Here is a 72,089-nt window from a genome sequence, read left to right as displayed (position 1 = left end):
GAAGTAACACTGCAGTATTTAGGGGTCAAAGGACATGTCTGCAGCTTACTCTCAAACGATTTAGAAAAAGTTTGTACGTATGTGCGCCTGTGTGTGGTGTGTGTATCGACAGGAAAACAAGACAGTGAGACAGACAGAAAGAGAAAGGTGGAGGAGAGAGAGAACAAATATGGGAACTATTACCTATTGTGGAATTTGGGTGAAGTAGAAATGGGAGTTCCTTGCACTATTTTTGAAACTTTTCTCTAAGTTTGAAATTATTTCCCCCAAAAAGTATCTCCCTCACAAAAAGTAATGTGGGTTCTAGATACCGACTGGGATCATTTCCTGTGTCCTTCATTATTAACTGTGTGATCACAGAAAAGTTACTTAATCTCTGAATTCAAGGTTTTTGACTGGTAAATAGGGGTAATCACTGAGCATACCTACCTCCTCAGGCCATGGTAAGGATTAAATGAGATGGTGCATATAATATGTTTTGAGCAATAGATTGGATGCAGGGAATACTCAACAGAACTTAAGCCTCTCTAACGTTTTTGATTCTTTAAAAAGTAAAGTACATCATTAACCTAGACGCTTCTAGTCTCAGTACTCAGATCTTACTGTGTCACTGAGGTGCCCGCTACGAGGCACACTCCCTGTGCCTGTGGGGGCTTACAGTGCACAATACAAGTTAGCTTTCACCATGAATATCATCATTAAGCCCGATATTTCTGATCTTAATGTCCAGCCTCCTACCACTCCACTTAGCTGCCTTGGTGTGTTCCTGGGGCCACAGAAATCCTCACATTAACACCTAGTAGGTACTAAAGTCACTAGGCTCGTATGTATGCCGTGTAGACTGTTCAGGGAGAACCGAAATATTGTTCACCCTTCCTTCGGAGCAGTGCAGTGGGTTACAGCAGAGAGCTACAAACTTCCACACATGGCAACCCTGGGGAGCAGGTTTTAAATCTCTCTTTAAGAAGTAAGTACACAGGCTCAGAGAGGTAGAGAGCCTCGCCCCAAATCACAAACTAGGGAGAGGCGGCACAGAGAATATCTCACCCATGGCCTTGCTGCTAACCTGAGCTGTCTTCAGCTCTGCCAGTGCACAGCGTCGGTAAGCACCATCTTCCTACCTAGACTATAGACTCACTGGAGGTAGAGAACACCGTTTAGCTCTCATGTATACCCTGGCATTGAATTCACCCCCAAGCACATATTTGGGAAGAGGGTTTGTCCCTTTAACCTGGGAAGAGGGATTTCTTTATACATTTCAAGGAGCCTCTAGACACAAGTTACATGAGGTGGTTTTCTGAGTGTACACTAAAAACTCAAAGCAGACATGGGATGCCTGATGCCATAAGGGCTTTTTGTTTTTGTTCTTTAATGAAACTAGATAGTTTAGTGTAGTTTACATAGGTGGTAGGTGAAGCTACAATGAGCAACAAGAAGAGATACTGGGGACTTCCCTGGTGGTGCAGTGGTTAAGAATCTGCCTGTCAAGGCAGGGGACACGGGTTTGAGCCCTGTTCCGGGAAGATCTCACACGCCGCGGAGCAACTAAGCCCGCATGCCACAACTACGGAGCCTCCGCTCTAGAGCCCGTGAGCCACAACTACTGAGCCCGCGTGCCACAATTACTGAAGCCCGTGGGCCCAGAGCCCGTGCTCCGCAACAAGAGAAGCCACCGCAATGAGAGGCCCGCGCACCGCAACGAAGAGTGGCCCCCGCTCGCCGCAACTAGAGAAAGCGCGCACGCAGCAACAAAGACCCAACGCAGCCCAAAATGAATGAATGAATTAATTAATTAAAAGAAAAGAGATACTGAACAACGATTAGGATGGCAGATTTCTCTACTGAGGAGATACACGGTTGTGGTCAGGGAGGGAAGCCTCAGGGGCTCTGGGGTTTTAATACTATCTGACTCATTGTCCTGGGTGGTGGTCACATAGGTTTTCACGTTATAATTGCTCATTATAAATCTCTGTATATATGTTTTACGCTTCTCTTGTATGCACGTATATATTATTTCAAAACTGAACCCAACAAAAGAGAATAGGAAGGTCCCAAGACAGGGAAGCCTTGAGATTTGAATAAAGGTATTAACATGGCTACGTGAAGATGTTATCAGTCAGAAGGGGTTGGTTACTCATCCATGAAATAAAACACTTTTAATGCCTACCTAAACACTGTGTGGGTAAAAGTGTCTCTACCAACTTGACTGTGAGCATTTCTGGTGCCTCTGTCAAAGCATTACCTAGTATGAGATGGACATATCAGATGATGTTAGCCTCATGCCATTAACAGACCAGGAGTTTGTATGCAAGACATCAACCTTCCCCCATCTTCTGCCTCCTGAATTACCATAATTTGTTTCTTTACAATCTGAAACCACTGAGTACCAGAATTCCGCCCCCTATCAAGTACACACACACAACCTCTCTCTCTCTCTCTCCTCTCTCTCTCTCCCCGCCCCGCCCCCAACCTCGCTCTCATCTTATCACACCAGTGCACAGATGTGTTTCAGGGAACACTGTGATAAACTCCTCATCATCTCATGTTCATCTAAGCCGGTCACGATGCATCCAATATCCTTGACAATCTCTGATTTTAGGTTGGTCATGTGACCAGATTCAGTCTCATATGTTTGGGTCGATGCGGGTGGATATCTTCTGGAAAGTATCATGTCAGTTTTCTTTCTCTTTGAAAAGGAACACTGGAAGATATTTTCCCTTTTTGCCTAAATATTACCATGCCTAGATACGAGCCCTGAACTGCTACAGACATCTGGGGACCAGAATGATGAGGACACTGAGGTGGCTGAGAAAAAGAGAGGGAAAGTATCTGAACCCTTGATGACATCCCTGAGCTAGACTTCGCCATGTCTAGAACCCACCCTACTTTGCACTTCCAGTCTATTTGGGAAATGGACCAAACGGTAGTGACTGCCAGCTAACTGCCAGGCACTCCTGTTGACCCTGAAGATACTGTAGTCAACAAAACAGACATCTGTCTCTGCCCTCATAGAACTCATATTTTGGGGTAACTGTATAAACAATAAATAAAATAAATGATTAAATTATACTGTACGTAGGAAGATTACACTGTTATGAAAAGCAAACTAGGTCTGGAATGCTGAGAAACTGGAAATTTTGTGAAGCGGTCAGGATAGGCCTTCCTCAGAAAGTGATATTTGAGTAAAGTCTTGAAGGAGTTGACGGGGCGAGCTGTTACATATGTGGAGGAAGAACCTTTGCAACACAGAGAACAGCCAGTGCAAGAGGCTTCGGTTAAAGTGTAACTACTAGGGTTAAGGTAGGTGTGGAGGGATCTAGTGGTAGTGTAGTTGGATTTCAGAGAAGTAACACAAGAGCAAATCTTGTAGAAAATGGTAGACCACGTAAATACTTCAAAGGTGTTGCAAGTTGTTGTTGTTCTAAGGCAATAAAGTGTAGTGGCTTAGAATCAAGCGGTAGCACGGGAGGAGGCATTAGACCATGGAAGCAACAGGATTTCTGGATGGATATAATGGCAAGACTGACCCCAATCTTTCTAAGTGAGCATCTAGAAGGATAACGTGTTTTTCTGTTTGCTTGTTTTGCTGCTGTTGCTTGTTCTCAACATCTTTATAGGAGTATAATTGCTTTACGATGGTGTGTTAGTTTCTGCTGTATAACAAAGTGAATCGGCTATACATAATACATCTATCCCCATATCTCCTCCCTCTTCCGTCTCCCTCCCATCCTCCCTATCCACCCCCTCTAGGTGGTCACAAAACACCGAGCTGATCTCCCTGCGCTATGCGGCTGCTTCCCACTAGCTATCTATTTTACATGTGGTAGTGTGCATATGTCAGTGCTACTCTCTCACTTGGTCCCAGCTTCCCCTTCCCTGTGTCCTCAAGTCCATGCTCTACGTCTGTGTCTTTATTCCTTTCTGGCCCATAGGTTCTTCAGAACCACTTCTTTTTTATTTTTTGGAGATTCCATATATATGTGTTAGCCTACGGTATTTTTTTTTTCTCTTTCTGACTTACTTCACTCTGTATGACAGTCTCTAGGTCCATGCACCTCACTACAAATAACTCAGTTTCGCTTCTTTTTATGGCTAATATTCCATTGTATATATGTGCCACATCTTCTTTATCCATTCATCTGTCGATGGACACTTAGGCTGCTTCCATGTCCTGGCTATTGTAAATAGAGCTGCAATGAACATTGTGGGCCATGACTCTTTTTGAATTATGGTTTTCTCAGGGTATACGCCCAGGAGTGGGATTGCTAGGTCGTATGGTAGTTCTATTTTTAGTTTTTTAAGGATCCTCCATACTGTTCTCCATAGTGGCTGTATCAGTTTACATTCCCACCAACAGTGCAAGAGGGTTCCCTTTTCTCCACACCCTTTCCAGCATTTATTTTTTGTAAATTTTTTTTTTTTTTTTTTTTTTTTTTTTTGCGGTACACGGGCCTGTCACTTTTGTGGCCTCTCCCGTTGCGGAGCACAGGCTCCGGACGCACAGGCTCAGCGGCCATGGCTCACGGGCCCAGCCGCTCCGTGGCATGTGGGATCTTCCCGGACCGGGGCACGAACCCATGTCCCCAGCATTGGCAGGCGGACTCTCAACCACTGCGCCACCAGGGAAGCCCGTTTGTAGATATTTTGATGATGGCCATTCTGACTGGTGTGAGGTGATACCTAATTGTAGTTTTCACTCACATTTCTCTAACGATTAGTGATGGTGAGCATCCTTTCATGTGTTTGTTGGCAATCTGTATGTCTTCTTTGGAGAAATGTCTATTTAGGTCTTCCTCCCATTTTTTGGATTGGGTTGTTTGTTTTTTTTGATATTGAGCTGCATGAGCTGCTTGTATGTTTTAGAGATTAATCCTTTGTCCGTTGCTTCGTTTGCAAATATTTTCTCCTATTCTGAGGGTTGTCTTTTCGTCTTGTTTATGGTTTCCTTTGCCGTGCAAAAGCTTTTAAGTTTCGTTAGGTCCCATGTGTTTATTTTTGTTTTTATTTCCATTCCTCTAGGAGGTGGGTCAAAAAGGATCCTGCTGTGATTGATGTCATAGAGTGTTCTGCCTAGGCTTTCCTCTAAGAGTTTTATAGTGTCTGGCCTTACATTTAGGTCTTCAATCCATTTTGAGTTTATTTTTGTGTATGGTCTTAGGGAGTGTTCTCATTTCATTCTTTTCCATGTAGCTGTCCAGTTTTCCCAGCACCACTTATTGAAGAGGCTGTCGTTAGAAGGATAATGTTAACTGAGATGACAAAGAACAGAAGTCGACTGTTTGAAATAAGTTCAGTTTTTACAGGGCTAAAATCTAATGTCTATTAGACATCCACGTGGACTTCCAAGTGGACAGTGGCAACAGACGCTGGAGTCTAAGTTGGATATCTAAACTGGGGAAAGAAGAGGGTCCAGATGGCATAGAAAGCCACAGTACTGGATGAGATCACGAAAGGAATGAGTGTAGGCAGAGAGGAGAAGAGGACAAGAATTCAGTTCTGAGGTTTGTCGGTATCAAGAGGTCACAGGAACAGGAGGAGAAACAGCCAAGAAGACTGAGGAGCTACAGCTGCATGACATCAGAGAACAACCAGGAAAGTACTGTCCTGGAACGCAGGTGTGTATGTGTCAACTTGACTGGATAACGGGGTGTCCAAATATTTGGCTAAACGTCATCTCTGGGTATGTCCGTAAGGCTCTTTCCAGGTGAAACTAACATTTGAATCTGTGGACTCAGGAAAGCAGTGTGCCCTTCCCAGCACGCGTGGACATCAAACAATCCCTCGAGGCCTGAACAGAACCAAAACGTGGAGGAAGGAAAAACTGAGTCTTTCCTGCCTGACTGAATGAACTGGGACATTGATCTTCTTCTGTCCTCGGCACTACAGTTTCTCAGGTCTTCAGACCCCGACTGGAATCTACATCGTTGGTTCTCTTGGTCCTCGGGCCACTGTCAAACTGAATTAGGCCACCAGCTCTTCTGGGTCTCCAGCTTGCAGGCACCAGACTGGGAGACTTCTCAGCCTCCACAACTGCGTGAGACAACTCCTTTTAATAAATCACTTCCCGTATACATATCCTATTGTTTCCACGTCTCTAGAGAATGCTGAATAATACATCAGAGGAGAAAGTAGTTCCAGGTGGAGGGAGGGATCAACTGGGTCCAAAATTATGGACGGGTCACTTAAGGAGGGGACTGTGACACAGCCATTGACTTAGAAATATCAATGTCATTCTTACGTTGACCGCAACAGTTGCAGTTTAGGTGAAGGTGTACTTGTTCGATCAGAGTGAGATTAAGACAGAATGGGAGGAGGGGAACTGGAGACAGCGAGTGTAGACGCTCCTTATGGGAGGTCTGCTACCAAGGGGAGGAGAAAAGGCCCCATAGGAGGTAAGAGGGAGTGAGGCAAAAAGAACGTCGTTTTGTGTTTGTTTTTTAATAATAATAATAATAAAAATAACAACACCAGTTTGTATGCTGACAGGAATAATCGAGCAGAGGGAGGAAAAGTGATGCTGATGTTGCAAATACTCTGAGATCATGAACTTCCTTTTGAATTGAGCCAATCTAGGAAAGAATTTTCTGCTACTTGCAACCCAAAGAATGTTCACTAACAGAGTGAGCAGTGTCTTCATACGTGTAAGTCTTTCCTGTTTTATGCCCACTGAGGTATAATTTTTAATAGTGCTCTCATGCTGGTGTGGATGACAAATTATATGGTCACACTAATTAGTTAGGGACATTGGTTCTGAAGCCATAGATTCCAATCCTGGGCCTGCCACTTACCAGCTGTCATCTTGGACAAATTACTTAACTTCTGTGCTTCAGTTTCTTCATACGGAAAGGGGACTAACAATGGCATGTATCTCATGGTGTTTTGCTGAACAAATGAGGTAAAGCATTTAAAGAGCTTACAAAAGGACTTGCTAAATATGGTAAATATTTCATAAATATTAGGTATTATTAAATCTGCATGCCACATGATGCAGAATTCTCCTATACGGTAAAGAATGTAAGCTGCTTCCTGATCCGTTTTTCCCTTTCACACATATAACCTTAAAGGTAATTAGTTTAAATGCAACGAACAAAGTGAAATTATTCACAACTCCGTCTTATAGGCGACGAAGCTGGGAAACCGAACAGTTAATTGAGATAGAATAGGAATTTTTAAATAAATGTTAAATTATGGACTGTGTCAAGGTGCCTGGAGTGATGTGTGATATTATGTGTCGACGTGACTGGCCCACGGAGGATGCCCAGATATTAGGTCGACCATTATTGTGAGTGTGTCTGTGAGGGAGTTTTAGATGAGATCACCATTTGGATAGGTAGACTGAGTAAAGCAGGTGGCCCTCTAGTGGGAGTGTCCCATGGCAATCACTCGAAAGCCTGAATAGGACAAAAAAAGCTGACCTTCCCTCAAGCAGGAGGGACTCAAGCCTGACTGCTTGAGGGGGGACACTGGTCTTTCCCTGCCTGCGGACTTGAACTGAAAAAGCGCATCTTCTTGAGACGATGCCAGCAACTTCGGGACTGGAACTTACACCACTGGCTCTCCTGGTTCTCAGGCCTTTGGACTCGGACTGGAACTACACCATCAGCTCTCCTGGGTCTCCACCTTGCCAAGTGCAGGTCTTGGGTCTTGTCAGCCTCCACAAACATGGGAGCCAATTCCTAATAAAAAAAAATCTCTCTCTCTCTCTCTCTCTCTCTCTAAATATCCTATTGGTCCTGTTCCTCTGGAACCCTGACCAATACACTTGGGAAGGCACAAGCACCTGGTGCAAGTAAAACTACATGATGACATGATGGAACTCAGTAAAGAGTGGGCAGTATGATCACAGGAATTACAGATACCCCATCAGGGTTGCAAAACAGGGTTTTAACAAATAATCATCTGATGGTTAGTAAAGGCTGTGGTAGGCAGAATTCTAAAACTGGTCTCCCAACATATCCCACCATAATCCCAGGTATTGCGAATTAGAGGAGGAATCACGTGCACATTTGCACTATGCTGCATGGCTAACAGGATTTTGCAGTTGTAATTGAGGTTATTAAACCCCTGACCTTAAAATAAGGAGATTATCCTGGATTATCCAAAAGGGCCTAATCTAACCACAGGAGCCCTTTAAAAGCAGACCGTTCTCTCTGGCTTGCAGCAGAGGGAAGCAACAGAGATCTGAAGCCCAAGGAGGATCTGACACACCACTGTTTGCTTAAAGATGGAGGGAACCACACACAGGCAGCCTCTAGGATCTGAGAGCAGCCCCGACGACATCCTGCAAGGACATAGTTCAGTCCTGCCACCACAGGAGCTGGATTCTGCCACTCACCTGGATGAATGAGCTTGGCAGCTGCTTTTTCCCCGGAGCCTCCAGGTAAGGTCCCAGGCCCACTGACACCTTGATTTCAGCCTTGTGAGACCCTAACCAGAGAACTCACTTGATGCATGCCACACGTGTTACCTGTGGAAACCGTGAAATAATAAACACGTGCTGGTTTAAGCTGCCAAATTTGCGGCAATTTGTTACGCAGCACTAGAAAGCTGACACACCGGTATTCAGGTCATTAGCATATTGAATCTGTTGTGCGTAAGGTAATTCTCTGTAGTATCCAACCTACTGGGGAGGGTGAGGAATCATTTCTGGCCCAGCCATAACCACATGAACCTCTAAGGTGCAAATTAAAATAAGCGCCACCAAAGTCGCAGGGCAGAGAATTCTAACGCTAGTGTAGTGGAAGATTAACTGCAATACAGAGGCAAGAACAGACAGCCTGCAGTGTGACAGCAACATGAGGGCACGTCCTGGTAAGATAGGGCCATACTCAGTGTGAAGGGCTTGGACACTGGAGCTGCCCACTCAGTCCCTGCACTTCAGATAAAGCAGAACACTCAGTTCCCAGGCTCCCTACAGGGCAACAGCAGGCAAGCACAGTCAGGGGAACTGCAGGTAGTGGCTCTGAATTAAATGGAAATAAAGTTGTACGAAAAAGGGTTTGGTGCCATAGACATTCTTTGAGGCTTTAGAGGTAGACAGACTGGCTCCAACACTCTGTGATCCTAGCTGTGTTTCAGAATTCTAAGTTATTAACTGTGTGTGAGTGTGTGTATGTGTGTGCGCGCGTGTGTGCGCAGGTGAGACGCCTCCTCGATAATCCTGACAAATCTTTACAGACCACTGGGTTTAAGATCTGCCTGCGTGATTTTCTGTACGAAGACAGCTGGATCAGCTTGCCTGATCCCTCTAACCCCAGAGCCTACCACGGCACGTGGAACATACGCATTTTCTGACTTTTACACCAGCTCCCTGTATTCAGCAGCTTCTAGTACCAGTGCACTGCTGACTTCCTGGCTTCGTGATCAGTGTTGGCCTTTCTAACAATCTCTCAGTTTCTGAAATGTCCTCACGGTGGGAGCCTTTTTAAAGCCCCTAGGCTTTGCAAGTGAAAAGTGACTGAAGCATAAAAATCATTTAAAGAAATTTAACTGCAGAAATTAATTAGTGAATATAAGACTGGTAATTTGATTATTTGTTTTGCTGAAAATCACAAATATTCGGGATTAAGGAATCACATCCATGAGCCCCCAAACAGTCGAATTTTCAGATAGAGGCCTTCATGTTCACAGTCACAAGGTCTCAGTTCCCCTGATCTGACTCCTGATCCTACTGCCTCTATTTTTTTTTTATCACCCAAGTCTGTGTCTCCTCTTCCTCTTTTCCTCTCTTGCACTGTAAATGTACTCCGTGGATACTTCTAATTCAGAAATTACATTCTTTTTTATGTTTGTTTTCCTGTGAGATCCTTAAGGGCTGGTACCATATTTTCTTTGCTCTTTGCTTATCCTGTACGACATACACTGCATGAAACATGGTAGGCATTGCTGAAGGTTTGCTGAAGGCATTTCTTTCATACTGAAACTCTGACAGCAAAAGCATCCACTTGCAATCTGGGAGTAGGACAGTAGATGCATTCTATATAGGTAGCATGTGTGTGGTCTTTGAGTATCATGCAAACTCTTCTAGAACCTAGGAGGTGTTGGAGGACGAGATCTGGTTCATTTGTCCATGTGCCTCTACACAGCACGTGGCACGGTCTTTAGCCCACAATATGGCTAAAAGCAACAATTCCCAGAACTTAGCCATGTGTAAGCCTTTCCATGTCTGCCACCCCCAACTCTAATGTTATAAGCTTAATGTTTTCTGTAAAGGAAGGTACTATTTGTCATGAGAAAAACTCGAAAAATAAATAGAATGATGACATAGCAACGGTGTGGAATTTTAAAATTTACATTGGTGACTCTCAAGAACACAGGAATTTTTTTCAAAAACTTTTAAAAAATGTGGAGATATGCAGACAATGGATTGTGACAGCAGTTCTCCTAAATCCCAGCTCTGCCACTTCCTAGCTCTGTGATGAGCAAGGTATCTACCCTCCTGGGCCTTGGTTTCCTCATTTGTGAAACTGGAATAATGGTACTTATGCCACAGGGATTTTATGAAAACTGTCAGTGAGATATGTAAATACCTGACACATGGTAGGCCCTCAAAGAGATTTTATCATCTCTTCTGATATGTAGTTAGGAAAAAGCAACAACAGAAAAACAGGATTCCTTTACAAGAATTTTGGGAATTACACACAGCAGAAAGTTCATCCGAAGCAACAAATCAAGGATACCTCCTTTGAGACGTAGGCTGGTACTAAAAGCTATCTGATCAAAGTTAAAGCGAAGCTCAGAAACTAAGAGTCTAATTGGTGTCCTCTCCTAGGAGATCTCGTATTTGGGGAAAACTGCTAAGAAAACCACCGATTTTCCAATGTGCCCTGAAATAATAAACACCCGAGGAGAAGATGGGGGGAAAAGAGTAAAGGAAAAGCCGTTTTCCTACTAATCTCGAATTCCAGAGGATGATGCCCGGCTCAGAACCCCTGGTCAGAGCCACCTTACCATGCTGCTCACTAATGGTGCACCTTCCCAGAACAGGTGGATTTTACTGGGGGTACCGGGAGAATGTGGCCGTTTTCCTGATCCCAATTTTGATTCTATACCTCGCTTGTGGTCTTCATCAAAGGAGCCTGCGAAATGTGCAGAACAGCTTGGTAACCCTGAGAAATCTGTAGTATTGCTTCTGAGGGAACTGGTCTCACGGTGCCTGGGCCTGTGGGTGCACAGCAGCATTGATCAGTAAACTCCTGATCTTCCCTCCTGGGCCAGTTGGATGTCTTTGTGGAAGAAAAGGGCATCCTGCCAAGAACAGGATTCTCACACAAGGAAACTAGCTCTGCAACAAAGGACCCTCCCCAGGATCCACAATCATCAAAAGTCATGAAGGAGTGTAAACAACAATTACTTTGTTCCTTCACAAGGACTCAGAATAGTCACCTTCCATCTGCCGCAGCAGGAATCAATGTTGAATATACCAACATTTGGCCAAAGCAGCTGGGGCGAGATCTCTGGGATGAAGAGCTTCTGCAAGTGTTAGGAGATGGGATGAAAGCTTTGGAGAGCTGGATCAGTGAAAAAAGGAAGGGAACCGGACAGGACTGCTGGGAGCAAATTAAGCGGGGGTCTGCCTATGCTGCACTCTTTCTGGGGTGTTATCATCGGTGAGCCCCGAGTTTCCCTCTCTTTTGGGCTATCTACTGCCAGATCGTGGGCAAGTTACAGAATGTCCGTCATCTCAACAGTCTCCCTTACGAAGTGGGAATGACAATATTTCCTCTGAAGGAATTCAACTACAAATCCTGTAGTCCTAGGATTCAACTGCAGAAGATCAATGAAGAGCCTAGCTTGGTACCCATCGCTGCATGTACTATTACTTCACATTAATCTCAACTTTCATTTCAACTAGCTCATTACATTCTTTTGCGTTCACCACGTTTAACTGTATGATTACCTTTTATTCTCAAAGATACACTTTTATTTGAAGAAAATATATTATGTAAATTAGTACATGTTCTGCGCAGATAAAGCAAAGTCTATTTAGGTGACGAAGGCCTGAGGTCTGGAAACGCCACCCTAAGTCATGCTGTGTAGTAAGCACAGGGCTGGCCTAGGAGGGATCCACGGAAAATGAGTCAGACATCTGGCCGCGCCGACCAGCAGAGTTTGCATGGCAGCTGATACAGACATGGTGCTCACACAGATGGCACCTACTGGAATAACTGCAGTTTGTAAACAGAATGTTTTCCCTGTTAGTATCGCTTTCACAAATTAATTAATTAACGGATTGATTAATTCAATGAATATTCCGTAGTGCCTTCCCAGTTGTATCAGAAAGTGTCCTGGATCATGGACTGACAAAGACCAATGAAACATGGCCCTTGCCCTCAAGGGTATCACAATGTACCAAGGGAGGCAGACACACTCATTACATCAACAGATATCCTCTGCATGACTACAATGTGTGCTCAGCAAAGTTCTGGGCTGCTGGAGATTGACCAGTGAGCAAGAGACAAAGATCCCTAAGACCAAGGACCTCACAGCTGGGAGCTCTGGGGGAGGACAGAGATAAGCAACAAACATAACAAAGAAGTAAATAACAGAGTCTGTTAGTTGATAAGTGTTATAACAAAAGGACAATTTAGGCCAAGGCAAAGGGGATCAGGGATAGGGTGGAGGGTGGGAAAGACGGGTGCACTTGGCAATATGCTGTTCTGTGGCCTGGTTAGCCCTCACTGAGAAGGCGAGAACTGAGCAAGGCCTCCAGGGAAATGAGGAAGTCAGCCAGGCAGATGTGGGTGAGGAGCATCCGGGCAAAGGGAAGAGCTAGAGCAAAGACCCTGAGGAGGGAGCCTGGCTGACAAGATCCAGAAACTGCAGAGTCCTGGACCTGAGTGACTGAAGGGAGGCTGGTGTGGTAAAGTCAGAGAGGAAATGGGGCCAGATCTTGTAGGGCCTCGTACACCTTTCTGAGGGTTTCGCATTTGACTCTGAGCCATGAACGGAACAGCGCTAGGAAGGGTTTAGTTGCTGAATTAGAGGTCTGTACAGAGGACAGTATCAGTGAAGAGCAGGGATACAGCAGTCAGGGGACCAGAGGGAGTGATCAAAGAAGCAGGAGAAATCAAGGAGTGCTGCCTCTTTGCGAGAGAGTGGAAACACTCACCTGGACTTGACCTCCATTGACCGTTGGGCTCACGCCCGTGACTGTGCACACGTGTGCCGTTACTCACAAAATCACAAACTTACAAGTCCTGTATTCATCCCCATGGTTCATCCATTAAGCAAAGAAAAAAAAATGGGGAGGTATTTTTTTGTTCCAATCCCTTTGTATTTGAGAAGTTTCTACTGAACTACCTACTGTAGCCCCACTCTGAAGCCCTTGCTGTGTTTCAAGGAAAAACAGATTATCCAAGGAACATGATGAAGCCTCCCTTTTCACACACGTGAAAAGCTATGTGTGGAGTTGCCTCTCTTCACTCGTCTTTCATTTTATATTTGTAATAAACAATTATTAGGTACAATGAGAACCATCCTTTATGATCCATGTAGGCTCTGTCACACTCTTTCAGTCAATCAATGTATTTTGAATCCCTGCTGGATGCCGAGCTCAGGTCACTGTGCTGACTCAGGGGGAACAGGTATGTATCAGGCTGGACCCTAGCCTTTCAATTTCTTACAAACATACAGACAGATCATCACAGCGCTCGATCCTTGATTAGAGCCATGACAGAATTAAAGTCAAGGGAGCCCGGTAAAATGGAGGAGGGTCATTTAATCGCAGTGTAAGGGGTGGGTGAGTACACATGGTCAGGAAAGCCTTTGGGGGAGGGTTGAAGTTAATGAGTTAGGTACTTTTACTATCCCCATTTTACAGATGAGAACTATCAAGGTCCAAGATATTCACTTGCTTAAGGCTGCACAGCTACTGAGAGAGCCAGACTTAAGTTCTAGGGCATTTGGTTTACAAAACACCAATTTTTTTCCCACTCACTGACTACTACTAAAATCACATTTCCCGACTCTGCTTCCCTTTAGTACGTCTAGAAATCCTCTCAGGTATGTGTGGTCACTCTCCTGAAAGCTGGGTGCAGCTGTGAAGACCACAAGGCTCTCAGAAGGTCTGTAACGTTCTCCATCTGCGGTGACAGCTGTTCTGGAGAGCTCCTCCCTCTTAGAATTGCATTCCACTTAAAATTAATCACAAAAGAGGCAGCTCTAGGTTCCATGCCCATCTCACCAAGAAAGGCACCCAACTTCCCAGGACCATGCTTCTAATGTTGCTGTCACTTTCCAATCTGCCTGCTCTTTCCTAAATCAGAAAACATGTGGAAATATGTATCCCAGACTAGTTGCGCTCAGAGCAGATCCTCTCAGTTTTAGAACATTACATAGAAGCTGTGTTCTCCTGGCTGCCCAGATCTCCCAGGCAGAAAAAAATGAGAGCGGAGGAAGTCTGCGCCACAAGGAATGACGTGCACTGTGTGTGTATCTCAGCAACTCTCAACACGTGCGAAATCTGTCATAGTGAAGGGAAGATTACCTTTGGTGTCAGGCAGACCAGCGTGTGACTCAGCTCCATCACTTGCTGCCTCACCTCCTTAAACCCATCTCAGCCTGTCTCTTAATCTGTTGAAAGGAGATTTTGATACTCATTTTTCAATTTTGCTGGTAAATAAATATTACATGCATAAAGTGGACCCTCGACAAATCAAAATCAATGCCCAGGATGATGACAAAATAGAACGTCTTCTTCTCTGTAACACTAATTCCATTTTATGCTTGCAGGGGAAATTGAACTTCAAGTTGTTAAGTAACGTGTCAAGGTGACATCCTTCATTGGTGGGAGTGAGATGGGCCCTCAGGTGGGCTTTTCACTATATTTCTCAGGAGAAGAACATCCAGAGCGGAAATAGCTTCCTTTGAACTCAGTGACCCTTAGCAAATGAACACCTTACCTAAGAAGTCAACTCTGAACGTCATCCAAAAATGCCACAACAGAATGTAAACTGGTGGAGCCACTGTGGAAAACGGTATGGAGGTTCCTCAAAAAAACTAAAAACAGAGTTGCCATATGATCCTGCAATCCCACTCCCAGGCATATATCTGGAGAAAAACATAACTTGAAAAGATACATGCACCCCAGTGTTCACTGCAGCACTCTTCACAACAGCCAAGACATGGAAACAACCTAAATGTCCATCGACAGAGGAATGGATAAAGATGATGTGGTTCCTATATACAATGGAACACTACTCAGCCACAAAAGAGAATGAAATAATGCCACTTGCCGCAACATGGATGGGCCTAGAGATTATCATACTAAGTGAAGGAAGTCAGACAGAGAAAGGCAAATACCATGTGATATCACTTATATGTGAAATCTAAAATATGACGCGAATGAACTTATCTACGAAACAGAAAAGGACTCACAGACATAGAGAGCAGCCTCGTGGTTGCCAAGGGGGAGGAGGCTGGGAGAGGGATGGATTGGGAGTTTGGGATTAGCAGATGCAAAGTATTATATATAGAATGGATAAACAGCAAGGTTCTACTGTACAGCGCAGGGATCTATACTCAATATCCTGTGATAAACCATAATGGAAAAGAACATGAAAAAGAATGTATACATATGTATAACTGAATCACTTTGCTATACAGTAGAAATGAATACAACGTTGTAAATCAACTACACTTCAATAAAATAAATTTTTTTAAATGCCACAACAAACCGTAGCTCTTGATAAAAAGAATCCTTTTGACAAGACATGGTGACTTTGTGAGAGCACAGCTATAGAGACATGAAGACTTGAATTCAAATACTAACTCCACTCTAAGCCTTCTCTTCTATGAAACGGAAATAATAACTGTCTCCTTAGGATTTAATGGGCTGTCAGTTAAACAGGATACAGGGCTCAACACAGGGTCTGGCACAAAGACTGACACGTACAAATATTACATGTCTTAACTTCATCCCTCTCCTTCTGACTCCAGGGAAAGTTCAATGGCAACCTCTTCAAGAAGAGGTGGAATTTCTACTGGGAAACATACTTTCTTTATTTTTGGTTGGATTTTGATGGATGGCAGTTAATGGTGGTGTCAGCTAGCTCTTGATGTATAAGAAACCACCCCAAATTTTAGTGGCTTTAAACAACAACTGATTCTTTTGCTCATAATTCTGCAGCCCAACGACTTCAGCTGGGCTCGGGTGACTGGTCCTTCTGCTCTTCTCAGAGGGCTTACTTACGCATCCGTGGTCAGTGCTCTATCGGCTAACTGGCTCTGCTGCGGGCTGTATGGTCTAGGATGGTCTCACCTACATTTCTGGCAAAGGATCCACTGTAAGGTGGGGTGAAGGCGATGCATGGACTGTGGATCTCTCATCACTCACCTAGCCCAGGCTTCTTCACATTGTTGTCATCTTGTTTCAAGAGCAGCAAGAGAGGGCAAACCCCAGTGCACAGGCACTTTTCAATTCTCTGCTTGCTTCACACTTGCTATGGTCCCATGGCACAAAGCAAGCTCCGTGCCAAGGCCAAGGACAATGTGGGAGGCATGCACGTATCACAGCTGTTGCTGTAACAGTCTGCTACCACAGTGGCTCATGAAACAACCCTGTTCATCAGTGGAGAAACAATGAACTATAGATAAACCAGACAGCAGAGTGCTAGTCTCCCAAAAAAGATTTCTACTCTTCTTTAGAAAAAGTTAAAACTGTCTTGCCCTATTGTTTTAACAGGTGGAAAATAAAATTATTTTATGAAATTTGGAAAAAAACTAATTTGGAAACTTCCTTGGCATTGCACTAAACCTACAACCTGTGGATCTCTTTATCCAGGAACATGTTATGACTTTGCCAGTAGGAATTCAGTCTCTACCTCCTTCCATATTATAATGTTGCTTCTCCTCCCCCTTCCAATAAATATGCCCCACCCCCAGCACAGACATATTGCATAGGCATAATCTGATGTGGGAGTGATGCAGCAGACTATAAAACGGCACCTCTGGTGAGACAAGGACATACTACCTGGTAACTGTGAAGCAGACTGGTGATGTGGCTGGGGCCTGTTTGGTCCACACCTCCCTGCAGACACCAGTCCAATCTCCCAGCTTTGCTAAAGTTCCTCTTGATTAATTCAAATATCTTTTAGAGTTGAGTACAAGTTTTATCATTTTCTACTACAATGTTTTTTTTCAGGATCCCTCGGTATTTTGTTTACTTTGTAGTGGTTGATATTGCTACTGTGATGTCATCGTTTCCACATTATATTTTCTACAGGGTTATTGCTGGCATACATGAAAGCTCTTGGGATTTTAAATGTTAATGTTTATTAACGTCTACCATTTAAAGAAATTTATTTTTTATTTATTTTTATTTATTTATTTTTGCCGTACACGGGCCTCTCACCATTGTGGCCCCTCCCGCTGCGGAGCACAGGCTCCGGACGCGCAGTCTCAGCGGCCATGGCCCACGGGCCCAGCCGCTCCGCGGCATGTGGGATCCTCCCGGACCGGGTCACGAACCCGTGTCCCCTGCATCGGCAGGCGGATTCCCAACCACTGCGCCACCAGGGAAGCCCTAAAGAAATTTATTTTTACATCGTTTCTTAGGTGTTTCCCAAGAATATATTCCTACCATCTGCTAAGAATGACAATTTTGTCTTATTTATCAAAATGGTAGGCTTTTTTCTCTTTACAATCTCATTGCACGGGAAAGAAAATCTAAAATGATATGTAATAATATGGGTGATAATTGGTATATTTGCCTAGATCCTGACTATAATGGATTTTGTTTCTAGTTGTTTAACATCATTTATTTGTGAGTATGGGCACACTGAGGTATACAGCCTGTGCTGAAATCTATTTTCCTAGTGTTTTGGGGGGTTTTTTGTTGTGTTTTGTTTGTTTGTTTGTTTTGTCCACACCTCGCGGCGTGAGGCAGTTCCCCAGCCAGGGATCCAACCCGTGCCCCCTGCATTGAAGCGCAGAGTCTTAACCACTGGGCCACCAGGGAAGTCCTCCTAGTTTGTTTTTAATCACGGTATGTTGCCTTCCTCCAAATGTTCCTTGATCATCCATATATCGGTAAAATATGGTCATTAGCACTAGTATCGCTATTGGTTGAGGTCATTCTCTTCATTTCTCCATTTTACCATTTTCTTCATACAGTTTTATTATATTATGCCCATATATTTTTGTCTTATTATACTTCTAGATATTGAGGGTAGTCTTGCCACCAGGAACAGAATCAATTTTATGAGCTATTTGGATACACACGGCGTGGAACAAGCTGAACTGGCAAGCTGAACTAACTTGTTATTTAAAAACCGGACTGTATGTTTCGTAACCATTTTCCACATACCTTTCCGATTCAATTTCTCCTTGATGAATGGATTATTTCACTGGAAAAGTGAGGTGTTGTGATCCTGCTTGCCTGATGCCAGCAGACGGTCTGTGGGTAAGAGAGAGACAAAGATGCCTAAGTTGCAATAAGGCAAAAGGGAGGGGATATCAGAGGTCTTCTCCACAGGTTACTGTGAGAGCAGGGAAACAATAAGAAAAAATACGAAGGAGGGGGAAGGCTTTAGGCTGTTACATCTGGGGCTGTGGGAGGGCCACTTCTTGGCCAAGGGGACAGGATGACCAGACAGAGGGGAGAGAGCACCAAGTGGCCTTGCTGGAGTCCCTGGCCAGGAGGCTTCTAAAAATCAACATGCAAAATATGAAGGGATTGCCAGAGGCATGTTTCCCAAAGCCTCAACCAGTACTTCTCAATGAGAAAGAGAGACAAGGGTGGAGTGTGTGGAGGGGAGAGATTCCTGGGATTTAATAAAACACTGCTTTGGGTGGTTCTCCAGCTGTTGGGTGAACATGACCCAAAGTGCAAAGGTCTGAACCAAGTAGGTGAGGAGTTTACTGCTGAGCAAACCGAGGACCAGAGGTTGGGTAAGATGTCAATAGGGGTTCAAGAAAGGTGTTCACTTATGGGCTGTGCCAAGATGCCTGGCAAGGTGAAGAACCTGCTGAAGAAACAAAACTGCATGATATGACTCAGCAAAGATTAGGTACTGTTTTGTCAAGAATACCGAGGATCGTCTTGACAAAACCGGGGCCTTCCTGTAAGTAAGCCGGCACTCTACCTTATGGGTGATGACGAGGACCACACGCACTTGACCGTCCGTCCTGTGTGTAAAACGATTGCGTGTGTGTTTCCTGCAACCTGGTGGGGAGGGTGAGGAGAAACGTCCGGCCGCGCCACAGCCACGTCTGGCTCGAAGGCACACGTGCAAGCAAGCTTGGCCCAGGTCACAAGGCGGTGCATTTCACCCCGGGGGCTGCAGAATCCCAGCCCGGAGGTGCGGGGCGCCTGCGCAGTGCGCCCCAGGCGCCGCGCGCTGCGGGAGCCACGAGACCCCCGCCCCCCGCCCTCCGACGGGAACGCGCACGTGCCCGGGGACGCGGACGCGCCCGCGAATGCGCCTCACCTCTCTCAACCCCGGCCCCGTCGGCTGAGGAGGGAGGGGACGCGGACGCGCACCGGAGACGCGGGTGGGCTCCGCGCAGAGTGGCGGGCTCCGGGGCGGAGGCGGGGATGGGGGCGGGGGCGGTGGCGCCTCCTCCACTCAGGCGTCTGCGCCCGGGGCCCCCCGGCCGCGCGGGGGGACGGACCGACTGACGTACCTCGCGCGCCCCCGCCTCCGTCCCCGCCCCCGCCTCATCTTCCCCGAGCGCCCGGGGCTCACGGGCTGAGGCGCTTCTCTCTCTCGCCGCCTCTCGCCGCCCCTCGCCGCGGCCCTTTCTCTCGGCAGCACCTCGGAGTCCCTCGTCCCGGTGGCGGCGGCAGCGGGGACCCGAGCAGCGGCGAGCGGCCTCGAGGATGAAGTGCAAGCCGAACCAGACGCGGACCTACGACCCGGAGGGGTTCAAGAAGCGGGCGGCGTGCCTGTGCTTCCGGAGCGAGCGCGAAGACGAGGTGCTGTTAGTGAGTAGCAGTCGGTACCCGGACCGCTGGATCGTGCCGGGCGGGGGCATGGAGCCCGAGGAGGAGCCGGGCGGTGCTGCAGTCCGCGAGGTGTACGAAGAGGCGGGAGTCAAGGGGAAGTTGGGCCGGCTCCTGGGCATTTTCGAGCAGAACCAAGATCGCAAGCACAGAACGTACGTGTATGTACTGACTGTCACTGAGATTCTGGAGGATTGGGAAGATTCGGTTAGCATTGGGAGGAAGCGAGAGTGGTTCAAAGTCGAAGATGCGATCAAGGTTCTCCAGTGCCACAAGCCCGTGCATGCCGAATATCTGCAAAAACTAAAGCTGGGCGGTTCCCCAACCAGTGGAAACTCCATGGCCCCGTCCCCGCCAGAGAGCGATCCCTAGTATGTACCGCTCCTGCACAGACTCTTGCTTTCCACCTACCTGACAGTAAATAGTGCCCGGAGCGCCCCTGGTGCCGTGTGAGGTCTCACCGGGAGGAGGGAGGCTTCTTTTGTTTCCTTGGCAGACCTCTGAATCACGCTTGCAAACTGTCTCAGTTGCCAGGCACTGTTTTCAGACATTTTGCACGTTTTCAGATGCTTTCAGAATCGCTTCTTGGTAGCACTGTAACACATTTCGGAAAGCCAAAGCCACATGGGATGTTTTGGTTTGTTTGTTTGTTTGTTTGTTTTTTATAAAGGTGCCTTAACTGCTGACCCAGTCTTTTGGGGGCGGGTGTGTGTGTGTGTGTGTACACGTGTATACGTGTTGTGGTTGTTTTTTCTTTACAGTTCACACGTGTGTGTGTGTCCGTATGTGTCTGCGTGTGTCTGTGTGCGTATGTGCACTTTTGGTACCAGTCTTGTGGGTTTTTTGTAGTGAAGGCCTTTAAAATCTGATCACCTTGGTTGTATGGCAACTTCATTAATGTTTTCTCTTAAGTTGTTTTCTCATTCACAGCATTAGCCCTTGTCAGCAAGCCCTTCTGTGATGGGGATTGGTTTGAAGGACCAGTTTTGAATTTCAAAGAAGTATTTAAGAATTTTTTTTTTTTTTTGGCTGCGTTGGGTCTTCGTTGCTGCGTGCTGGCTTTCTCTGGTTGCAGCGAGCGGGGGCTACTCTTCGTTGTGGTGCACGGGCTTCTCATTGCGGTGGCTTCTCTTGTTATGGAGCATGGGCTCTAGGCGTGCAGGCTTCAGTAGTTGTGGTACGCAGGCTCAGCAGTTGTGGCTCGTGGGCTCTAGAGCACAGGCTCAGTAGTTATGTCGCATGGGCTTAGTTGCTCCGTGGCATGTGGGATCTTTCTGGACCAGGGATCAAACCTGTGTCCCCTGCATTGGCAGGCGGATTCTTAACCACTGCACCACCAGGGAAATTTTACATCATGTGCTCTTTCCACACTGAACAATAATTTTATCTTCAGATATGTGATCTAATTTGCCCTTTTCAGAAACTGCTTAATTCATATGTGGATAATTCGATTTTCAGAACATTTTCACAACTGGTAGTTTTTTACTTCTTACTTGAAATAGCCATTTCCCATTTAGCCCAAATGTAGCTTAGCAAAATATTATTTTATAGAGTAATCGCCCTCTCGGGAAGGTATTGTTATGTACATATCCTAATATGTACATATTATGAAAACTGTATTCCGAGTGTGATTTAGCATGCTTGAGTTCCAACTCCCATTGCTCCTGTCTCAGTGTCCTAGAACAACATTCTCTCAATACAAATTAGTCTTTGAATGAAAGTCCGCATATCTGAATTTGTGATAGTCCACTTAAACTTGTCTGAATACCAGTAGCCAAAGGACTAGAATAGTATATGGTAATTACATCCCAGTTGAGTGAGTTAGCTTTCTTGATATTCAGCTGCTACAGACTTCTCAAAATGTTAGGACGCCTGGCCGATCTCTCCTAAAGATTTAGGATAAAGGTTTTGTGTCACATGACAGACTTTTTTGGGTGCCAAGTTAAAAGCGCTTATGTTTGCTTCAGTACTTGCTTGAAATTAGGGATCCTATCTAAAGTGCTTAGGTTTCTTTTGGACTACCTTTATTCCCCTAGCCATAGTAAGTAGGTAGAGTAAAGCCTACTTCATGAAGTGGATATTGGCACTTAGAAAGATCATTTTTAATTTCTAGGGCAACCTAGAATGTGTCATATTTCTTAATCATTATTGATAGATATTTTGTGTCAGTCAACTAACTTTTGGGGGGGTCACTGTTAATGCACTCTGTATTAAGAAATTTTGAAAGTTTAGAAACTTGGAACTCTTGATCTTTTCTCAAGAAGGTTGAGGAAATGCCTACTTTGTGAAAAGAGTATGGGTGGGGGATGTCTTTCTATATATAACACTTAACATCTTAAAAATATTCTACAGATCAATAATAATATAAGTGGATAATAACTGTAATTTAAACACATTTTTATTCTATAAATTAACCTTTTATAAAGAACACAATCACTGGTAGAATTGAATATCACTACGTTTTCTTTTTCAACTTCGGTGCCAATTTTTAAAATAAGGTCTTTGCTATATAGAAATATGTCTAAATAAAGTACGTATTGTAATTGACAAAACTAATGTTGCCAAAGGAATGAGTAGAGAATGAACAGATTTTAAAAACCAATTATTATTTCATATTCAAAATTATGTAGAATTATCAAATATGTGTTTCAAAAATATGTTTTTGTACAGAAAGATATTTTATTTTTTAAACAAACTTTCTAAATCCCACAAGTTGACGTTTCCTATTCTAACAATCCAAATCAATGAATGATATTCTCAGTAACCTGAAATTTTTCAAAGTATACAGTAACAGCAGTGAAATTGGATTATTGTTTTATGACCATTTCATATATAATACTGCCTCCATCTAAAATGTTGCTACAAGCACCTGGGAGGTTTAACTTGTACATGGCATCCTTAGAGATAATAATGCACCATCTTGTTTTGACTTTTCAACTCGTATTTGACAAATGTGAAAAGTACAGTGTTGATGTTAATCAACTCTTGTTAGCCTGCAGATATTTGCCGTATTTAATTCTGAAAGATTTGTACTGAGTTCTATCACTTGCTAGGATTATCTTCAGTTCCCAGTTATCTTCAATTTATGTAATCTGTAAGACTCCTTTCATTTCTAAATTGCAAAAGAACATTTTACAGTTATCACACTTTAAGCTTTCAAATTCACATGGGCAGGTCTTGTTATGCTTTTGGAGTTCAGTCAAGAAAAAGTTAAATGAAAGAACCTAAAAAGTCTTTCATTTTAAAAGAGAAATCCAAAGAATTCAGCTTAAAACAGTTGACACAGAGGTAACAAACCAAATGGTATCTAGTTAACCTCCATCCTCCAAGAACTTGATCCATCAACAGTTGGAATTTTCTTCCTACAGTCATTACATAGCACCCATGCATTATTTATAAGATTATTACACTAAAAATGTACAGATGAATCTTTCAATTCATTCTCTCCAGAAAGGAAATAGTGCATTGATCAAAGATAATTAAGACTTTCAGACATGAGGTAGAAATTTGTTTCCAGCATATTTTTTAAAGACTAGGTTTTTTCCCCCAAACTGGGCAAGTGCCTTAACAAAAGTTTTAAGAAGACATGTTGGAGTAAAGGTAATATTGATATGTTTGATATATCGTTTCCCTGGATGCCCAATATATTATATTTTCTAAGAAACCTGTTTTGCTGATCAGATCACTGTTGAAAGAAGTAACTCTGAAAGGGATGGGGGTGGCTATAAATATTTTGAATTCTGTTGTATGGTTTAATTTTAAAAGAACTGTAAATATTTCAACATTTTTGTGTTTAGAAACATCAAATAAATATTGGTGTATGTGTGCTTGCACACGGGCTCACACACGTGTAAGCAACAGGAATAGGCAGCTTCTAAAGTACTAGCAACATTAGAGGGCCCTTCTGGGACAGATGGGTAAGGGGTTCTGAAGCTGGAGCTGCTCCTCCCACTTCCCTTTAGGTGGAAGAAAGAGCAATTCCTCCATCAATAGTTGTTAACTGGGAAAAGGAAGGTGAAAATGCTGCTTTCAACCTATACTACTAACAACTGGCCAGAGTTCTCTTTTTCAGGGTTCCTTTTGTGGAAGCACCAAGCAAAACAGGAAATATTTTCAGCATTGTTCTAGTATTGTAATCATCTTTCTGAATGACTGTTTGGCCTGTTAGACTATGAACTCTTTGAGGACTAGGACTCAGCCTGCCCATATCCTCAGAGCCTAGAACAGTGGCTAAAATTTGGAGACATCTGTCATTGATCCACAGATTATAAATGTCTACTACTAGTGTTTTCTATAACACTGTAATACTAGTGTATTGATTTCTTAGCTTTATATTTTAACTAGGACAATCTGTTATTCCTCAGGCTCTCATGTGGCCTTATAGTGGAACTGCATTAGATAATTCACTGAAGGCTTTTCCAATACAAAGTGGTTGATGAACCATAATTCAGTAAATATTTGTTGACTAGAGGAATTGATGAACCAATAAAACTATTAATGAGATATTTTTTTTTAGGTGAATGGCATAGATGTTGTTCAGATTTACTTTGAAAGAATCAAGTATGTGAACCCTATGATGAATGGAATTGTGAAGACAGGTGAGCTCTTTCACACTCCCAAGGACACAGCTCGTCCTATCCTTTTGGACACTTCCTCCCTGTTTATTACAATGACTACTCTCCAGGTTGTTGCACTACTACTATATCTGTACAGACTTCTAATTTTGCACCTATGGCCTTTTTTGTGCTTTTATGATTATATGTCAGTATTTCCCACCAGGTTATGTGACCTTGAGTGCAAAGACCTTACTTATTTCCTTCGTCTTTTTTATATATCTAGCATATAAGACATCACTAGAAATATGGTAGATATCACTGAAGGTTTGTCTATAAAATTAATATTTTGTAATGACACTGAGTGGTAAAGCATTTACCTTCTAATCTGCTGTTAGTACAGCAAATGCTGTCTGTTTAGCTTATATGTGGCTTTTGTACATCAGGTGTCACACAAGTGTTTAAAGGCATTTGTGAGATATTAGAAAGCAAAAATTCTTACTCATATGTCTATGTCATCCCAGACATTATGTGTCTGCTAATGGCAGTACACTACACTACCTATGAAAAAATATATTTCATATTTTTTAACCTAAATCTGACTGTGCCTCTAGACATAACTCCTGATCTGTAGAAAATACAGGGAACAGAGAAACATTACTCTACATCACAGAGATGATATGAGCAGAATCCAGACTGCAGGAAACTACAGGACAGATGACCTAGTACCTTCAGTAAATGATTGCCAGAATGAAAGAAATGGAGGATGAACCTATAGATTAAAAGAGATTTAAGAGACTTAACCAGTTGTAATATATGGATCTTTTTCCAGTTGTAATATATGGATCTTTTTCAGATCCTGATTTGACTAAACTGTAAAATAAATATATTTTGATACAATCTGGATAATTTGAAAATTGACTTGATATTTGATATTAGTTGGAATAATAGTATTGTGGTTATGTTGAAAATAAGAGTCCTTATCTTTAAGCGATACATTCTCAACTATTTACAGTTGAAATGATGTCTGGAATTTGCTTCAGAATAATAAGTCTGGATGTTAATTGTGTTGGAGATATTGATGAAACAAGACTGGCCTTGACTTGATAATTGTTGAAGCTGGGTGATGGTTAAATGATGGTTCATTATATATGTTTCTCTCCACGTTTGTATATTTGACATTTTCCATAATAAAAAGTTAACAAAAAGTTATCAGAATTCTTATTAAAGCTAATATATGAGGCATTGAGAAGAAGAAAAATTTTAGATTGTTTAGTAAATGTGGGCTCTGGGGTGCCATTTCTGGCCCAAGAGGTCAAATGCCCAAAAAGTGAGGGGCAGCATACCCTGGGATAGTTAGTGTTTCCCTTGCTACAGACCATTGTTAGGAGTTTTTTTCTCAATTTGGCCCATGGAAATAAGAAGAGTTAAATTTTTATTTATGTCTCTTGGAAAATGGGAATGGATCCTCATGTTCTCTTGAGCAAGATGTTTGACAACACTTAAGTCCAGTTCATATCAATGTGAAAATCAAAGGGGTGAAGTCTCCAGAGAGCAAATTTATGGAATTATAAAAATCCACAAAATGATTTTTTTGAATAGTTTTTTAGAAGAATAATGGCTGTAGAATGTGTTAGTTACACATTCATTAATTTTAAAGTTATGCTTGAAGGTAGGTGACACAAGAAAGTAAGTAGTTAACATTCTTGACTGCAGTGAACCATTTTGTGTTTCACAGACTGCAGATATTCCTTCAGTTTTGAACTGTGCTTAGAATTCTGTAAAGGCTAAAACCTTCTAGGTCAGAGTTAATGAAGCTGTACTGAAATCAACAAACATAGGGTCTGTCCTGACTTATTTTGTGGGTCAAGGAGCAGCAGGCAGAAAGTGAGAACAGCATTGGAGGTCCCTTCCAGGGAAGATAAACACCTTCGTAAGTGTGAAGGGACTTCCCTGGTGGCGCGGTGGTTAAGAATCCGCCTGCCAATGCAGAGGACATGGGTTCAAGCCCTGGTCCGGGAAGATCCCACATGTTGTGGAACAACTAAGCCTGTGCGGCGCAATTACTGAGCATGTGCTCTAGAGCCCGTGAGCCACAGCTACTGAAGCCTGTGCACCTAGAGCCCATGCTCCGCGACAAGAGAAGCCACTGCAATGAGAAGCCCGGGCACCGCAATGAAGTGTAGCCCCCGCTCACTGCAACCAGAGAAAGCCTTCACGCAGCAACAAAGACCCTATGCAGCCTAAAATAAATAAATTCATAAGTGTGAAGGGCTGTGAAGATGAAGCTGCCCATTCTACTCCTTACTGTCCTCTAGGTTGTGTTCCAATCACATGAGCAAGCAGTTCCCCCAGAAACAACTGTTTCCTGGAAGAGAGGAGATGAAAGGTTTACCTCAGAGCACTTTACTGCTCACAGCTGGGCAGAGCTTTCACTTTAAAGGTTCCCCTGTTAGAAGGAACAGAAAAATTACAAAAAGTTTTTCATTCATCTTTCCCTGGAAGTTTCTTCCTAACTTGAGTTTACTCTGATTTTAGCAGATTTTTTTTAATTTGGAGGCAAACAGAGCTAGGGGAATAGAATGGTAGGTGATGGTTGTAATTACAACAAATAGTGGTTTTAGAGTCCAACAGGCCATGGTTCAAAGTTGGCCTGACTATCTGCTAGCTGTGTGGCCTCTGCCAAGTTACTTTACCTGCCTAATCTTCAGTTTCCTCATCTGAAAAATGGGGGCAATCATAGCCCCTGCCTTTGTAAACAGCACTGCTTCTGAAAAACCATTTTTGATCTCCTGGGGTGAGGTATACTCTGATGTTCCCAGGTACCCCATTGCTTTGTTATTTGATAGTTCTTATCAAAATTATACTTATTAGCTAGCATGTCTCTACCTTCTAAATTCTGAGGTCCCCTGGCTCTGTGACCCAGACTAGGTTGTCTCTGTGTCCCCAGAGTCTGGCACAGAGCCTGGAACATGGTGCCCCACAGGTGCCCATAACATTTTTATTATATAAATGATTGTCATACGTCCTACATGTCAAAAATATATTGCTGTTATTTTACCAGGTATTTGTTTACTGGAAATGTGAAAAATGAGACACCATAAGACGACTGTGGTTTGTACTCCAATTTCTCTTTATTGGGAAGAATATTTTGTCTATAAAGGATGGTTCCATTTTTCAGAATCTTCCAGTACCAATTATTTGTAACGTCTTAGCTTCATAAAGTACTATGGGATATTCGCTCAGGTGGTGAACTGGCCCCACAGCTGCATTTGATAATTTACTGAAGGCTTCCCAAATACAAATGATTGAAAGAAATAGTAAGCCCTCAGTATTTATTAAGTTTAAGAACTGTTGAATGAATACAAGTATGCTAATTATTTTATTTTATGGGTAAAAGATATAACTAACAATCAGGATTATATGGTAACAAATTCACACATACAAGACAAGCCAAGGCCAAGACCTGACTGATTGGACTGGTAAAGATACAATGAGCTACTTTTAGATATAGACAGTTTATTACTTAAATATACAGTGCAAAGAAAAATGAGCCAAAGGTGCCAGCTCCCCAGGTGCTTGCCCCACATTCCCTAAAAGACAACAAAGAAACAAAGGGGGCTGTGTGATGGTAATGCAAGTTTTGGGATACTCCATTACTGAACAGCCACATCTAGACTGCAGCTGAGTGATTTTATGTTCTCCAGGTCTGTTCTAAGGGGCACAGGACAGAGTGCCCCATACCTCATCAGAAACTGGTATGTGATGAGAAACTGCCTCATGACAGACTCCTAGAGGAGATAAGGAGGTGTGTGGGAGATGGCCTTGTAGCGGCTCCTTACAGCATTCCATCTCCTCATGTTCTGGGAGGTCATGAGGCATTTAACCAAGCCTCAGATTAACTGCAGTTCAAGCCTATGTGGAGACATGCAAGGGTGTCAGGCCACCATGGAGGAGCCATTCCCCTACAACTCCACTTTCCCTTCACATGTCCAGCTAGGAAGTCTTTCTGTAAACAGAGGCCACCAGTCGTGGGCACTCTATAAAGACACAATGGACCTCCATCCAAAATTTGGTTCAGATGTCAAGACTGATGATACTACTAACACACCACGAGGATATTCAAAGATTTATTACTCACAAAAAAAGGTTTTATGGAGAGAGCAGGACAGGCTTCCAAAGCTGGTTTGAAAATGTCTTGAGAGAACAGGAAAGGAGACTGACTTGGATTTTTATTGCAGTTACAGGGTGGGGATGAAGTGAGCATTGCAATGCACAGCCACACACATTTCTGGAGACTAGTGAGTCCAAAATCTGCAGTGTGGGCTAGCAGCTGAGAAATGAAGGAGAGCCAGTGGTACAGTTTCTGTCCAAAGGCTGGCAATCTGGAGACCCAGAAGAGCTGATGGTACATTATGAAGTCTGAAGGTCGCCTGCTGGAGAATTCCCTCTTGCTTGGGGGAGGTTGTTCTTGTTCTATTCAGGCTTCAACTGAGTAGATGAGGCCCACGTACCTCATGGAGGGCAACCTATTTACACAGAGTTCACTGAGTTAAGTGTTAATCTCATCCAAAACACCCTCCAAGTTGACACATAAAATTAACCATCACAAATCTACCCCCAGCCCGGTCAACTCGGCACTTGTACACAACTCCTAAAGTCATGCTTACTCTCCAAATGAAGACAGTAACAAGGTCATCTTTCCACCTAACATGATACAAGGATCCTGCGTACACCAAAAATGCACTAAGTCCTTCCCCAGAAGAGAAGGTAAAGTCCTTGCGTCAAGTTTATTCTTCTTGATTATCCCGTAACTAAAATACTATGATGCAAAGTTAATAACAATACTTAAATACTATGATATAAAGTGAATACATCTTATGTTACATGATAAGGGGTTAACAGAGGGAAGGAAAGAAAGGTATTATACATACACAGACATATAACAAAAAAGGAGGAAATACTCAGGACAGTTACAGTCCTCATTTTTGTAACAGGTCATGTGGTAACAGCTGGTGTTCATAAATACCTTCTTCCTCTGTTCCATAATCCCTTTGCCTTCAACAAGCACCACAAGTGGTTATCGTTCTTTACCTGGAGGGGTGACCCAAACCTTCATTCTCGAAGGGTCTGGGTCATTACTAATCCTGCCTGGATTGGGTTGTTGTAGCTTTCTATTTACTTGAATCTTGGGACATATAATACCAAGAGATACTCTAGGGCATCTCCTGTATTGCAGACATGCTCTTCCTTACCTCTGTTATAGAATAGCAGCCCAATTTCCCCTTGGTAGTCAAGATCAATTACCCCGGCCAGCGCAGTAACTCTCTTCATTGCCTACTGATTCAGAGGCGTAAGGAGCCCAAAATGGACAGGTTGCAGGCTTAACTTCTAGTTCAATGGAATCATTGTTGTGTCTGCTGGAGGAACTAAGACCTCTAGGCCAGCAGAGCATAATATGAGAACAGGAAGCAAAAATTTTGCTAATGGGTCACTAGAGGTACCATTTCCACCCCTTGATTCCTGGATCCATGAATCCTGGCTATGGGAAAAACAGCACCATATGTTAGATGTTGACTGAGAGCACATGCAGCCTCCTGGAGAAGCTTGCCCAGCCCTACAAGGTATTATCACCTGCAAGGTATTACTCAATGTAACTGAGTCCTCTAAGGGCCATTCCATATTCCAAAGCTGGTCATTCCAAAGCAGCCAGCTGCTTTAAGATGGTGGAGACCATGGTAAACCAGTGAATTCCATGAGTGTGGGCCCACTGCTGCACTTCACTTGCAATGGAGTGAGTTCCTTGATCAGAAGCAATGCTATATAGAATACCATGATGGTGGAAAGGCATTCTGTAAGTCCATGGATAGTGGTTTTAGCAGAAGCACTAAGTGCAGGGAAGGCAAACCCTCATCCAGAGTAAGTGTCTATTCCAGTAAGGACAAAATGCTTCCCCTTCCGTGATGGGAGTGGTCCAATGTAACCAACCTGCCACCAGGCTGATCACCCCGGGGAATGGTGCCGTAGAGGGGGCTCAGTGTTGGTCTCTGCTGCTGGCAGATGGGTTATTCGGTGGTGGCCGTAGCCAGGTCAGCTTTAATGAATGGAAGTTCATGTTGCGGAGCCTGTGCACAACCCCCATTGCTGCCACCATGGCCACTTTGTTCATGAGCCCATTGGGCGATGAGACGGGTGGCTGGGGAAAGAGGCTGACTGGTGTCCACAGAATGGGTCATCCTATCCACTTGATTATTAAAATCCTCCTCTGTTAAGGTCACGCTTTAGGGAGCATTCACATGGGATACAAATATCTTCATGGTTTTTGCCCATTCAGAGAGGTCTATCCACATACCTCTTCCCAAAATTTCCTTGTCACCAATTTTCCAATCATTTTCTTTCTAAGTGCCTGACCATGCAGCCAAACCATTGGCCACAGCCCATGAATCGATATGTAATCACATGTGTGGCCATTTCTTCTTCCAAGCAAAGTGAACAACCAGGAGTACTGCCCAAAGTTCTGCCCACTGGGAGGAATCTCCTTCACCACTGTCCTTCAGGAATGTCCCAGAGAGGGGTTGTAGTGTTGTAACTGTCCTCTTTAGGGTGGTGTCTGCATGTTGTGCAGAACCATCTATAAACCAGGGCCGAGACTTTTCTTCCTCTGTCAACTGATCGTAGGGAACTCCCCATGAGGCCATAGGTGCAGTCTCGGGGAGAGAAGGCAGTGTAGGAGGACTGGGGACTGTGGACATTTGTGCCTTCAGGGCCTGCCCGGGCCCGATCACGTATTATATGTACTAATTCCATTTGATGATGGAGTGTTGCTGTGTATGCCCAACTTGGCTTGGTGGGTCATTTCCACCGTGAAGGTGACTTCGTGGCCATAGTGAAGCATTCAGTCTCTCTTAAGGCCTGACAGCAAGCCAACAACTGTTTCTCAAAAAGAGAGTAGTTATCTGTGGATGATGGCAGGGCTTTACTCCAAAATCCTAAGAGCCTGTGCTGTAATTCACCTAGATGAGCCTGCCCAAAGCTCCAAACAGCATCCCGATCTGTCACTGACACTTCAAGCACTATTGAATCTGCTGGATGATATGGCTTAAATGGCAGAGCAGCCTGGACCTGTTGCAGAGCCTTCTCTTGGTTCTGGGCCCCACTCAAAACTAGTACCTTTTATGTGTCATTCAGAAAATGGCCCAGAGTAATACACCCAAATGAGGAATATGTTACCTCCAAAATCCCAAGAGGCCCAAGAGGCCCAAGAGGCATTGTGCCTCTTTTTGGTTGTAGGAGGGCACCTTAGATATCACCTTAGAAGGGATATCTCAACATGCCCCACCCCACTGGACCCCTAGAAATTTCACTGATGTAAAATGACCTTTAATTTTTGTCAGATTTATTTCCTACTTCATGGCACGTAAATGTCTTATTAATAAGCCTAGAGTAGTTGCTACTTCTTGCTCACTAGACCTAATCAGTACAATGTCATCAACATAATGGATCAATGTGATATCTTGTGGAAGAGAAAGGCAAACAAGGTCATAGCTGAGTAAATTATGACATACAGCTGAAGAGCTGATATAGGCCTGTGAAGGTGTACCTGTGAAGGTAGGACAGTGAAGGTGTATTGCTGGCCTTTCCAGCTGAAAGCAAACTGCTTCTGGTGAAACTTATTGACAGGCATGGAGAAAAAGGCATTTGCCAGATCAATAGCTGTGTACCAGGTACCAAGGAATGTGTTAATTTGCTCAAACAATGAAACCACATCTGGTACAATAGCTACTATTGGAGTCACCACCTGGTTAAGCTTATGACAATTGACTGTCATTCTCCAAGATCCATACATCTTCTGCACAGGCCAAATAGGCAAGGCGAATAGGGTTGTGATGGGAACCACCACCCCTGCATCCTTCAAGTCACTGATGGTGGCACTAATCTCTGCAATCCCTCAGGAATGCAGTACCGCATTTAGTTTACTATATTCCAAGGTAGAGGCAGTTCTAGTGGCTTCCACTTGGCTGTTCTCACCATATTAGCCCTCACACCACCGGTCAGGGAACCAATGTGGGGATTCTGCCAACTGCTGAGTACAGTTGATTCTTGAACAACACAGGTTTGAACTGTAAGGTCCACTTACACATGGATTTTTAAATTAAATATACGAAAATATACATGTAGAACATTGTGTGCAAGGCTTGAAGTATTGAAGTGGATAGCTTATCCTTACGTATGCATAAGGTGAGTGCTATTTAATATAAAATGAATAAAGTGTTAGTTTTCTTGCTGTTTTATAACTTTGCTTTCAAAGAATTTCATTATTGTATGATATTCCTCTCCCTCTCGTGATTGGAGAAACTGTGAATCAGCCTATTATCACAAGTGGTTTTTTTAAATTTATTTATATTTTATTTTATTTTTATTTTTGGCTGCATTGGGTCTTCGTTGCTGCGCAGGGTCTTTCTCTAGTTGCGGCAAACGGGGGGCTACTCTTCGATGCGGTGTGCGGGCCTCTCATTGTGATGGCTTCTCTTGTTGCGGAGCATGGGCTCTAGGTCCGTGGGCTTCAGTAGCTGTGGATCGCGGGCTCTAAAGTGCAGGCTCAGTAGTTGTGGTGCACGGGCTTAGTTGCTCTGTGGCATGTGGGATCTTTCCGGACCAGGGCTCGAACCCGTGTCCCCAGCATTGGCAGGTGGATTCCCAACCTCTGCACCACCAGGAAAGTCCGGGGTTGTTGTTTTTTTTTTTTAATATGACTATGTTTCCAATACTGTACTATGAACATAACTGAAATACTGAATGCCATCAAAATTTTATAACCATTCATTAGTGTATAGGCTAGGCTACCATAAAGCAATCATATTGCTGCTTCTTCATTATCAATGCATGAATCATTATACCTGTAAATAAATATGAATTCCTTTTTCACATTATGTTTTCATTTTTGATGTCTAGTGTTAGTAATACATATAACATCTACAGTGTTACAGTGTTTTTTATCATATAAGACAATATTAACGTAGGTACTGACAGACAGATGATTCATCTTGTAAACAGACGACATAAACTTAAGTATTGACAAATACAGTGCAGTACCGTAAACGTATTTTCTCTTCCTTATGATTTTCTTAACAACATTTTCTTTTCTCTAGCCTACTTTATTGTAAGAATACAGTATACAATACACATAACATACAAAATTGTGTTAATCGACTGTTTATTTTATTGGTAAGGCTTTTGGTCAACAGTAGGCTATTAGTAGTTAAGTTCTGGGGGAGTCCAAAGTTATACATGGATTTTCAACTGTGCGGTGAGTTGGCACCTCTAACCCCTGCATTGTTCAAGGATCAACTGTGTATCTATTCTAATTATTCATTTTGGAACTGGGGAAGTAACCACAGTATGGGTTTGGGGGCCCACTGAACCCACTGTGAGACACACCTGCACTAAAATTCCATTGATCATCTGACCTCCATAAGCTCCTACTCTGACTGGTGGGCCACAGTGGCATTTCAAGTCTCCCGGAAACAGTGTCAGTTCAGGGCCGGTGTCCAGTAGTTCCTGAAAGGTCCGATTACTTTATTTTCTCCAATGTACAGTTACCCAGTTAAAAGACTATAGGTCTCTTTGGGGAAGGCTGAGAAAAAGATTAACAGTATAAATTTTTGGTAGTGTACGAGGGTCCTTCCTCAAGGAGTTCCAGTCTCCCCTTCATTCAGGGGTTTCTAGGCCTGTAAACTGGGAATTGATTGAAGGACCACAACTCTGTTTTTATGATTCAGACCAGACTTTTGTTCACTTGGCCTAGAACTTTTCTGCTTATACAAATCAAGTAAGAATTTGGTAGACTTCCTATCTATTTCACTGGTAGGAACACAATGAACAACTAGCCAATGCCATAGGTCTGCATGAGTCAGACTATTCTGATTACTGTTTTGACTCTGTTGTCCATTACAGCAACCATACCCACTTTGCCTTTGGTGGATGAGTGGCACCACTTGGCCCCTGACACCCATGGATCCAATTACTTCCATTGCATTTAGGTTTTCCAATGCAGTGACCGCAGTTCCTACTGTGATGTGTGGCCTAAAAAGAAAGTGCATTCACAAAGTTCTTCAGGGATACTGGGGCTGTCCTCACAAACTTATTTCTCACAGTATTGGTAAAAGGTATGGCTTCAGGACCCTCCCCAGTGTAGGTGAGTAGGTCATAAATGATTCTAACATTCCAATCTCCCTAAACATTTGAATCCCTTCCTCTACATTAAACCAAAGCAGGTCCAGCATTTCCAGTTCACTCACTGTGGGCCACTTTTGGTCCATGTTTCAGCCAACAAACTGAACTAGAGCCCTTTCTAACTCCCTGAGATGCAACATTAAAAGCAGAATCTCTGCTTAGTGGACCCATATCAATAAATTTAGCCTAACACAACTATATGTTCCTTCCACCGTTATTGCATATTCCATGGATATTTTTAGTATCTATTCGTACACATGTTCCCCAGATTTCTGTCTGTATAACTTAGAAAACTCAAGTAGTTCTTTTGGAGTGTAGCACACCTCCTCATGGGTCACACTTTGTACCAGACCTTTAGGGGCCTGCTGGGACTTGTGTCTAGTTATAGGTCTAGAAGCAAAGAGCATTAGTGGGAGTGAGTCTTGAGGAGAATCAGCATTGTCTTGTATGACAGTTGCCTCCAGGGAGGCCATTATAGTTTCCTCAGGCTTTTGCCAGATAATGCCAGGGATTATCAGTTCTCTCTTTACTCCTGGAAATAGAGTCATTAGGGCTTTTAAGTCTAATCAGATTAGAGAGCCAATTCCAAAACCCCAGAACTAATTCAGAAGATTCATGCTTAAGATTTTGTTCTTCTAGAACCACTCTTTACCAAAATCTGTGTGTACCATATATATATGGTAGGAGATTTATTAAAGGAATTGGCTCACAAGGTTATAGAAGCCAGTGAGTACAAAATTTGCAGTGTGGGCCATGAAGTTTTGCCAATTTTGCATTTCAGCAGTTGTTAAAGTTAATTCAGTACTTATGTTGTAGAAGCACAAAAGCCAGTCAGTGCCCCTTTATCTTTTTCTTGTATGAATTCACTTAGTAAATGTTGAATTTCCAACTGGGTCAGATTCTGGACCTTTGTTTCAGTTGTTTTTTCTTCCTTCTATATCCACTTTTCATTTCTTCTTCTTCTCTCTCTGCATATACTATCTATTTATAACTTTCTTTTATCAGAGAGCCTCAAAATTGTATTATCAGGGTTAGGCAATATTTGCTTTTTAAAGTTTAAGGACCCTGAGCTTAAGTTGGGTTTGTATTAATATCTTGGTATGTTACAGGAGTATCACTGGTGTTTTACTATATTATCCTCAGGATCAGGATCTTTTTTGGTGACACATAGGCAGCAGCAGAAGCAAAAGCATTTTGTAGCATTCTAGTGATCCATCTGCCTTTAGGGTTGTGGACCTCAAAAACTGAATTCTTCCAACAGCAACTGCTCTTCAAATAGTGACTGTTCTTCCTTCACACAGGTGACCACTTGACCAATCCATATATTGCATATATTGCTCATTCTATAGTCTTTCCGCTGAGTGCTTTATAGAAGGGGAACCAGTGCCTGATTGAGATACACAACTAATTGGTCACAGGGTAAAAGTCATTCCCCTGAGCCTAGTGTCAGTGACAGCTTATTCTGCATTTGAGACACACCATTCATTCTAAGACACCTGGGTCATAGATGGGTCTGGACCACGGCTACTTTAAAGAGGGCATCAATTCCATAAATTCAGTCCCTAAATACTAATTACTTATCAAAACTTTCAACTTATGTTGGTTAAATCTATAACAGAAACTTGGTAGAACTTAACAAATGCAACACAAAAAAAGGACAACTCAAAAGACAAGCCAGCCAGTTAGTAGCATCTAAAATTTTACACTTTCCATCAGATAGCAGAGCCAGTTAGCAAGCCAAGACAAGACAAAAAAGACCCCCAGCTTCCCTGGTGGTGCAGTGGTTGAGAGTCCGCCTGCCGATGCAGGGGACACGGGTTCGTGCCCCAGTCCGGGAAGATCCCACATGCCACGGAGCGGCTATGCCCGTGAGCCATGGCCGCTGAGCCTGTGCGTCCGGAGCCTGTGCTCCGCAACGGGAGAGGCCACAACAGTGAGAGGACCGCGTACTGCAAAAAAAAAAAAAAGACCCCCAGTGGTGGTGGTCATCTTGTAGACTATGCTGCTCACATTGTCAATAGTTGGGCCACTCTGAAGACACAGGATGGACCCCCCACCCAAAATTACGTTCAGATGATGCCACATACACACCAAGAGAGTATTCAAAGGTTTATTAGTCACATAATGAAGATTTTGAAGGAGAGGTGGGTGGGCTTACCAGCCAGGTCTGAAAATGTCTTAAGAGAGCAAAATAAGAAGACTGGCTAGGAGGTTTTACTGTGGTTAGGGGGTAGGGCCAGGGTGACCAGGGACTTGCATATTTTGAAATTCCCATCAGCATCAATGGAGGGTACACTCAGGTTTCTTATCAGCTTGCCCAAATGTGCATAGATGAAAAAGAGGGTCAGCAGTCAACTACTTTAAAAAAAAATGGAGTCAGACTCTTTATTACACCACCCAATCAGAAATCTCAATTAACTGTACTGATAGGGGCTTGTACCAGGTCTGTTCTGTTTGACTTAGGCAACATTGGGCAAGAGTGACCACAACTATAACTCCTAGTAAGATGATTGGACCCATCTAGAGAGGAGAGACCTCAGCAAGCTTCAGTCAAGCAAGTGAAATATGTAAAAGCATAGAAAAGAGTCCAACAATAACAGCATAAGGATAAAAGGAATCATATCAGTGTCCAGAATGTTAATCTTGTTCTTTGTTTCAAGTGAAGGCTGTTCTTTGTGGAGTCAGTGGGTATTGGGAGGTTTCTGACAGTTCTTAGATTAAGATTCTTTCTTGGTCAGAAGTTAAGTTATAAGTGATGGCAGCAGTCTGCGTTAAACTGACCAGATGCACTGTGAATAAGAACTGAGAGAGAGTGAGAGAAATTAATGTCCTCTTCCCCACCCTTGACCACCCAGGGTCAAAGATTTTCTCTCCTCACCAGCCAGGGTTGTTATTCTCTTTCCACAGCCACGTGATCGGTGTGTCTGGTTCCTGCAGCAATCACTTCACCATTTTTTCCAATCCCCCCAATGTCTTATCCGAACCATATCCCCAATCTCATACCTATGTGGTTCAGAAATTTCTTTATATTTTTTGTATCATCTGAGATTATCTCCCACCTCTTAGAGGTTATCACCTCATATTTATGATTATTATTATCAATATCCACAATTGCCCAAGTTCAGCAGGCATAGCCAGACAGCCAAAGAAGCATCAGGTTAGAGTCTCCCACCCCCACATCTTCTTGCTTCTTGCAAATTCTAGTAGCCTGATTTCCCAGGAGTAGGTATAGTGGTGAAAATGATAGAGTGAGAAGAGTGAATTATGTGGTTTGGATTTTCTTACAGCCAGTCTGGGCCTCCTCCTCCCCTCCCCAACCTCATACTTAAGCATTTTATTTAATGGGAGGTACCCTTCTGAGGAATTACCATATTTAGAGCCCAAACTGCCTATCTTAAGTGTGTGTTCCACTGGGAGCTGAGAAGCCTTGGTTATCCAGTTATCTTTTTCACCTTCTCTTTTTAGAGTTCATTTTATCTTTCAATTTACCTACTGCCTGGGCATGATATGGGGCATAAAAGGTACATAGGATGTCTATATAGCTGCCCACTGTTTTGAGGGGGGTTGTTTACTTGTTTTTGCTGTGAAGACAGTACCAATGTCTAAACACATGTTTAGAGAACCAAAACATGTATCAGAGTCCATCTAAGAGGCACTGAATAGTACGGTTCCCTCTTGCTAAGTGGATGGGGATGGCAATGCCATACTCTGAAAAAAGTGTCTGTGAAGTAATGCCCAGTGGTATTCTCAAGAGGAGGGTATTGGGGCTATATAGTCTATTTGCCAGGACTGGCGAGGTTTAGTACCTCTGGATATGTGCTCTAAAGCTCCCTTTGCCATGCAACTGTGTAGCTGGCAAACTGGGCACATTTACTAGGCTTTTTGGCCTCATGTTCTGGAAACACTAGGCTTTGCTTTTTGGACCTAGCCCTGAATTGTGGATGAATTACCATACCCTGTGTGATGCTATATCCAGATGCATGCTGTATCCAGGTGTCCTCTTATGGGTACTGTAGATTTGGTCAGTGTAACGATTAATCTCATGGGTCACCTTAACTGGATCACAGGATGCCCAGATATTTGGCTAAATATTATTTCTGAGTATGTGTGAGGGTATTTCTGAATGAGATTAACATTGGAATTGGTAGACTGAGTAAATCAGATTGCCTTCTTCAATGTGGGTGGGCATCATCCAATCCGTTGAGGGCCTGAGTAGAAAAAAGAAAAGCAGAAGAAAGGAGAATTTGTTCCCTCTCTGCCTTACTAGTTTAGATAGGACATCAGTATTCTCCTGCCCTCAGACTAAGACTTGCAGCATTAGCTCCACCTGGTTCTCAGGTCTTCAGAGCTTTCCTGGGTCTCCTGCTTATAGATGGCAGATTGAGGGACTTCTCAGCCTCCATAATCACTTGAGCCAATTCCTCTTAATTAAGTAATTAATATCCTATTAGTTCTGTTTCTCGGGAGAACCCTGACTAATAAAGATTTTGGTACTGAGAGTGGTTCTAGAGGAATAGATAGTAAGAATGAGTTTTCTGAATTGGCCCAGAATTTCTGGAACTGGCTCTCTATACTTATTAGATTTAAAGATACTAATGACTATTTCTAGTAGTAAAGAGAACACTGATAGAACATGGTATGATATGGCAATACAGATATGTAAAATATCTGTATTGTATGTTCCTAATCCACCACTTACAAGAAGCAAGAGGCTGGGTGACTGTCTATATTATACTTTTGAACATTTTTGGAAAATTAGTGAATATAGTGAGGTTGGCTGGTTGCTTCTAATGTCATTGGACAAAGCAGTGCAAGAAAAGGATGGGTTCAGGGAATTCAAATTTCCCAACTCCAGAACCACATAAATTACCTGAAAGCTTCTATGTGTGCCGAGAAGGAGACCCTAATCTCCTGCTGTTGCAGCACTGATATTGCTGAAAATGAAACATTGAATTTCACCCGCTAATTAGCTGAATTGCAACATGAACTCCCAGCATCACAGGGTATCTACCATTAAAGTGAGGGCATTGATTAGGAAAGAATGGGATTTTATAAGTTGGGATGGGAACATGTGGGAAGACCTTGATGAAATCGGGGATGTGCAGTCCCTAAAATCTGATGTCTGCTTTGTCAATGAAAGCAGTCTCCCCATCTACAGTAGAAGCGGCCTCCCCACCCCCAGGGGTAACAGCTTTCCCACTGCCAGTGTTAGCAGCTCTTCCACCCCATCTGAGGAGATTAACCCTGCACTGCCTGAGGAAACTGTAATGTCTTCATTCTAGGCAGTTGCCATGCAAGACAAAGATGATTTTCCTCAAGACCCACACCAGCACCCCTCTTTGATTCTACATCTATAACTAGACTCAATTCTCAGCAGGCCCCTAAAGGTGAGGTACAAAGTGTGACCCCTAAACAGGTGCGCTACACTCCAAAAGAATTGAAGTGCTATTGGAGTTACCACCTGGTTAATCTTAAAATAATCCATTGTCATTCTCCATGACCATCTATCTTTGCATAGACCAAATAGGTGAAAATGTGTACACACACACACACACACACACACACATGCAGGGGTTGTGTGTCTTGTACACTTTGCTGCCATATAGTGTTTGTCTCTATGGAGGCTGAGAGTTGTCCTACTGCCAGGCACCACACTGACAGCCTGTTGGCTTTTGCCCATGAGTCAGTGAACATATAACACAGTACATTTTGGGCAGTGGTTTCCAGGTAAAACACCATGGAAATTCACTTTTGAACAGTGTTCCTTTTCCATGCACAGTTTTAGTACACAGTTTTCTTTGGGGCTACACAGCAGCAGTGGCCCATTATACCCTACTGGCCTTGAACATAGCTGATCCATCGGTGAATCTGGCCCAGGTATCCTCAGGAACCTCAAGAGTACTAAAGCCCCCAAGAAGCTCAAGGTGCTGGCACAGAGCCCCATATCTGAGACAGCCTCATCTTGAAGGTGACCAGCCACTTTTTCATGTAACCATGAGACTCCATAATGCCTAGCTTGCTTTTTCTCTGAATATACCATTTCCACTTAGTAATGGATGCTTATTGGGCAATATCTACTTTGTTGGTGTTCTCATATCTGACCCATCTCAATAAATATCAGGGTTTAACAACACTACTGTTTCTTTGTTAGTCTCTCAGAGTCTATGAACACCCCAGAGCAAGCCAGTAATAGTCTCTCAAATGGGGTATACCAGGTGGTCACCTGCTACCTGGGTGAGGAGGGGGTGCCAAACTCCAGGGAGTACTGTTGCCTAGTGGCCAGATCTTTTTGTCACAAGCTTCAGTCTGCATAGTTGTCAGTTACTGACACCTGTTGCTGAAAGGGCTCCTTAGAGCTGATTAGCCCAAGTGGAAGTCTATACAGCTTGCTGGATAGTTTCTTTAGCCTGTTGTTGGTCAGGACCACATTCAAAGATGGCTACTTTTGAGTGATCTTATGTAATGAACAGGATCCTCATATGAGGTATGCTGTACCTCAAATACCAAACAAGTCTATCAAATGTTGTGCCTCTTGACGGAGACCTTCAAGATGGCAGAGGAGTAAGACGTGGAGATCACCTTCCTCCCCACAGATACATCAAAAATACATCTACATGTGGAACAACTCCTACAGAACACCTACTGAATGCTGGCAGAAGACCTCACACTTCCCAAAAGGCAAGAAAATCCCCATGTACCTGGGTGGGGCAAAAGAAAAAAGAAAAAAAAGAGACAAAAGAATAGGGACGGGACCTGCACCTCTGGGAGGGAGCTGTGAAAGAGGAAAAGTTTCCACACACTAGGAAGCCCCTTCACTGGTGGAGACGGGGGGGGGGGGTGGTGGGAGGGGTGGGGGGAAGCTTCAGAGCCGTGGAGGAGAGTGCAGCAACAGGGGTGCGGAGGGCAAAGCGGAGAGATTCCCGCACAGAGGATTAGTGCCGACCAGCACTCACCAGCCCGAGAGGCTTGTCTGCTCACCCGCCAGGGCGGGTGGAGGCTCGAGCTGAGGCTCGGGCTTCGGAGGTCGGATCCGAGGGAGAGGACTGGGTTTGGTTGTGTGAATACAGCCTGAAGCAGGCTAGTGTGCCACAGCTAGCCAAGAGGAAGTCAGGGAAAAATTCTGGAACTGCCTAAGAGGCAAGAGACCATTGTTTCTGGGTGCGTGAGGAGAGGGGATTTCTGCTCTGTGTGCCCACAGAAGGCAGAGTACCGCTTAAGCGAGCTCCAGAGATGGGCGTGAGCCACAGCTATCAGCTCGGACTCCAGAGCTGGGCATGAAACGCTAACACTGCCACCGCTGCCACCAAGAATCCTGTGTGCAAGCACAGGTCACTACCCCTCCCCCCAGGGGACCTGTGCAGCACACCATTGCCAGGGTCCCGAGATTCAGGGATAACTTCCCCAGGAGAACATACAGCGTGCTTCAGGCTGGTGCAATGTCCTGCCGATACAGGCTCACGCCACATTCCAATTATGACTACCATACCCCTCCCTCTCCCCGACCTGAGAGAACCCTAATCAGCCACTGCTTTAACCCGCTCCTGTCTGGTCAGAGAACACACACCTGAGGACAGCCTACATGCAGAGGCAGGGCCAAAACCAAAGCCGAACCTCAGGAGCTGTGCAAACAAAGAAGGGAAAGGGAAATATCTCTGTGTAGCCTCAGGAGCAGTGGATTAAATTCCCACAATCAACTGGATGAACCCTGCATCTGTGGACTACCTGAATAGACAACGAATGCTCCCAAAATTGAGGTAGTGGACTTTGGGAGCAACTGTAGACTTGGGGTTTGCTTTCTGTATCTGATTTGTTTCTGGTCTTATGTTTATCTTAGCTTAGTTTTTAGAGCTTGTTTTCATTGGTGGATTTGTTTACTGGTTTGGTTGCTCTCTTCTTTTTCTTTATTTTATATTCTGTATTTTTAATTTTTTAAATTTTATTTTTTTTTACTATTTAAAAAAGTTTTTTTTTCCTTTTTTCCCTTCTTGTGAGTGTGTATGTGTATGTTTCTTTGTGTGATTTTGTATGTTTAGCTTTGCTTTTACCATTTGTCCTAGGGTTCTGACTGTTGTTTTTTGTTTGTTTCTTGTTTTGTTTTGTTTTGTTTTTATGAGTGTGTGTTTATGTTTCTATATGCGATATTCTCTGTTTAGTTTTGTTTTTACCATTTGGTTTAGGGTTATATCTAGTCAGTATTTTTCCTTTTCTTCCTTCTTTTCTTCTGAGCTGTGTGGCTGGCAGGGTCTTGGTGCTCTCGCTGGGTGTCATGCCTGAGCCTCTGAGGTGGGAGAACCAAGTCCAGGACATTGGACCATCAGAGAACTCTGGCCACAGGTAATATCAATCAGCAAAATCTCTCCCAGAGATCTCCATCCCAACACTATGACCCAGTTCCACTGAATGGCCAGCAAGCTCCAGTGCTGGATGCCCCATGCTAAACAACTAGCAAGACAGGAACACAACCACAACCATTAGCAGAGAGGCTGCCTAAAATCATATTAAGGTCACAGACACCCCAAAACACACCACCGGATGCAGCCCTTCCCACCAGAAAGACAAGATCCAGCCTCATCAACCAGAACACAGGCACTAGTCCCCTCCACCAGGAAGCCTACACAACCCACTGAACCAACCTTAGACACTGGGGGCAGACACCAAAACCAACGGGAATTACGAACCATCAGCTGATGAAAAGGAGACCCCAAACACAGTAAGTTAAGCAAAATGAGAAGACAGAGAAACACACAGCAGATGAAGGAGCAAGGCAAAAACCCACCAGACCTAACAAATGAAGAGGAAATAGGCAGTCTACCTGAAAAAGAATTCAGAATAATGATAGTAAAGATGATCCAAAATCTTGGATATAGAATGCAGAAAATACAGGAGACGTTTAACAAGGACCTAGAAGAACTAAAGAGCAAACAAACAGGGATGAACAACACAATAAATGAAATTAAAAATTCTCTAGAAGGGATCAATAGCAGAATAACTGAGGCAGAAGAACGGATAAGTGACCTGGAAGATAAAATAGTGGAAAAAACTACTGCAGAGCAGAATAAAGAAAAAGGAATGAAAAGAATTGAGAACAGTCTCAGAGACCTTTGGGAGAACATTAAGTGCACCAACATTCGAATTATAGGGGTCCAAGAACAAGAAAAGAAAAAGAAAGGGACTGAGAAAATATTTGAAGAGATTATAGTCGAAAACTTCCCTAATATAGGAAAGGAAATATTTAATCAAGTCCAGGAAGCACAGAGAGTCCCATACAGGATAAATCCAAGGAGAAACATGCCAAGACACATATTAATCAAACTATCAAAAATTAAATACAAAGAACAAATATTAAAAGCAGCAAGGGAAAAACAACAAATAACACATAAGGGAACCCCAAAAGTTTAACATCTGATCTTTCAGCAGAAACTCTGCAAGCCAGAAGGGAGGGGCAGGACATATTTAAAGTGATGAAGGAGAAAAACCTACAACCAAAATTATTCTACCCAGCAAGGATCTCATTCACATTTGATGGAGAAATTAAAAGATTTACAGACAAGAAAAGCTAAGAGAATTCAGCACCACCAAACCAGCTTTACAACAAATGATAAAGGAACTTCTCTCGGCAGGAAACACAAGAGAAGGAAATGATCTACAATAATAAACCCAAAACAATTAAGAAAATGGTAATAGTAACATATATATCGATAATTACCTTAAATGTAAATGTATTAAATGCTCCAATCAAAAGACATAGATTGGCTGAATGGATACAAAAACCAAAACCTGTATATATGCTGTCTACAAGAGCCTCACTTCAGACCTAGGGACACATACAGACTGAAAGTAAGGGGATGGAAAAAGATATTCCATGCAAATGGAAATCAAAAGAAACCAGGAGTGGCAATTCTCATATCAGACAAAATAGACTTTAAAACAAAGACTATTACAAGAGACAAAGAAGGACACTACATAACGATCAAGGGATCAATCCAAGAGGAAGATATAACAATTCTAAATATTTATGCACCCAACATAGAAGCACCTCAATACATAAGCAAATACTAACAGCCATAAAAGGTGAAATCGACAGTAACAAAATCATAGTAGGGGACTTTTACACCCCACTTTCACCAATGGACAGATCATCCAAAATGAAAATAAATAAGGAAACACAAGCTTTAAATGATACATTAAACAAGATGAACTTAAGTGATATTCATAGGACATTCCATCCAAAACAACAGAATACATATTCTTCTCAAATGCTCATGGAACATTCTCCAGGATAGATCATGTCTTGGGTCACAAATCAAGCCTTGGTAAATTTAAGAAAATTGAAATTGTATCAAGTATCTTTTCCGGCCACAAAGCTATGAAACTAGATATCAATTACAGCAAAAAATCTGTAAGAAATAAAAACACGTGGAGGCTAAACAACACACTACTCAATAACCAAGAGATCACTAAAGAAATCAAACGGGAAATCAAAAAATAACTAGAAACAAATGACAATGAAAACACGACGACCCAAAACCTATGGGATACAGCAAAAGCAGTTCTAAGAGGGAAGTTTTTAGCAATACAGCCCTACCTTAAGAAACAAGAAACATCTCACATAAACAACATAACCTTATACCTAAAGCAATTAGAGAAAGAAGAACAAAAAAAAACCCCAATGTTAGCAGAAGGAAAGAAATCATAAAGATCAGATCAGAAATAAATGAAAAAGAAATGAAGGACACAAGAGCAAAGATCAATAAAACTAAAAGCTTGTTCCTTGGAAGATAAACAAAATTGATAAACCATTAGCCAGACTTATCAAGAAAAAAGAGAGAAGACTCAAACCAATAGAATTAGAAATGAAAAAGGAGAAGTAACAACTGACACTGCAGAAATACAAAGGATCATGAGAGATTACTACAAGCAACTCTACGCCAATAAAATGGACAAGCTGGAAGAAATGGACAAATTCTTAGAAATCCACAACCTTCCGAGACTGAACCAGGAAGAAGTAGAAAATATGAAGAGACCAATCACAAGCACTGTAATTGAAACTGTGATTAAAAATCTTCCAACAAACAAAACCCCAGGACCAGATGGCTTCACAGGTGAATTCTATCAAACATTTAGAGAAGAGCTAACACCTATCCTTCTCAAACTCTTCCAAAATACAGCAGAGGGGGGAACACTCCCAAACCCATTCTATAGGCCACCATCAGTCTGATACTAAAACCAGACAAAGATGTCAGAAAGAAAGAACACTACATGCCAATATCACTGATGAAAATAGATGCAAAAATCCTCAACAAAATACTAGCAAACAGAATCCAACAGCACATTAAAAAGATCATATACCAGGATCAAGTGGGGTTTATCTCAGGAATGCAAGGATTCCTCACTATACACAAATCAATCAACGTGATACACCATATTAACATATTAAAGGAGAAAAAACATATGATTGTCTCAATAGATGCAGAGAAAGCTTTCAACAAAATTCAACACCAATTTATGATAAAACCCCTCCAGAAAGTAGGTGTAGAGGGAACTTTCCTCAACATAATAAAGGCCATATATGACAAACCCACAGCCAACATTGTCCTCAATGGTGAAAAAACTAAACCATTTCCACTAAGATCAGGAACAGGACAAGGTTGCCCACTCTCACCACTATTATTCAACATAGTTTTGGAAGTTTTAGCCGCAGCAATCAGAGAAGAAAAAGAAATAAAAGGAATCCTAATTGGAAAAGAAGAAGTAAAGCTGTCACTATTTGCAGATGACATGATACTATACATAGAGAATCCTAAAGATGCTACCAGAAAACTACTAGAGCTAATCAATGAATTTGGTAAAGTAGGAGGATACAAAATTAATGCACAGAAATCTCTGACATTCCTATACACTAATGATGAAAAATCTGAAAGTGAAATCAAGAAAACACTCCCATTTACCACTACAACAAAAAGAATAAGATATCTAGGAATAAACCTACCTAAGGATACAAAAGACCTGTATGCAGAAAATTATAATGCACTGAAAGAAATTAAAGATGATACAAATAGATGGAGAGATATACCATGGTCTTGGATTGGAAGAATCAACATTGTGAAACTGACTCTACTACCTAAAGGCATCTACAGATCCACTGCAATCCCTATCAAACTACCACTGGCATTTTTCACAAAACTAGAACCAAAATTTCACAATGTGTATGGTAACACAAAAGACCCTGAATAGCCAAAGCAATCTTGAGAAAGAAAAACGGAGCTGGAGGAATCAGGCTCCCTGACTTTAGACTATACTACAAAGCTACAAGAATCAAGACAGTATGGTACTGGCACAGAAACAGAAATATAGATCAATGGAACCGGATAGGAAGTCCAGAGATAAACCCACACACATATGGTCACCTTATCTTTGATTAAGGAGGCAAGAATATACAGTGGAGAAAAGACAGCCTCTTCAATAAGTGGTGCTGGGAAAACTGGACAGCTACATGTAAAAGAATGAAATTAGAACACTCCCTAATAGCATACACAAAAATAAATTCAAAATGGATCAAAGACCTAAATGTAAGGCCAGACACTATCAAACTCTTAGAGGAAAACATAGGCAGAACACTCTATGACCTAAATCACAGGAAGATCCTTTTTGACCCACCTCTTAGAGGAATGGAAATAAAAACAAAAATAAACAAATGGAACCTAATGAAACTTCAAAGCTTTTGCACAGCAAAGGAAACCATAAACAGGACGAAAAGACAGCCCTCAGAATGGGAGAAAATATTTGCAAATGAAGCAACTGATGAAGGATTAATCTCCAAAATTTACAAGCAGCTCATGCAGCTGAATATAAAAAAACAAAGAACCCAATCCATAAATGGGCAGAAGACCTAAATAGACATTTCTCCAAAGAAGATATACAGATTGCCGACACATGAGAGAATGCTCAACATCATTAATCTTTAGAGAAATGTAAATCAGAACTACAATGAGATATCCTCTGACACCATTCATAATGGCCATCATCAAAAAATCTAGAAACAATAAATGCTGGAGAGGGTGTGGAGAAAAGGGAATACTCTTGCACTGTTGGTGGGAATGTAAATTGATACAGCCACTATGGAGAACAGTATGGACGTTCCTTAAAAAACTAAAAATAGAACTACCATATGACCCAGCAATCCCACTACTGGGCATATACCCTGAGAAAACCATAATTCAAAAAGAGTTATATACCGAAATGTTCACTGCAGCTCTATTTACAATAGCAAGAACATAGAAGCAACCTAAGTGTCCATCAGCAGATGAATGGATGAAGAAGATGTGGCACATATATAAAATGGAATATTACTCAGCCATAAAAAGGAATTAAACTGAGCTATTTGTAGTGAGGTGGATGGACCTTGAGACTGTCATACCGAGTGAAGTAAGTCAGAAAGAGAAAAACAAATACCGTATGCTAACACATATATATGGAATCTAAAAAAAAAATGGTCATGAAGAACCTAGGGGCAAGACGGGAATAAAGATGCAGACCTACTAGAGAATGGACTTGAGGATACAGGGAGGGGGAAAGGTAAGCTGGGTTGAAGTGAGAGTGTGGCTTTAGTGGGATGCAGCTGCATAGCACAGGGAGATCAGCTCCGTGCTTTGTGCCCACCTAGAGAGGTGGGATAGGGAGGGTGGGAGGCAGGGAGATGCAAGAGGGAAGAGATATGGGACATATGTATATGTATAACTGATTCACTTTGTTATAACTAACACACCATTGTAAAGCAAGTATACTCCAATAAAGATGTTAAAGAAAATCAATATCTTTGAAAGAATTGTCAGAGTATCTTCCAAAGTGCTCATATCATTTTTCATACTGAACAGCAATGAATGACAGAGCCTGGTTCTCCACATCCCTATCAGCATTTGGTATTGTGTTTGGGATTTTAATCATTCTAATGTGAAGTGGTGTCTCACTGTTGTTAATTTTCAATTCTCTAATGACAAAAGATGCTGAGCATTTTTTCATATGCTTATTTGCCATCTGTATTTTTTCTTTGGTAAGGTATCTGTTCTGATCTCTTGACCGTTTTTCATTGGGATGCTTGTTTTTTTATTGAGTTTGAATAGTTCTCTATATATTTTGGTTACCAGTCTTTTATCAGATGTTTGTTTTGCAAACATTTTCTCTCAGTCTGTGGCTTTTTTTCATGCTCTTAACAGTGTTTATCACAAAGCGTAAGTTTTACTTTTAATGAGTTCTAACTTACCATGTTTTTCTTTCATGGGTTGTGTTTTTGATGTTTTATCTAAAAAGTCATCACCAAACCCCCAAGTTCACCTAGATTTTCTCCTGTGTTATCTTCTAGCAGTCATTGTTTTGCACTTTACATTCAGATCTATGATCCATTTTGAGTTAATTTTTTGAAAGTTTTAAGGTCTGTGTCTAGATTCATATTTTTGGCATGTGGATGCCTAGTTCTTCCAGCACAATTTGTTGAAAAGGTTATCCTTTCTCCATTAAATTGCTTTTGATTTTTTGTTGAACCACAGCTGACTATATATGTGTGTGTCTATTCTAATCAGTTGATCTATTTGCTATTATTCTGCCAGTATCACATTGTCTTGATTACTATATCTTTATGGTAAGTATTGAAGTTTTTTCTTCAGTATTGTGTTAGCTATTCTATGTCTTTTGTCTTTCTGTATAAACTTTAGGATAAATTTGTTGATATCAACAAAATAACTTGCTGGAGTTTTGCTTGGGATTGCATTGAATCTATAGATCAATTCAGGAAGAAATGACATCTTGACAATATTGAGTCTTTCTATCCATAAACATAAAATATCTTTTCAATTATTTAGTTCTTTGATATCTTTCATCAGACTTTTATAGTTTTCCTCATATAGATCTCGTACATATTTTGCTAGATTTAAACCTAAGCATTTCATTTTTGGGGGTAGTAATGTAAATGGTATTGTGTTTTTTATTTCAAATTCCAGTTGTTTATTGCTGGTATATAGGGAAGTGATTGAACTTTATATATTAACCTTGTATCCTTTAACCTTGCTATAATCACTTATTAGTTCTGTGAGGGTTTTTTTTTTAATTTGGACTATTTTTAAAGTCTTTCACTGAATTTGTTACAATATTGCTTCTGTTTTATGTTTTGGTTTTTTGGCTGTGAGGCATGTGGGATCTTAGCTCCCCAACCAGAGATCAAAACCTCACCCCCTGCATTGGAAGGTGAAGTCAACCACTGGACTGCCAGGGAAGTCCCAGGGGAGGGTTTTTTAGTCAATTCATTAGGACTTTCTGCACAGACAATCCTGTCATCTGTGAAAAAAGACATTTCAATTTCTTCCTTTACTAACTGTATACCTTTTCTTTTATTTTCTACCTGTATTATTGCATTAGCTAGGAATTCCAGTACAAGGCTGAATAGGAGTGAAGAGGGGACATATTTGTCTTGCTCCTAATCTTAGGGGGAGAGCATCCAATTTCTCATCCTAAGTGTAATATTAGCTATAGCTTTTTTTTGTAGATGTTCTTAATCAGTTCAAGAAGTTCCCATTTATGCCAACTTTTCCAGGGTTTTTTTTTTTTTCATGAATGGGTGTTGGATTTTATCTATTGATGTGATCTTTTTTTTTTTTTAGCTTATTCATATGATGGATTAAACTAATTATTTTTCAAATGTTGAACCAGCATTGCATACTTGGAATAAATCTCACTTGATTGTGGTGTATAATCCTTCTCATACATTGTCAGATTTGATTTGCTATTAATTCTTGATGAGTTTTGCATCTATATACATGGGAGATATTGGTGTGTAATTTCCCTTTTTTGTAATATCTTTTTTTGGTTTTGGTATTAGGATAATGCTGGACTCATAGAATGAGTTAGAACGTGTTCTTTCTGCTTCAATTTTCTAGAAGAAATTTTAGACGATGGTATCATTTCTTCTTTAAATGTTTGGTAGAATTAGCCAGTGAATGCACTTGGGCATGGTCCTTCCTATTTTGGAAGGTTATTAATTATTATTCAATTTAGTTAATAGATATATGCCTATTCAGGTTATCTATTCCTCCTTGCATGAGTTTTGGTAGATTGTGTCTTTCAAGAAATTAGTCCATTTCATCTAAATTCTCAAATGTGTGGACATAGAGTTGTTAATAATATATTTTATCATTCTTTTTAATGTCCATGGGATCAGTAGTGATAGTTCTTTTAAATTTTCTGATATTAGTAATTTGTCATCTTTCTTTGTTTTGGTTAGCCTAGATAGAAATTTATCAATTTTATTGATCTTTTCAATGAATAGCTTCTGGTTTCATTGATTTTTCTCTGTTAATTTCCTATTTTTAATTTCATTGATTTCTGCTCTAATTTTTATTATTTCCTTTCTTCTGCTTACTATAGATACAATTTGTTCATCTTTCTCTAGTTTCCTAAGGTGGAAGCTTAGATTGATTTTAGATATCTCTTCTTTTGCCATATATGCATTAAATGCTATACACTTCCTCCCAAGCTCTGCTTTCACTGCACCCTAAAGATTTTGATAAGTTGTGTTTTCATTTTCATTTAGTTCAAAATACTTTTTAATTTCTCTAGAGACTTACTCCTTTACTCATGCGTTATTACAAAGTGAAGTTTGTTGTTTAATATCAAGATTTTGGGATTTCCAGCTTTCTGGTACTGATTTCTGGTTTAATTCCATTGTGGTCTCAGAACATGCTTTGTATAAATTTTATTCCTTCAGATTTGTTAGAGTGTGTTTTATAGCCCAGAATATGATCTTAACGATGTTTCATGCGAGCTTGAGAAAAAATGTGTACTCTAATGTTCTTGGATGAAGTATGCTGTAAATGTCAATTCGATCCAGTTGATCAATGGTGCTCTTCTGCTCACCTATAACTTTACTGATTTTCTGCATGTGGGTGTGCTGTGTATTGATAGAGTGGTGTTAAATTCTCCAACTATAACAGTGGATTTCTATTTCTCCTTGTTCTTCTATCAGCTTTTGCCTACATATTTTGATGATCTATTGTTAAACTCATATACATTAAGGATTAGTGTGTCTTCTTCGTGTATGGACCCCTTTGTCATTATGTAATGTGCCTCTTTACCTCCAGTAATTTTCCTTGCTATGAAGTCTGCTTTATCTGAAATTAATATTGCTTCTCCAGCTTTATTTTGACTAATGTTAGCATGAATTTTCCAGGTTGTTGCTAAAACTTTTCATCTGTACTTAATATGGTAGTATTTTATTATTAAATTTAGGAAATTAACAAAATTAATTCACAAAGTTCGGCTTCTGGTATGGCTTAAATGTTCCTATCAGACAAACCTCCCTACAGGTAACAACTATATAAATTCACACACACACACACACACATAGAGTCATACACTTACCTGAAGGTATGGGAATGAATAAAAGTAGGCAGAAATTAGAGGAGAATGACATGTTTAAAGAAATATGTTGACCATTATTATGAATTTTAGTCTGAGAGCAGGTTCCAGTCTTCTTTTACAGAATGACCAAAAACTCAAATGGAACATCTACAGTCTTGATGGCTTGACAAACTGGAGTACACTGTTTGGGGGTAACCATAGCAGATAGAAGGTGAGGAGAGTATATGCTGATATGGAAATAGCCAGAGAGGAGGAAGCGAAGTTCTTCACATGATATTTGCTAAATTCTTGGTTGACCTCTGAACTCTAAATATATGGGCAGACTCCAAGCTGTCCAGCTAAGGCTAAAAAACTGAATTGAATGACATCACCAAGATGGCAGAGTAAGAAACCCTAGCCTCCATTCTTCCACAAAGAACAACAATTAGATAGCTATCCACAAATGAAAATAACTTTGGGAGATCTCAGGAGTACACTAAAGAAGCTTCAGCAACACAGAGGAGCAAAAAAAAACTGTGAATAACCATATAGAAATGGTAATAAGAACAGTTTCATTTTGCCTACATTATCCTATCCCCCAGGCCAGCACTGCTCAGTGCCAAGATGGAACTCCCTAGCCCAAGAGAGTTCACCTTGCCAGAAAAAGGAGATCAGCGTGAGTCACCAGATTTCCCAGCCTTTCAGGGCACTACAAAAAGGACCCTCTTTGGTTTCATCCCACCCAAAGACCAGCAAATCTGAGACATCTAGAGATGGCTAGGAACAAGGAAGAAGGGCAGGGGTTACCAGTGTCAGCCACACAGTGGGAACAACCATGGTTCTCAGTGGCCTGCTCTGCAAAAGACTCCAACAGCATTAGCCTCTGATGACTTAGTACCCCTTGAGGATGCTGTGACCCCCTCCCCCTGCAGCTTTCATCACTGAGGACCTCATTACAGGCCCTATCAGACTACTCTGCAGAAGATCCCAGCAATTTACTGCTGAGGAAACCAATGGCCAGAAAAGCCACTGTGAACCCTCATCAGATTTCATCACTCAGGGCCCCACAGGTTTTCAGGTTCACAGACATTACCTATCTGAATTCATCCTCACCCCCTCCCCACCACACACCAGAGCCACCCACGCCAGTGCCATCACAGACACCTCAGTGTTGGATCTCTGCCAACCCCAGCCTCTGCAGATCCATGTGTTCATGACACCAGCCTAGACCCCCATAGCCAACCTCCACCGCTGTGTGCGTGCCCATGGCTAGCCCTTGCAGCCACATGAGTACATGCCAACAACCAAGGCCCCACAAATGCCTGCGGGTCTGGATACAGCACCAGCTCCTGTCACTGGCCTGCACCACTGTGCATGCCCACAACTAGCCACTACAGCTGTCCACATGCATTTGCTAGCCTCAACTCCTGTCACTGGCTATCATTGCCATGCATGCACCAGCAGGTACCTTTGCAGATGCATGACTGCATGCCAATAGCCCAGGTACGCATGTGTGCTTGTGCACCTGGATCTGGCCCTGATCCTGTCATTGGCCTGCATCATAATACTCACAGCTAGCCTCTGCAGAAGTGCACCTGCATGTCCCCTCCACCAACTCCTGTCACCAGCCCCCACTGCTGTATGTCTGCCGTCTCCTAGACTCTGCAGCCAAACAAGTGCACGCTGATAGGCCAGGCCTCTGCTGCTCTTCATGTGCCCACAGTTGGCCACAGCCCCTGTCACTGGACCCTAGCCCTCATTGTTGGACCTGGAGGTGCTGTTGAGGACCCCAAGAGTGCTTGCAGCCACCAAAGACTCCCTGCAGCACTTGCTGTCAAGGATGACACAGGTGTTAATGTGAACACCAGCTGCCTAAGCTAACAAGACACCACAACCCCTGGACATGGCCCTGCACTTGGCATGTCACATCACAGACCCAGGACCACAACACACTCCAGCATGCCCCCACCCACAGATGAAGATTTTTCTTACAGAAGTCAGTCCATAAAATCTGGGAGAGGTGATTGCTTCTTCAAATGAGCAGACACATATGCAAGGCTACAGAGATCATGAAAAATCAGGGAAACATGATACCACCAAAGGAACACAATAAACTTCCAGTAACTAACCCCAAAGAAATGGAGATCTATAAACTGCCTGACAAAGAATTCAAAATAATTGTTCTAAATAATCCCAGAGAGCTACAAAAGCACACAGATAAATAATTTAACAAAATCAAGAAAACAATGCAAGAACAAAATGAGAAGTTCAAGAAAGAGATAGAAAACATAAAGAAAAAGAACCAAAGAGAAATATTTGAGCTGAAAAATACAATGAATTAACTAAAAATTGCAATAGAGAGTCTCAACAGTAGACACAATCAAGCAAAAGAAAGAATCAGAAAACTCAAAGGCAAATCATTTAAAATTATCCAATGAGAGGAACAAAAAGAAAAAAAGAATAGAAAAGAAAAAAGCTATGGGACTTATGTGACACCATCAAATGAAACAATATTTGCATTATGGAAATCCAAAAATGAAATGAGTGGGAGAAAGGGGCAGAAAGTTTATATAAAGAAATGATGCTTGAAAACCTCCAAACTCTGGGGAAATAAATGAAGTTCAAAAGTTTCCAATCACTTTCAACCCAAAGAAGACTTCACCATGACGTATAATAATAAAATTGTTAAAAATTAAAGACAAAGAGGGAATTCCCTGGTGGTCCAGTGGTTAGGACTCCATGCTTCCACTGCAGGGGGCCCGGGTTTGATCCCTGGTCAGGGAACTAAGATCCTGCAAGCCACGTGGCACAGCCAAAAAAAAAAAAAATTCTATAAAAAATTAAGGAAAAAGAAACTTGAAAGCAACAAGAAACTTATCATAAACAAGGAAGTTTCCATAAGACAATCAGCAGATTTCTCAACAAAGATCTTGCAGGCCTAGACAGAGTGGAATTATATATTCAAAGTTCTAACTGGAAAATTTAAAAACCTGCCACCCAGGAATACTTTAACTGGCAAAGCTAACCTTCAGAATTGAAGGAGAGATATAGACATTCCTGGATAAACAAAAGCTGAAAGAGTTGATCACCACTACCTGCCTTACAAAAAGTGCTAAAGGGGGTTGTTCAGTTGAAAGAAAGAATGTTAACAAGTAACATGAAATCATATAAAAGTATTAAACTCACTGGTAAAGGTAAATATAGAGTCAGATTCAGAATACACTAATATTGTAATGGTGATGTGTAAATCACATAACTCTGGTATAAAGGTTAAAATACAAAAGAATTAAAATTAATTTATAATTAATAAAAATTACATAATTTGTTAATGGATACACTATATAAAAAGATGTAAATTGTGACAACAAAAATATAAAATGTGGGAGATGGGTAAAAGTGTTAAGCTTTTACATGCAAACAAAGTTGTTTTTATCAGCTTAGTATAGACTGTTATAACTATAAGATACTTTATGTAAGCTCCATGGTAACCACAAAGCAAAAAGCAATAATAGATACACAAAAGAGAAAGGAATCAAAGTATACCACTATAGAAAATCATCAAATCAAAATCACAAAGGAAGAAAGAGAAAAGGAGAGGAACAAAGGATCTGCAAAATATTCAGAAAACAATGAACAAAATAGCAACAGTAAGTCCTTATCCATCAATAATTACTTTAAACGTGAATGGATTAAACTCTCCAATCAAAACAGAGTTGCTGAAGGAATAATAGAACAGTATCCAACTATATGCTGCCTACAGGAGACTCACGTCACTATTAAGAACACTCATATCTGAAAGTGAAAGGATGGGAGAAGATATTCCATGTGAATAGAAGCCTAAAGAGAACAGGAATAACTATACTTATATTAGACAAAATACACTTTGAATCAAAATGATAATAACACCTATGGTCATTATAAAATGATAGAAGGGTCAATTCATTAAGAGGAAATAACAATAGTGAATATACATGCCCCAGCAACAGTGCTTCTAAATATATGAAGCAAATATTAACAGAGTTGAAGGGAAAAATAGAAAGCAATGCAATAATAGTAGGGGACTACAATAACCCACTTTCAACGATGGATAGATCATCTAGAAAATCAATAAAGAATCATTGGACCTGAACTACTCTTTGGAGCAAATGAACCTAACAGACATATATAGAACATTCCATCCAACAGCAGCAGAATACAAATTCTTCTCAAGCATCTCCAGGATATATCATATGTTAGGCCACAAAGCAACTCTTAGCAAATTTTAAAAGATTTAAGTCATACCAAGTATCATTTCCAAACACAATGGTATGAAAGTAGAAACCAAAAACAGGAGGAAAACAGGACATTTCACACATAGGTGGAAATTAAACAACACAATCCTGAACAAACAATGGGTAAAAGAAGAAATAAAAAAAATCTTGAGAAAAAAGCAAAAATGGAAATGCAACATACCAGAACTTATAATATGCAGTAAAAGCAGTTCTAAGAGGGAAGTTTATAACTATAAACACCTACATTAAGAAAAAAGAAAGATCTCAAATAAACTAGCTAACTTTACCCCTCAAGAAAATAGAAAAAGAAGAACAAACTAAGCCCAAAGTTAGCACAAAGAAAGAAATAACAAAGATCAGAGCAGAAATAAATGAAATTAAGACTAGAAAAATGATAGAAAAGATCAACGAAATTTAGATGTGTTTTGAAACGATAAAATTGACAAACCTTTGGGTAGACCAAGAAAAAAAGATAGAAAGCACAATAAATAAAATCAGAAGTGAGAGAGGAGACATTACAACTGACACCATAAAAAAATAATAAGAGGCTACTATGAACAATTTTATACCAATAAATTGGGAAATCTAAAAGAAATGTATAAATTCCTAGAAACATACAAACCACCAACGCCAAAATGAAAAAGTTGAAAATTTGAGCAGACCAATAACCAGTGATGAGATTGAATCAGTAATCAAAAATCTCCCAACAAAGAAGGGTCCAGAACCAGATAGCTTCAGTGGTGAATTCTACCAAACATTTAAGGAAGAATTGATACCAACTCTTCCAAAACTCTTCCAAAATATTAAAGAGGAGGGAAGATTCCAAAGCTCACTTGATAAGGCCAACATTACCCTGATAACAAAGCCAGACAAGGACACTATAAGAAAAGAAAATTATAGGATAATATTCCTGATGAACATGGAAGCAAAAATATCCAATAAAATACTAGGAAACTAAATTCAACAGCACATTAAAAGGATTACATAACATGATCAAGTTGGCTTTATCCCTAAGATACAAGAATGCTTCTACATATGCAAATAAAGAAATATGATATACCACATTAACAACATTAAGAATAAAAATCATATGATCCTCACAATAGATGTGGTAAAAAGCATTTGACAAAATTCAACAATCTCTGATGATAAAAACTGTCAACAAATTAGGCGTAGTAAGAATGTACCTCAACAATATAAAAACATATATGACCACTAACATCACACTCAATGGAGAAAACCTGAAAGCTTTTCCTCTAGGATCAGGAATAAGACAAGGGTGCCCATTCTTACCACTTCTATTCAATATAGTACTAGAAGGCCTAGCCAGAGAAATTAGGCAAGAAAAGGAATAAAGGCCATCCAAATCATAAAGGAAGAAGTAAAACTGTCTCTATTTGCAGATACTATGAGCTTATTTATAGAAATCCCTAAACATAGCAAAAAGACTATTAAAACTAATATACAAATTCAGTAAAGTTGTAGGATACAAAGTCAACATACAAAAATCAGTTGCATTTCTATGTAGTAGCAATAAATTATCCAAAAAGACCATAAGAAAAAAATATCCATAAGAAAAAAATCCTATTTACAATAGCATCAAAAGGATAAAGTACTTAGGAATGAATTTAACCAGGAGGGTAAAGATCTATACACTGAAAATTATAAAACATTGATGAAACAAATCAAATAAGATACAAATAAATGGAAATATATTTTGTGCTCATGGACTAAAAGAATAAATATTGCTACAATGTTCGTTCTACCCAAAGCAATCTACAGATTCAATGCAATCCATTTCAAAATTTCATTGGCATGTTTCACAGAAATAGAAATAATCATAAAATTTGTATGGAACCACAAAAGCCCCCAAGTAGCTAAAGCAATCTTTTTTTTTTTTTTTTTCAGATGCATTGCACGGCTTACAAGATCTTAGTTCCCTGACCAGGGATCAAACCTGTGCCCCGTACAGTGGAAGCATGGAGTTCTAACCACTGGACCACCAAGGAATTCCCTAGATAAAGCAATCCTTTTTAAAATATTTATTTATTTGGCTGTGCCAGGTCTTAGTTGCAGCACATGGGATCTTCATTGCTGACTGTGGGATCTTTTTTAGTTGCAGCATGCGGGATCTTTAGTTGTAGCATGCGGGATCTAGTTCCCTGATCAGGGATCAAACTTGGGCCCCCTGCATTGGGAGCCCAGAGTCTTAACCACTGGACCACCAGGGAAGTTCCTAGATAAAGCAATCTTGAGCAAGATTAACAAGGTTGGAGGCATCATACTTCCTGACTTCAAACTAAATAACAAAGCTATAGTCATCAAATGCATATGTTACTGGCATACAAAGAGACACATGGTCCAATGGAACAGAATAAAGTGATTAAAAATAACCCCACGCATATATGGTCAACTAATAGTTGACAAAGGAGCCAAGGATACTCAATGGGAAAGGATAGTCTTTTCAATTAAATGGTGCTTAGAAAATTGGATATCCACATAAAACTGGATGCTTATTTTATACCATACATAAAAGTCAACTCAAAATGGATTAAAGACTTAAATGTAAGATCTGAAGACATAAAATTCCTACATAGAGCGTAAGCTCTTTGATACAGGTCTTGGCAATGAATTTTTGGATTTAACATTGAAAGCATAGGCAACAAAAGCAAAAATAAACAGGTTGGACTATATAAAGTTAAAGTGTTTCTGAACAGCAAAGACTCAATCAAAAAAAATGAAAAGGCAACTTATGGAATGGAAGAAAATATTTGCAAACCATATCTGATAAGGGGTTAAAATCCAAAACTTATAAGGAACTCATATAATTCAATAGACAAAAAACAACCTAATTAAAAATGGGCAAAGGAATTGAATATACATTTTTCCAAAGGAGACATACATATAAATGGCAACAGGTACATGAAAAGGTGCTCAGCATCACTAATATCCAGGAAAATGCAAATCAAAACCACAGATATATCACCTCACACTGTTAGAATGGCTATTATCAAAAACTCAAAAGATAAGTGATGGTGAGGATATGGAAAAAAGTGAACTCTTGTGAACGACTGGCAGAATGTAAGTTCAGCCATATGGAAAACAGTATGGAGGGTCCTTGAAAATTAAAAATAAAACTACTATATGATCCACCAATCCCACTTCTGAGTATATATCTGAAGGAAATAAAATATCTCAAATAGATATCCACACTCCCATCTTAACTGCAGCATTATTCACAGTAGCCAAAGTATGGAAACAACCTAAGTGTCCCTCAATAGACGAATGGCTAAAAAAATGTGATTGATACACACACACACACACACACACACACACACACACACACACATATACTGGAGTATTTTATATTCTTTAAAAAGAAGAAAATCCTGACATTTGAGACAACACAGATGATCCTGAAGAACATTATCCTAAGTGAAATAAGTCAAACACAGACAAATATCCAATGATCTCACTTATATGTGGAATCAAAAAAAAATAGTTGAACTTACAGTATCAGTTTGTTGGTTGGGTGGTGGGGGGAAAGGGGATATACTGATCAAGGGGTACATACTTTCAGTCATAAAATGGATAAGTTCTGGTGATCTAATGTACAGCATGGTAATTATAGTTAATAATAATGCATACTTGAAATTTCCTAAGGGAGTAGACCTCTAGTGTTCTTATCAAACACAAAAAAGGTAACTATGGGAGGTGATGAATATGTTAATTAGTTTGATTGTGGTGATCTTTTCACAATGTATACATATATAAAAAAATTATTGAAGATGAGGGGGATCACACAGACTCAGTGACCCTCCCTGGGGAGTGAGCAGCTCAAGCTATATATTTGGCACCCCAGCTCTGGGGTCCAACACCAGGAAGAAGAGTCCCTTAAGCTGGTTTGAAAACCAATGGGACTACAAGGATGGCTGTAAGAAACTGAGACTCTGCTCATAAAGAGCACACATACTCCTGGGAACAAGGCAGAGGAAGCAGAATGAAACTTCCCAGGACTCTGGCTGGTTTCCCATCAATGTCAAATGCCTGCTCTGGCCCCTCTTGTTCCAGTGGAGCTCCCTAGTAGGGGGAAGGCAGCTGTTGCAAAGGAGAATGCACACTTGGGAAGCACAGACTTGGCTCGCACCCAGCACTTCATCTGAAAGGGGCGAGGATGGACATTACTGGCATTTGCTGACAGATTGGAATGGTCTGGAATTCTGACTGGCTTGAGGGAACCACCCCAGCACATGCCTGGAGCACACCAGGTGCTCGTTATGGCCCCTCTTGCTCCAGCACTGCTCCCTTTTTGGGCTTAAGTGCTGATGCTGGGAGCGGGGAGTGTGCACACTTAGAGGAAAAGGAACCAGCACAGACCCAATCCTCAGGACTTCCACTCCAGCACCTTGGGACACTACCCCACCCCTGATAGGGTGGAGATAGCCACTGAGCATAGGGAGAAAATAGGAAAAGCCCAGCTCACACCTGGCTCTGGCTCTAGCCCCTCCATCTCCAGCCTGACCTCCCATTAAGGAGGTAGCTGCCAGTACACCCTGGGGAAAGATTTAACATGTGCTCACTTCAGATCCAGCTCTCCCACCAAAGCCACTGGGCACACGTAGACTGTGTAGGGATGCTTCCATACAAGGACACACTTTCAAGACTGGGATAGGTAACCATTTCACCTAATTTCATAGAGACAGAGGAAGTTAAGCAAAATGAGGAGAAAGAGGAATCTGTTCCAAATGAAAGAACAAGAAAAAAAACCTGAAAAAACAACTAATGAAACAGAAAAATAATTTACCAGATAAAAATTTCAATTAGTAATAAGAATGCTAACTGAACTAGGGAAAATAATAGATGAACACAGTGAGAATTTAATATAAAAATTTTAATATAAAAAGAACCAGTCAAAGCTGAAGAATACAAAAACTGAAATGAAAACACACTAGAAGAAATTAACAGCAGACTAGGTGATATGAAGAACACATAAGTGACTTGGAAGATAGAATAATGAAAATAATCCAATCAGAACAGCAAAAATTTTTTAATGAGAACAGGTTAAGGGACCTCTGGGACAACAGCAAGCGTACTAACATCCACATTATAGGGGTACCAGAAGGAGAAGAGAGAGAGAGTGGGTTGAAAAGGTATTTGATGAAATTATGGCTGAAAATTTCCCGAACCTGAAGAAGGAAACAGATATCCAGGTACAAGAAGCACAGAGAATCCCCAAAAAGATGAACCCAAAGAGACCCACACTGACATATCATAATTAAAATGGGAAAATTTACAGATAAAGATAATTCTAAAGGCAGCATGAGAAAAACAGCAAGTCATATACAAGGGAATCCACATAAGGCTATCAGCTGCTCTTTTTGCAGAAACTTTGTAGCAGAAGGGAGTGACATGATATATTTAAAGTGCTGAAAGGAAAAAATCCCTAAAACCTAGGATACTCTAACCAGCAAGATTATCATGTAGACTAGGAGAGATAAAGAACTTCTCAGACAAGCAAACACTAGAAGTTCATCAAAACTAAACCAACCCTAAAAAAATATTAAAGGGTCTTCTATAAGTAGAAAAGAAAAGGATTCAACAAGAAGTATTTGTATGAAAGGAAAAATCCCACCATTAAAGGAAAATATATAGTTGAGGCTGTGGATCAACCACTTAAATAAACTAGTATGAAGATTGAAAGACAAAAAGTATAAAATCAACTATAATTACAATAAACAGTTAATGGATAAACATGAGTAAAATATGACATTAAAAACACTAAACGTCAGGGAGGGAAATAAAAATGTAGATCTTTTAAAATTTGTTTGAACTTAAATGACTATCAGTTTAAAACAAGTAGATATAGATAGATATGGGTCAAAATATATCAACCCCATGGTAACCACAGATCAAAATCCCACAATAGATAGACAAAAACTGGAGAGAGAGAAACACAAGCATACCACTAAAGAAAATCATCAAACCAGAAGGGAAGAAACAAAAACAAGAAAAGAACTAAGAAGAACTACAAAAATAACCAGAAAATAAGTAACAAAATGGCAATAAGTACATACCTATTAGCAATCATTTTAAACATCAACAGACTAAATGTTTTAATCAAAAGAAATAGGGTGGCTGATTGGATAAAAAAGAAGACCTACTTATATGGGTCTCACAAGAGACTCACTTCAGAACTAAAGACACACACAGACTGAAAGTGAGGGGATGGAAAAAGATATTTCATGCAAATGGAAATGACAAGAGAGCTGGGGTAACAATACCCATATCAGACAAAGTAGACTTTAAAACAAAGTTTATAACAAAAGACAAAAAAGGGCATTATGTAATAATAAAAGGACCAATACAAGAAGAGGATATAACATTTATTAACATATATGCACCTAATACAGGATCACCTAAAGATATTAAGCAAATATTTACTCAAAGCAATCTACAGATTTAATGTAATCCCTATCAAAATCCCCATGACATCTTTTGCAGAACTAGAATACTCCTAAAATGTATATGGAACCACAAAAGACCCAAAATTGCTAGAGCAATCCAGATAAGAAAGAACAAACTTGGAGGTATAACTCTTCCAGACTTCAGACAATGCTATAAAGCTACAGCAATCAAAACTGCATGGTATTGGCACAGAAACAGACATATAGATTAATGGAACAGAATAGAGAACCCAGAAATAAACTCACATACCTATGGTCAATTAATCTATGACAAAGGAGGCAAGAATATAAAATGGAGAAAAGATCTCTTCAATAAGCGGTCTTGGGAAAGCTGGATAGCTACATATAAATCAATGAAACTAGAATACTACTTTACACCATATACAAAAATGAACTCAAAATGGTTTTCTTTGTTTTTTTAATTCTTTGGCCTTGCTGCATGGCATGTCAGCATGTGGGATCTTAGTTCCCCAGCCAGGGATTGAACCGTGCCCCCTGCAGTGAAAGTGTGGAGTCCTAACTACTGGACCTCTAGGGAAGTCCCTCAAAATGGTTTAAAGGCCTAAATGTAAGACATGACACCATAAAACTCCTAGAAGAGAACACAGGCAAAACATTTTTCGACTTAAATCATAGAAATATTTTTTTAAATCAGTCTCCCAAGGCAAAAGAAATAAAAGCAAAAATAAACAAATGGGACCTAATTAAAGTTAAAAGCTTTTCCACAGCAAGGAAACCATCAACAAAATGAAAAGACAACCTATGCACTGGGAGAGGATATGTGCAAATGATGCAACTGACAAGGGACAAACTTCCAAAATATACAAACAACTCATAAACTTCAATATTGGAAATACAAACAACCCAGTCAAAAAATGGGCAGAAGATGTCATGAAGAACCTAGGGGTAAAGCAGGAATAAAGACGCAGACCTCCTAGAGAACGGACTTGAGGTTATGGGGAGGGGGAAGGGTGAGCTGTGACAGGGCGAGAGAGAGTCATGGGCATATACACACTAACAAACGTAAGGTAGATAGCTAGTGGGAAGCAGCCGCATGGCACAGGGATATTGGCTCGGTGCTTTGTGACAGCCTGGAGGGGTGGGATAGGGAGGTGGGAGGGAGGGAGACGCAAGAGGGAAGACATATGGGAACATATGTTTATGTATGACTGATTTGCTTTGTTATAAAGCAGAAACTAACACACCATTGTAAAGCAATTATACCCCAATAAAGATGTTAAAAAAAAAAAATGGGCAGAAGATCTAAATAGACATATTTCCAAAGAAGACATACAGATAAATGGCCAAAAGGCACATGAAAAGATGTTTAACATCACTAATTATTAGAGAAATGCAAATCAAAACTACAATGAGTACATGTTCAGGCCACTCAAGATGGCTGTTCTCTTGTTCTCTGTATATCACCTGCACGACCAGTGCCTGCTTCACCTAAACCCTACTCATATGACTGACCTTCCTACATGCTTGCCCTAGGCTCCAGCTGGTGATTGTTCTTATCAAAGGTGTGGTGAGGGGCATGTCCCTCCCCCTCTACTGGTTTCCCTGGTAACTAATGAGCCCACCTGATGTCAATTCCCTTATAACTGGTAATCTCCCCTTCCCCACCCCCTCCCCCAGCAAAGACTGCCACCATGTCCTGCTTGCAATCAGCCCCACATGGTGCGGTGTGACTCCAGGACCTTGCTTCAGATGTGTAATCTCCCCTATCCGTTAAACCACTGATGTCTCTGTTACTGACTCCAGGCTCTTTCTTCAGTCTTAAAGCTGGGTGAGCACAGGCCCTGTAGGCTTGTGGGGTACAGCCCAACAATGAGGTGTCACCTCACACTAGTCAGAATGGCTATCATCAAAAAGTCTACAAATAACAAATGCTGGAGAGCGTGTGGAGAAAAGGGAACTCTCCTACACTGTTGATGGGAAAGTAAATTGGTACAGCCACTATGGAGAACAGTATGGAGGTTTATCAAAAAACTAAAAGTAGAGCTACCATATGATCCAGTAATCCCACAACTGGGTATATATCCAGAAAAAATGAAAACTCTAATATGAAAAGATATATGCACCCCAATGTTCATAGCAGCACTGTTTATAATAGCCAAGACATGGAAACAGCCCAAGTGTCCATCAACAGACAATTGGCTTAAGAAGATGTTATATACATATATAATGGAATATTACTCAACCATAAAAAAGAATGAAATATTGCTATTTGCAGTAACAGGGATGGACCTAGAGAATATTATACTTAGTGAAGTAACTCAGACAGAGAAAGACAAATACTATAGGATTTTGCTTATATGTGGAATCTACAAAATAATATTAATGACTCTATATACAAAACAGACTCACAGACATAGAAAATAAACTTATGGTTACAAAAGTGGGGGAGGGGCAAATTAGGAGTATGGGATTAACAGATACAAACTACTATACATAAAATAGATAAGCAACAAGGATTTACTGTATAGCACAGGGAATTAGACTCAATGTCTTATAATAACTTATAATGTAATATAATCTGCAAAAAAACCCCTGAATCACTATGTTGTAATCTGAAACTAATGCAATACTGTTAGTCACCTAAACTTCAATTAAAAAATTAAAAAGACAAAATGGGTTTGGTAAAACCAACCCCACAGTGTTGATCTGTATGTAAAGCACAAAACACAATGCTGACACATATAAACAACAGCTAGTTGGGAAATATTATAAAAAGCAAATATTAACAGACATAAAGTGAGAAATTGGCAACAATACGATAATAGTAGGGGACTTTAACCCCCTATGGACATCAATGGACTGATCAAACAGATGTCAATAAGGAAAGAGTGGCCTTAGATGATACAGTAGACCAGTTGAACTTAATAGATATCTACAGGACATTCTATCCAAAAACAGCATAAACACATTCTTTTCAAGTACACATGAAACATTCTCCAGGATAGATCACATTCTATCCACAAAACAAGTCTCAACAAATTTAAGAGGATGGAAATTATATCAAACATGTTTTCTGACTGCACAGTATGAAAATAGAAATCAATTACAGGAAGACAAATGGGAGAAACACAAACACATGGAGATTAAACAACATGCTACTAAAAAACCAGTAGGTCAGGACTTCCCTGGTGGTCCTGTGGTTTAGACTGAATGCTCCCAATGCAGGGGACCTGGGTTCAATCCCTGGTCAGGAACTAGATCCCACATGCCACAACTAAAAGCCTGCATGCCACAATGAAGATCCCACATGCCTCAATGAAGAGCCTGCATGCGGCAACTAAGACCCAGTGCAGCCAAATAAATAAATATTTTTTAAAAATAAAAAAAATATGTCAATGAAGAAATCAAAAAGGAAATCAGAAAATACTCAAGACAAATGAAAATAAAAACACAACTTTCTAAAATTTATGGGACACAGCAAAAGCAGTTCTAAGAGGGAAGTTTATGGTGATAAAGGCCTACCTTAAGAAACAAAAAAAAAATGAAACAACCTAGCCTACCATCTAAAGGAATTAAAAAAGGAAGAACAAACAAAGCCCCAAATCAGCAGAAGGTAGTAAACAATAAAGATCATAGAGGAAATAAATAAAACAGAGACCAAAAAATACAATAGAAAAGATCAATGAAACCAAGAGCCAGTTTCTTGAGAAGATAAACAGAATTGATAAGACTTTAGGCAGGCTCATCATGCAGAAAGGATTGAGGACCCAAATAAACAAAATAAGAAATGAAAAAGGAGACATTACAACCCAATATCACAGATACAATAAATCATAAGAGAATACTATGAACAATTACAGGCCAACAACTTGGAAAACCTAGAAGAAATGGATAAATTTCTAGAAACACACAATCTCCTAAGACTAAATCAGGAAGAAATAGACAGTCTGAACAGACCAATCACCAGGAGTGAAATTGAATTAGTAATAAAGAAATACTCCCAGAGGGACTTCCCTGGTGGTCCAGTGGTAAAGAATCCGCCTTACAATGCAGGGGATGCGTTTGATCCCTGGTCAGGGAACTAAGATCCCACATGCCTTCGGGCAACTAAGCCCGTGCACCACAACTACTGAGCTCACACACCTCAACTAGAGAGCCTGCATGCCGCAAACTACAGAGCCCATGCACTCTGGAGCCCATACACCACCACTAGGGAAGAGAAAACCCACACGCCACAACTAGAGAGAAGCCTGTGTGCCTCAACGAAGAGCCTGCATACCGCATCGAAAGACCTGATGCAGACAAAAATAAATAAAAATAAATAAATAAATAAATAATAAATCTTTAAAAAAAATACTCCCAGCAAACAAAAGTCCAGGACTGGACAGCTTCACAGAGGAAGTCTACCAAATACATAAAGAAGAGTCAATACCTATCCTTCTCAAAATGACACAAAAATAGAACCATAGATCAACAGAACATAATAGACAGCCCAGAAATCAACCCACACACTTAATGGTCAATTAATCTATGACAAAGGAGGCAAGAATATATCAATACGATGGAGAAAAGACAATCTCTTCAATAATTGGTGCTGGGAAAACTGGACAGCTACATGTAAAAGAATGAAATTAGAACATTTTCTCACACCATATACAAAATAAACTCAAAATGGATTAAGACCTAAGTGTAAGACCAGAAACTATAAATTTCCTAGAGGAAAACATAGGCAGAACACTCTTTGACATAATTTTTTTTTTGGATCTGTATCCTAAGGCAAAGGAAACAAAAGCAAAAATAAACAAATGGAACCTAATTAAACTTAAAAGCTTTTGCACAGCAAAGGAAATCATCAACAAAAGGAAAGACAACCTAATGAATGGGAGAAAATATTTGCAAATGGTATGATTGATAAGGGGTTAATGTCCAAAGTATATAAACAGCTCATACAACTTTATATCAAAAAACAAACAATTTGATTGAAAAATGAACAGAAGACCTGAATAGACATTCTTCCAAAGAAGACATACAGATAGCCAACAGGCACATGAAAAGATCCTCAACATTGCTAATCATCAGTAATAGCTATTAGGTGTACCATAGAGGGTGCTGTGAAAACAATAGGTGGGGCACCAATCCAAGATTCAGCTGAGGAACCATGGAAGTTTTCCTAGAGAAAATGAGGTCTAAGCTTAGACTTGAAATGAATAAGAGGTATAAAGCGAAGGGGGCACCCTAAAACGGAGTTAGCAGGACTCCCCACACATGAGGGACAGTCTTCCTGGGATATTTCTCCTTTGTACTCTGCCTCTTGGTGGGGCAGGATTTGTAAATATCTGGATGAGAGTAGCCCACCACTTTCAGGTACAACCTAGACTGTCCAGCTTATTTGTCACACCAGGGTAAACCTCCCCTATTCCCATAAGCCACATCTGTCCCCGTGGGCCAGTGTTCAGCTGTGGGAAGTCTTGGCAGGCAGAAGTCAGATCTCAGTCTGACTGAGACAATTGGAGTACCTTTTGCAAATATGAGAGTGAAAATGCCTGGGGTTCCCTAGCCTCTGGGAAAGGAAATTCTGGTAAACTGAAAAATATCCCTCCCCCAAGTATCCACATCCTAATTCCAGACCTGTGGATGTTACCTTATATGGCAAAAGGGACTTTGCAGATGTGATTAAGTTAATGATCTTGACATGAGAAGATTATACTAGGTTAGCCAGGTGGGCACAGTATAATCACAAGGGTCCTTATAAGAAGGAGAAAGAAGGGTCAGTGAAGAGAAGATGTGACAATGGAAGGGGAGGGGGGAGGGAGAGGGAGAGCGAGAGGGGGAGGGGGAGAGAGAGAGAGAGAGAGAGAGAGAGAGAGAGAGAGAGAGAGAGAGACTATGCTATTGGCTTTGAAGATGCAGCAAGAGGTAGCAGTCTTTAGAAGTTGCAAAAGGCAAGGAACAGATTCTCCCCTAGAGCATCAAAAGGAACTCAGCCCTGTGGATCCATAAGTGTGAAATAATAAATTTGGGTTATTTTAAGACACTAAGATTGTGGCAATTTGTTACAACAGCAATAGGAAACTATGCTAGAATCCCACAGCCTTTCTTGACCATCAGGCCCAACTCAGTCCTCAGTGAATGTTATGAAGTTATCAAGGACATGATAACTAAGACACTCATCTGGAGAGAAATTAGTCTGATAAAAGTGAATAGAGTTCAGGTGCTACTCCTGTAAAGCCCTTGAAAGTAGTATAGCAGTTTTGCCTGCCCCACCTGTCTGGAGAACACCTGATGGCTACTGACCTCAATGATATTAGTGGGTGTTGGAGCAACAGTTGCTTCTGTTTTGCTCCCAAGTTCATGGCTCCTCTTGGGAATCCTGTTTCCTTTTTGGTGACCCATCTCCAGTCCATTCCAGTCTTCAACCTTTTTCTTTGTGTCTCTCTTGTGCAGTCTCACAATACCTCTAAAAGACTGATAATTCTCATGTAAAGCCTTTTCTTGTAATTTGTCTGTGTGTCTGCCTACCACACTAGACTGGAGAAAAAGGATCAAGTTATGTTGGCTTTTATGCATCCAGCATCCAGAACACTTCCTGAATCTTGGCATTGCAGGAAACTAAAATAAATCCAACAAAAGTTTTAAAACTTAGGAAATTATTGGAAAATGAATTTAGAAATAATATAGTCATAATAAATCCACTTCCCTTCTGCTGTATTAAATAGTACTTCAAATACATTTTTGACTTTACTACCCACCACTTCAGAATATAGCATATTATTCCCCTTTTCTCATATGAGATAACTGGGAGCCAAGAATTTCAGGACCATTTCCATGGTCGCAGGGCAGATATGTAACAGAATGAACATGGATACAGGCAATCTCCAGGTGTGTATGGATGATCTAAAAAATCTCTTTGGAGAAAGGGCTACAATATACAGCAAAATATACAGGCCAAAATGTTACAGCAGTGAAGTTGTTTTAGGTTCAGGGTGAAGAGCCTCTTGGCCTCATTTCCAATAAGTGGTCAATCTTGGTAGTGCAGACAAAGGGGCGACCTGGTAAGTTCTTAGAACCTGAGCACACCCCCCCACCCTGTACTGCAGGGTGACGACCTGGCCAGATTTGCTTTTATGGCTGAGGATGCCATAGGCAAGGTAAGGAGGAGAACTGTGGCTCAATCGCACAGCGAAGAGCAGCCAGGGATCCCTGATCCCCTTGATCCCCGCCCCCCAACCTCACCCTCACCCTCACTGCCCCCACCAGCGCAGCCACTTTGGTCTTGGTGCCGGGCGCGTGCAGCCACCGTCTTGTCTAAGGTCAGGAGCCCGGCGGCGGCAAAGAACATTACTGACAAAAGTCGGCAGACTAGTGAAGCGGACTCCAAAAGATCCATAGCCACATGCGCCGCCCTGGAACTCGCCGTGTTCTCAAAGAAGATAAACCTGAGCGCGCAGCGAGAGCGCTGGGAGACCTTGGGGAAACTGTGAGGTCTCGGCTGCATGCATATGGTCAAGTTTGCTCGACACTTCGAGTCCCCAGGCCTGGTGAACTACACTGCGGGCTGCCACTGCTTCCCGGTTAAATTTGAGCCTCGCCCCTGCAAACCTGTGAGCTCTGGTTTGCAGCTGCAGGTTGTGCAGGAAGAAGCAGCACAGATACTCCCTCCTCCCGCTCTCACGCTTCATGCTCCTCCTGGGCGCTGAGAACATCATTATTTACCTATCCCACACCCACCCGGCGCTGCACAGCTTCTGCAGCAGGTGCAGGGTGCAGAGTTTCCACGCGTCCATCTCTGACCCGGGGATTTACAGCGTCGCCTCACACTGCCTGGACGAGGGGAAATTTTCCTGAAGGTAAAGCTCACAGACACGTGGAGGCCCCCTTACTCTCGTACTATTCCATGCTCAGCTTTAAGCAATTCAGCAAATTTACCATTTAAGTGTTGTATGTTTATGGCTCTAGAGACATCTCCAGGTAAGCAGATCTCCATCGTGACTCTGAATCTGTCTTTCGCGGTGGTGGTTTGCTCTGCAACCTCGGCTCGCCAATGATTTTTTTATGTTGATTCAGTTTGTCCAGCTTCTTCTTATAAGAAAGGGGGTGAGGATTTCCAACCTCTTTACACGAGGGAGCGAGAACCAGAAGTCCTCACCTGTGGTCATTTTTGCAATATGCTACAATCATTATAAGGCTATAATTTAGAAATATCATGGTAAATTTCAGAGAAACAGAAAAGATGAAAGTTGTCTCAGGGGGCCGGAGCAGCAGGAGTGGGTAGGTTATGTGTGTGTAAGAGAATTTAGAATCAAATGATTTCTGATTTCATTAAAGGCTAGTGTTACTATTTAACTTTTAAGAGCATGCATGTGTGCTATTTTCAGAAAATTAAAAAATAGGTGATGCATTTTATGTAGAAATAATCTGTATGTGGAAAATACATAGAAATAATAAGCATAACTTCAAGAAGATTTAAAAAATCTCAGAAATACATACAATTTCCTAAAACAGTTATTACCTCCTACTTGTTGATGTTAATTGTTACTTTGTAAATTACCACATGTTTTACTCTTGATCCCAGCAGTCTTGCACATTAATTGACTTGAGTAATAACATGAAAATTGCCCTTTGCTAAATTTGGGGTAAACACTGCAAGAGAGGGGACTATATTCCCATTTCCCAGATGAAGAAACTCAGGGTTGAAAGATTAAGATTAATTTGGGGAAAGTCATACACTAAGTGGTGGAACTAGGACAGTCACCCAAGTCCCTCTGTAATCAGCATCTATGTTATTTACAGTGTATCTCTCTCCCTTTCCTAGAATGCACTTTTGAATAGCCACACCTTTATCAGAAAATGGTGTTATTCTTCCACTAGGATTGGGAACCAAAATTACTGTTGAATGCACAAGGAAAATTGAATACAATCATCTCATTCTTTTAATGAATCACAAATTCCTAAAACAATTTTAAAAAGTGATCTAGAAGCTAGAAGAAAAGATAGAAATCTTCCAAAATTATGAAGGGAGTCTAAACCCTGATTCTAAAACCTGGAAGAGATGGTATACCACCCACACAGAGAAAAATATGGCTCTATCTCACTTACAAACATAAATTACATTTTTTTATCAATAAAGCTTGAGTGAATAAAATTCAACAGTTTATAAAAATCTACCACAATCTGGTAGTTTCCTAGTCATAAAAGCATGGTGTAGTATTAGGAAATATTTGAAAATTTTAATAATCTATATCAATAAGTCAAAGGAGAAAGATCATATGTTCATCTG

The 72,089-nt window shown here is 41.2% G+C and overlaps 1 protein-coding gene, 1 long non-coding RNA gene and 1 pseudogene across 4 annotated transcripts in view; 1 reads left to right on the top strand and 2 right to left on the bottom strand.

The window, feature by feature from the left end:
• Window positions 1-19,383, bottom strand: part of LOC137216796 (uncharacterized) — a 34,126-nt gene extending 14,743 nt beyond the window's left edge. The window contains exons 1-3 of one of the 2 annotated variants that reach the window (XR_010939859.1): window positions 19,086-19,383; window positions 18,308-18,397; window positions 8,334-8,467 (exon numbers count right to left, since the gene is read on the bottom strand). This is a non-coding gene — a long non-coding RNA (uncharacterized lncRNA). Of the gene's footprint in view, window positions 1-8,333; window positions 8,468-18,307; window positions 18,398-19,085 lie in introns of those variants that run through there. The other variant, XR_010939858.1, reaches the window with a different exon arrangement.
• A 237-nt stretch (window positions 19,384-19,620) lies between these two features.
• On the top strand, window positions 19,621-24,603 carry LOC137216794 (diphosphoinositol polyphosphate phosphohydrolase 3-beta). Of its 2 annotated transcripts, XM_067722853.1 has the most exons (2): window positions 19,622-20,316; window positions 24,462-24,603. In XM_067722853.1, coding segments are annotated over exons 1-2 (495 nt in total). In that variant the 5' UTR covers window positions 19,622-19,822; the 3' UTR covers window positions 24,463-24,603. The 2 variants fall into 2 exon arrangements, with proteins under 2 accessions (XP_067578955.1, XP_067578954.1); XM_067722854.1 differs by lacking the exon at window positions 24,462-24,603 and having other exon boundaries at window positions 19,621-20,317.
• A 5,286-nt stretch (window positions 24,604-29,889) lies between these two features.
• On the bottom strand, window positions 29,890-70,307 carry LOC137216677 (uncharacterized; annotated as a pseudogene).
• Between the last annotated feature and the right edge of the window lie 1,782 nt (window positions 70,308-72,089).

The sequence above is a fragment of the Pseudorca crassidens genome, chromosome X (assembly GCF_039906515.1).
Source record: "Pseudorca crassidens isolate mPseCra1 chromosome X, mPseCra1.hap1, whole genome shotgun sequence".
In the NCBI taxonomy this organism is placed as follows: domain Eukaryota; kingdom Metazoa; phylum Chordata; class Mammalia; order Artiodactyla; family Delphinidae; genus Pseudorca; species Pseudorca crassidens.
This window is presented reverse-complemented; position numbering and strand designations above follow the sequence as displayed.

Excerpts from the sequence above, each read along its gene's own strand:
- LOC137216794 (XM_067722853.1), top strand. The coding sequence starts at position 19,823 with ATGAAGTGCAAGCCGAACCAGACGCGGACCTACGACCCGGAGGGGTTC.